This window comes from Vigna umbellata, chromosome 11 (assembly GCF_029865625.1).
Source record: "Vigna umbellata cultivar VRB3 chromosome 11, Vumbellata_1.0, whole genome shotgun sequence".
Lineage (NCBI taxonomy): Eukaryota > Viridiplantae > Streptophyta > Magnoliopsida > Fabales > Fabaceae > Vigna > Vigna umbellata.
In genome coordinates this window covers 22232721-22304809 of record NC_142175.1, presented here as the reverse complement: position 1 = coordinate 22304809, position 72089 = coordinate 22232721, and the positions used below count along the sequence as shown (strand labels likewise).

General features: G+C 32.8%; 1 protein-coding gene, 1 long non-coding RNA gene and 1 pseudogene across 4 annotated transcripts; 2 read left to right on the top strand and 1 right to left on the bottom strand.

Moving 5' to 3' along the window:
* Positions 1-14493: 14493 nt before the first annotated feature.
* On the bottom strand, positions 14494-16358 carry LOC148191190 (uncharacterized; annotated as a pseudogene).
* Positions 16359-28734: 12376 nt separating this feature from the next.
* AGL20 (AGAMOUS-like 20) lies at positions 28735-47221 on the top strand. Its single transcript, XM_088101784.1, has 9 exons — positions 28735-28799; positions 29378-29451; positions 29586-29779; positions 41704-41788; positions 45423-45484; positions 45581-45680; positions 45773-45814; positions 46245-46304; positions 46611-47221. The coding sequence occupies exons 1-9, from the start codon at positions 28772-28774 to the stop codon at positions 46758-46760; spliced, it is 795 nt and encodes a 264-aa protein (XP_087957910.1). The 5' UTR covers positions 28735-28771; the 3' UTR covers positions 46761-47221.
* A 2299-nt stretch (positions 47222-49520) lies between these two features.
* Positions 49521-51431, top strand: LOC148191189 (uncharacterized). 3 transcript variants are annotated; one of them, XR_015783065.1, is made up of 4 exons: positions 49521-49699; positions 49837-49932; positions 50020-50308; positions 50926-51431. It is a non-coding gene; the product is annotated as an uncharacterized LOC148191189 (long non-coding RNA). The 3 variants fall into 3 exon arrangements; XR_015783066.1 differs by having other exon boundaries at positions 49521-49932; positions 50083-50308; XR_015783064.1 differs by having other exon boundaries at positions 49521-49932.
* Positions 51432-72089: the final 20658 nt, after the last annotated feature.

Sequence of the window (72089 nt, the reverse complement as noted above, 5' to 3'; positions counted from 1 at the left end):
ATTTAGGTCTTACCGTTAGTTCCATACTAACACCGTTAAAGGGGATGACACGTGTTAGTTCGTGATTTTTTTGAATTTTTTAATTATATTTTTATTATTTTTATTTTTATTTTTTATTTTTTTAAAAGTAAAATTTAAAAATGCCACATGTCAAACTGATAGTGTGCCACGTGGCAATGGCAGTGTGATATGGCACTGACAGTGCCACATGTCATTGTCAGACCACGTGTCATTGCATTAGTCTCAATTTGATCCCTGTATTTTTATTATGTTGCAATTTGATCCCTATATTTTCATTTTGTCTCAATTTAGTCTTAATTTTAAAAATTAAACAATTTTTCCCTCCTCAAATTCAAACAAAGTTTAAATTGTATATAAATCTTAACAAATTTTGTTTAACTATATACAAAAGATATATATTTAAATATATACAATTTAAATATATACAATTTAAATATATACAAATTAAAAAAAAGAGTTTAATTTAAATATATACAATTTAAAAAAAGAGTTAAAATTGAGGAGGGAAAATTTAAATATATACAATTTAAATATATACAATTTAAAAAAAGAGTTTAAAAATACAAGTGTTATGTTATGTTATGCTATAAGGGTTTAAAAAAAAGAGTGACATAACATGTTGATGTTATGTTATTTAAATATATACAATTTAAATTTTGTTTGAATTTACGGAGGGAAAAAATTGTTTAATTTTTAAAATTAAGACTAAATTGAGACAAAATAAAAATTCAGGGATCAAATTGCACCATAATAAAAAATACAGGGACCAAATTGAGACTAATGCAATGACACGTGACCTGACAATGACATGTGGTACTGTCAGTGCCATGTCACACTGCCATTGCCACGTGGCACACTATCAGTTTGACACGTGGCATTTTTAAATTTTGCTTTTAAAAAAATAAAAAATAAAATAAAAAATAAAAATAAAAATAAAAATAATAAAAATATAATTAAAAAATTCAAAAAAACCACGAACTGACACGTGTCACCCCCTTTAACGGTGTTAGTATGAAACTAACGGTAAGGCCTAAATTGATTCAATTTTTCATAATAAGAGACCTAATCGAGAACATTTACAATACGAGGACCTACTTGAGACTATCCTAGAGAAATAGGGATGTTCGAAAGGATTAAACCTTGTTTTTAGTCACAATGTGTGGTGTGTTTTTCGTAAAATCATGAGTTTTGATTCTTCTCAAAATCTCTCCTCCTCCTCCACCTTTAAATAGGCGTTGAGTGCTTCCTCCAAAATTACGGAATATATATTTCTTTTATTTCTTTCTTCTATTTGATTCTGTTCTTTTTCTTCTTGTTCTTTTATTATCTTGGATATATTTACTCTTTCTAGAGTTGTTTACTAAGTCTTATATCTTCAAAATTTAAAAAAATTTAAAAAGTTTTTGTTGTATTCTATAAAACTTGCATAATATCTCACATATAAGTCCTCAAACACAATAAGTTTAATTTTTTTATTCATGAGATTTTGTCAGTATTTACAACATATTTTAATATTGTAAATTTTTTTATATAAATATGTAAAACAAAATTAAAATACTAAAGTATGTTAAGGAACGTTTGATCTTGTAAGAACATAAATTTTATATGAATATCTTTCATTTATGTTGCATTATAAAATTAAAAAATAATTTATTTAATTATATACATTATGGATATTCTTATAGGCGCTTTAGTAATAAATTTAATTCAGAAACTTTGAAGCAACATTTCCCAAGCAAGCCTATGATATATATATCACCTTATTTGTTTTGTGAAATTATAAAAAAAAATGTCATTTATTATTGAAAGCATATTTACCTATAGATTATCAGCATCCCAAAGACAATACTTTCTTTCCCATATCTAACTCAACTTTTCCTAATGTACGTTTAAGAAAATATGTATTATAACAAAAGATGTTAAATTATTTATAGATGACACGTTTCAACATATGATTTAACATATTCACTGTATACGTTAGATAAAATTTCATTCAGTGATGGATCGATCTTGATGATTTCTTATTTATAATCTCAAGGGCTTTTACAGGTAATTAATCTGTCGTTTAATTTCGGGATATTCTATACTTCTATGGTGTATGTCTTAATGAAAATTATCATTAAGTGATTTTGGTTGATATATGAACTTTTAAATAATTGTTATAAAAGTTAATAAATTTAACATTAATAGTATTTTAGGATTAAATGACTAAGTAAAATTTTCACAATATAAAAAAAATTATCTATTTTCATTTTAAAAAGCATACCTTTAGCCCTGAATTTCCTCCAATGGTGAGCACTAACACGAATTAGTTATTCCAAAAACCCAGAGGAGCGTTTCACACCTCGTTTATTAATAATATTGTTTGACTAAAGTAAATTATATAACTTGATTAAAAATATATTTTAAAGTAAAATTGTGAGAACCTGATTTAATTAGCACACAAAACCACTCTCTGATCACTCTTATGATGCGTTTTGCCACGTCAAAATCCACTCACATTCCCACTGCATGTGTCTGCCATGTGTCACAGTGGAAGCACTCTGCGAATGATAATGGAAGACAAGTGGTGTAAGGAGAATGGGAGTTAGTTTCTGTGAAAGAAGGAAGTAAATTTTCAGGAAAACTCTTCCCATTCTCTGCATGCAATCACCTTCCTTCTCTCGAAAATTCTAACCTCAAATTCTCTCTGAAATTTCTCTGCACTTGTTCATCTCCTCTTCAAGATAACTTACCATCAAACCCTCTGATCTCATTTCAGACATAGGAGAAAGTTTCCCTGCACCGTGAGCACTATTCAGATCCGAACAGAATTGAGAACTGAACTGGTAAGTTCTCGTTTCTGCACAATTGTCCACTTAGTTCATGCGAACCAAAATTCTGGTTGCATGCAGGATTAGAAGTCTGATCTGTTATGATTTTTGGTGTATTAGATTTAGTGGAAGTGGTTCAGTGAATTTCTGGACAGAAAGCCGTGAGTGAAAGAGTGAAATTCTGAGCAATTGGAAGTACACTGCAGTAACAGGTAAGGGAAGCTTAGTAATTTAATTTAATGCTGTTTTAATGTTAATGACAGTAATGAAGTGCACTGGATGTTGAATTGTATGAAATATATGAATTTTAAGTATTGCATGTATGAGTATGTTGCACTGGTTGTGTATGAATGTTAATGTTTGAAACTGTATATTAATGCTGGTATGTCTGCACTGGAAAATGATTAATTCGGGTTGATCAGATGTTGAGAAATGTTGAATTTTATGCAGAAAATGTGCTGTATGATTTGGAATATTATTGAAGCTATGTAGAATTTGGAATGATATGTTTGGAACTGGAAATTTCTGTATTGATGATGGAGTAATATGAATTCTGTAATGTATGAAATGTAGGATGGAAATGAAAACTTTAAAATTTTGAATCACATGAAAATCTGTAAAGTTATCGAGTTGAAAAACCTGGAAATTTTACCTTCTCTGATCTATCATGTACGCTCGTCATCGAACGGTCTTATACCGTTCGGTTTCCCTGGAAAATTTCTTAGAATAAGGATTCTTTCATTTGGAAAGGACCCTGATCTGGAACGAGCGTTATTAGTTGTCAAGAGTTAGGCGTGAGCGTTCGGCTTAGCCTAGTGTGTCCAACTATTGAAAATAAAGTGAAGTATAGTTAGGACGCTCGGTTTTTGGTTTACCAGCGTTCGTCCTAAGTGGCGCTTAGTATTATACTGAGCGTTCGTCCAAATGAACTCTCAATCTTAGATTGAGCGTTCGTCCCAGTTAGCGTTCGGTCTGATACTGAACGTTCGTTCCCATGCGTGTTCGTTTCCATGCACATTCGTTCCTATGAGCGTTCGTTCTATTTGGTGCTCGGTCATTGACCTGGCGTTCGTCCTGAGCAATGTTTGCTTTGATAATTGAACGCTCGTCTTATTATTGCTTCGTGAGCGAACGTATATGGCGTTCGTTCAAATTGTTAATTAACGTTCAGTCTTTGACTGGCAGTGTTGTTTTTCTGAATTCAATTCTATTTGATTGTTTATCTAAATATTTCTTATTGGCTTTATCCTTTGGATTCTACCTGGAGTCTTTATAATTAAGATTCTTCTAAGTATTACCCATCTCTTCTCAGATCAGTTTTCTTCCAATTATTAAGTGTTGTAATGTAGTTAAATTGATAAATGGTACGTTTCTTTTGTTCAGAAACGTGGACGTTTGAGTACTGTATTATGTTCATCCCTATTTATTGAGTGATGAACGTTCTTTAAAATAAAGAGAGTGAACACAGAATGAAAATTTGAATAAGAGAAATTGTGAATATGTGCGAATGGTATTTGGAATGGATTTATTGGATTGGATTATGAAAGAGCGTTCCAAGGAGGAACGTCTCCATGATGTGAATATGAGAAGTAGTGTAGTATGACCATGGATTAAGCTACTGATGGCTGTTCATCCTGATATTCCATGATTGCTCATCCTCATGTAGAGGAGAGTAGTTCATGCGTGGGAATGGCAGGAGGCCCTAGTCCTTATAGTACTTGGGCTGATAAGGGTTAACCTCGGGTGGCAGCTGTTGAGGGTATCCCAGTTACTACATCACCCGGGTGCAAAGGACGCCTGTAGATACATGGATCATACAGTCCGGACAGTCTTTAAGTATGAGAATTGGATGAGTTACTGTTTGAATGGATATGTGTTTAATATTGTATGAATTGTATGACTGATTTTATAAGTTAAATTATGTTGATTTTATTGAATTAAATTACCTAAGCTTACCCTTGCAAATTTCCTTGTGTTGTCTACTGTCCTGTATGTCCGTCTTGTCAATGCAATGATCATCCGTTGTGGATGTGAGCAGATGGTGAGGCACCCCTTGAAACTATACTGGAAGAAGAAAATTTGGAGGATGCCAACCTTGTGGAAGTTGAAGTTAAAGCTGAGCAGTAGAGACCCGTTTCTGTATTAGCTTTAGTCACTTTTCAGTGCTGTATTTTTGATAGTTCTGTGTATAGTTTTGCAGCGCTGTACATACAGTATTAGTAGTATTTAGTCCTTCTGTATAGCATTTTGGGACGTTGACTGTATATTTCTGCAGAACGTTTATCCAGTAACTGGTTTTGTACCTTTTATGAATTTCTAAATACTGTAAAGTGCTGCACATTCAGTTTTAAATGTGTGAGCAGTTGATGTAACTTGCTGTAGGTGCTGTTTTCTTCCAGAGCCGCTACTGTAAATCTTAAGACTGCACTATAATTACTGTAAATGTAATTTACTTCTGATCTATGGTAATTATCATTTATTGGGATGTTACAAAAATTATCATTGATACTAATTTAAAAAAATTAAACAAGTAGTTTACTTTAGTTTAAATAATTTATACAGTTTAAATAATTTATACAGTTTAAACAATTTAGAAAGCTCAATTTAATTTAATTTACTCAAAATATGATACTATATATTCAGTTCAATTAAATTAAATTATTGCAGGGACAAAAAAACATTAACTGTAGTCTTCTTTTTTTTTTTTCAAATTTCAAGATAAATTTTACATCCTTAAAAATATAAGAAATCAATATATAGTACAATAACACATCACAATTTTTTTTAAATAGTATAAGTATCTTATATAAAGTTATGGAATATATAAAAATAGATGAAAAATACTAAGAAAATATACCATAAATGATGAAATCTTTGAAATTTCATAGGAGATTTAGCCAATGCATTTGTTGCTCCACTTTTAACAACTTTTATTTTTGGAGTATCTTTATCCGAGGTTTGTAATAAAAGTTATAAAAATTAAAAATTTTAAAACCAAATCTTGACAATTATGAATTTGTGAATAATTATTTAGATGCGAGCATTTTACATTTCAATAAAACTACCACAAGTTACTACAAAAAAATGAGTCAAAAACTATTTTTTTAGTTAATTTTAGTGAATTTTATAAAATTGGGATTTAGGGTTTATGGTGAATGAATGTAATGAAAAAATTGAGTGAAATGAATGGAAGAACTTGCTTTTATGAGTTTGGCATCGATGTTGTATTTTGGTAGAAGGTTTCGCACAAACGTGAATGAGAAAGGTGAGCACTAATGTTGTTTACTAAAATTTAAAAGTTTAATTGACCTCATGCCACCTCTTAGCAAATGTTAATTCTTCATTTAACGTTGATTCTAGTATAGTCTGACATTATTTAATGTCTATTGGACTTAGGATCAATGTTAAACCAAAAATTAACGTTTATTAAAAGGTGAACTGACATCAATTTGATCGGAATATTTATAAAAAATATCATCGCATATTTCTAACTCAAAACTTTGCTACACATACATAGAATTTGTGATTTAAAAACCCTTCTTGTGTTAATGTCTTTCACATTTACACAAAGTAAATTTAAAATTTTAACAAATTATATGTTAAATCGTCCTATAACTATCATAAAAAAGTATTCCTTGATAACTAACTGTTAAATGTTGCGTGTCTTCATGAGTTAAGATCCATTATATATGTCTTTATAAAAGCGGTTTCTTTGTTCTTCTTCCTAATTTGCTTCAATTCTTTGCTTTAATTATCTTTTTTCCACTAAGTTTAGTTATATTATTTCCTATCTCCATTGACAACAAAGGAAAATGACAACAGTTGTTTATGACAATATACGCTTCGGTTTTCGAACTGAGACCTATATTGACGAGGTAAAAAGGTGGGGGACTTCTGGTCTCGGTTCTAACTGAGGTAATATCCCAAAGGATACTGCTTCGGTTATTCTGCACCCGAAGTAGTAAGGAAGAAAACAAAAGTGGGGATTGGGGGGGAGGGGTTATTACCTCGGTTCAACCGAGGTAATACGTGGGCCTATGTCAACAGTTCATGCTAGAACTGATGCCAAAGCCCTTTATTTTTTTGTTTTTAAAAATTCACATGCACCCTATGGCACCGGTTGTGGTTGAATCGAGGCCATAGAAAGGCTTTCTACCTCGATTTTGGCCACAATCGAGGCCTATTCTCCTGAATTTTTTTTTAAAAGAAAGTATGTTTTTGTGATATCCACTATTACAAAAATAGACTTGCATATAAAATGTTGGAACAACCGGTACCGATATTGCGCAGCAGAAATATTAAAACAGAGTACGATATGGATTGTTAAAAGCAAAGAGCTTGATTGATCAATTTAAAAAATGGTTCCTTTAATTTTCTTATAACCTTTTTATCAAACAGTTAATGAACAGAAAATATAAAAGTGTAAGAGTAGAAAAAAAAAATCACACAACTCATTTTTATCCTGGTTCGAATCAAAAGATTCTACGTCCAGTCGTTAATCACTATAATTAGTGATTAACTTTTCCACTAAAATATTGTTTGTACATATTACAAGATTTCAAATAAAGATTAAGAAACGAGAACACCTTTCGTTCGACAAACAAACGAAAGAATGCAGCAAGAAACTTCCTTGACAAACGAATCGGAAGAGCTTCCTTCGACAAACGAACCAGAAACAACAGCTCTACCAACTAGAAGAGAACCGCTCCGACCTTTGAAACACAAAGCGCGAGCTTCTCCTATTCATAAGATTTGACAAGAGCAAGAACTAGCACTTGAGAACTTCCTCAGATTTCCTCCCAAATTCGCAAAGTTAACTTTGAAAGGTTCTGGCAAAGAGATTTATAGTCTACTGGTCTGAAAACGAAAAGACGCATTCCAACTGCCAGTGATAACCGATTATTATAAGTAATAATCGATTATATGCGAGACTTGGACCGGTTAGGATATTTAAGTCATCAACCAGTCGGCTTGAGTTCTTAACTTCTGCCGCTCGGTTTGAGCTCTGATTACCTTCTGTTGTTCGACTTGTCTCCTTACAGCTTTTCAATGTTCGGTGCTAACTGCTCGGTCTCGGTGCTAACTGCTCGGTCTCGGTTATGCTTTCCACCGCTCGGCTCAATACTTGTAAACTTTCCAACTCTTAACATTTTCTCCTACAGTGTTAGTTGGACACAATTTCGTTCAGCTTGTGTTAGATACCGTTCGGTCCACAACTTGTGTTCGGCCAGTGTTAGTGACCATTCGATACTCAACTTAGTTTAGCCAATGTCAACTTCGTTCGGTCATGAACTGTGTTCGGCCAATGTTCATCCTGTGTACGGCCTTGAACTGCTATACACCATCCAACCTTCAACTATTATATGTTGTTCGGTCTGTTAGCTGTGTTCAACCATGAACAGTCTGCCTTTACTTGTGTTTGGCCTTCATCTGATTGTCCGTTCGGTCTACATTTGCATTCAGCCGTTGATTGATAATGATCTTTTGGTTTCAGACATGCCTCTACTCGGTTGCTAGGTTCAATTCTTTCTACCACCACTTCACCTTCCAACCGCTCGGTCTCGTTCATGCCTTCTATCGTTCGGTCTTGGTCATGCCGTCTATCGTTCAGCCTTGATGTTTTCTCTTATACAAAAATGCCTTTAAACTCATACAACAGAAGTCTTCTTATTCTTCACTTTGTAACATCATCAAAATCATTATCTTCAGGATACCAATGTTCCTCATTGGGAACAATCTCCCCCTTTTTGATGATGATAAAAAATTCCTTGTTTAAAAGCATCTTTGTGTATCTACATAGAATACAAACTTACAAACAGGTTAGTGGTAACTGTTCTCCCCCTTTTTGATCATAAGCAAAAAACAAGTAGAAGTACTCCCCCTCAACAAATCAAATTATGCAAGAAATGATGATAAGAGAAACTTAATGTACAAAATGAACCATCCAGTTTAATTAAAAGAAGCAAAACCCAATTATTGTGTACTTCTTAAACCCATTCGGTAATTGATGTACTTCTCCCTGTGTACCATATGAACCATCTGGTCCGTATCACAACTATAACCGAACAGCGGAGCATGCGCTGTTCGGTAAATACACCAGACAACTGGCTTAACTAAAAGAACAAGCTAGGATAATCGATTATGTCTCTTAATAAACGATTAAATACGCTAGACTTACGAAAAACTCAAAATTGTTATGAATTTTACTTCTAAGACAGATCTATAACTCCTAACTCTATTCTAAGATCATAAAACCTATCTTTAGGTAATGCTTTTGTGAAAATATTTGCCAATTGATGCAAAGTATCATTATATTACTGTGCAATTTCCTTCTTCTGGTCAAAGTCCAGACTTTACAAAAGAATACTCAACCTTCCTTTACACAATACCACACTCTGTTTTATACACTTCATAACTTCTCGCCTCACCTAACTTCCGAACAGTCTTACCATTCAAAGGGCTGAACGGTCTTACCATTCAAACAGAAACAACTTCCCAAACAAGATTGGCTAGAATAAGCAATCAGACACTATAGATAAAACAAGACAATTTCAAATTTACAAACAAGCTTAGTTAGAATAGAAGGCACACAAACTGAACCTACCAAACGATCTAAATCAGATATTAAAAGCAATGAAAGATAAATAAGAAGCTCCTGAGATGTTTAATGAAAAGTCAGATTAGGGTGCATCAGTTTTCAGATTTGATCTTTCACTAGTCTTTGAACTTTTTAGAATGATTTAAAAGTTGCTTTTGAATTGTTTACTTTAGATATCACACATGTACCAAGCTTTTGCTGCAAATTTACACAAATGTACATGCACCATACAGACCTCAAAAATAAGCTATTAAACCAACAACTTGTTATGATCTAAAAATGGTGGTTTGGAGGGTGAGAACACACAGGGCTATTAAAATTCAAGATTCTTTGCCATGAAGATGTTTAAATCAGTGAAAAGAACTTGTGATCACAACTAATTGATGCTAAATAGCAATGTTTCTAAGATTCACTTATCCATATCCAATTATGTGTTAAATTAAACAACTCCACCAACCAATTTTAGATATAATGAGTCAAATAACTTCTGGACACTTAATTGGTCTAAAAAATAGTTTAGAAAACTTGAATAAGACACTAAGAAATGATTGCAAAATGTTCAGCAATGAACTTGTGGTAAACCAGAATTTAAAATCGAAAAATTGACTCAAACAAGGAAATGCAGTTTCGGCTAACTACTTTTAAAAACTATTCTACTGTGATTTTCACAATGGCAACCAAATAATGAAATATTAAAAAGACAAGCAGAACACAATGCAACAACACAATTTAAACAACACTTAGCTCAATCACGTGGTGCTCAAACCAAGGCTTTGGATACCACTTACTGGAGTTACTCCCTTATCTAGAGCATCAATTTCAAAAGCAGAATACCATAGAACTCTCTTATCCTTTTGTAAATTTATCCTGCAAAACAAAACAATAGAGTTGTGGCCCCATAATCTCATTTGGGTCCTTTGAGGTTACAGATAAATTACTTTATAACAGGAATCCAAGCATACTTTCCATTTGGAACATCTTAATTCTACATTTGTTAGAAGTGTGCCCCTTTTTCATACAGTAAAAACATGTGACATCATTTGGGTTTCTATAACACACAGTTCCTTTTTCAACCCATACTCTACGGACTCTTCTACATTGATTCTTCTTTTTATGCACACTTTTGTTTTCATAAACCTTTTTAACAAGTATAGGCATTTCAACATTATTCTTTGTAGTTGCCACTTCAAGAAGATTTTCAAGGATATCAATATCAAGCATGTGACTCTTACATGAAAGACATTCAACAAGATGTTCAATATTTGAAGACTCTTTCATTTCTAAATTGCAGATTTTATTCCTTAAAATAACTTCTTCATCTAATGCCTTCTCATATTTAATTTTCAAATCTTTAAACTCATTTTTCAAATTTTTATGAGCAACATCTAATTTTTCAGATTCATTTAGCAATTCAAGAAAGGCTTTTTGCAAGTCAAACTCAGAAGTTTCAGAACTAGAACAACTTACTTGGCTTGCAGAGTCATCAATACTTACCGTCAAACACAAGTTGGCTTCTTCATCTAAAACACTTGAGCTACATGAGTCATTATAATTCCAAGCAATGTAGGCCTTCTTCTCTTTGTGAGTTTTCTTTTTCTTTCTTTCTTCTCTTTTCTTGTTGTTTGGACAATCAACTTTCACATGGCCTCTTTCACCACATCCATAACATTTAAAGCTTGATGGGGAGCCTTGATTGTCCTTCTTTTTCTTCAAGAATTTGCTTCCAGATGATTCATCGTTGGCCATCAAACATACATTTTCTTGCTCATTAGAATTGCATGAGCTTGAGGAGTTTGATGTAGAGCTTGAATTCGAACAGGTAAACATAGCCCCATTCGAGACTTCATCATGAGTGACTTTTAAAAATTTCTACATTTCCTGAGCACTTTTATAAAAAGAAACCTTAAAGAATTCATCAAGGGTTAGTGCAGATAAGATTATATTTTTGGCCTTAACATCATATTGTGCCATTTTGTTTTCATCCACAGTCCACAGAAAATATGGTTTTTCTAATTCCACACTATCAATTGTATTTTTAGGAATATAAGGACCATTTAGTACAGCTTCCCAAATACCTTTGCCAATAGACCCCATGAAAATTTCCATTCTGACTTTCCAGAATGCATAGTTATCACTAGTAACAAGTGGTGGTCTGTTGATGGAAGCACCCTCGGCATATACATGATTTTGATGACCGACCATTTTTGAAAAATTTGAAAGAATATCAAAGCAAGCTCTGATACCAATTGTTGGAACAACCGGTACCGATTTTGCGCAGTGGAAATATTAAAACAGAGTACGATACAAATTGTTAAAAGCAAAGAGCTTGTTCGGTCAATTTAAAAAATGGTTCCTTTAATTTTCTTATAAACTTTTTATCAAACAGTTAACGAGCAAAAAATATAAGAATGTAAGGAGTAGAAAAAAAATCATAATTGATTTTTATCCTGGTTCAAATCAAAAGATTATACGTCCAGTCGTTAATCACTATAATTAGTGATTAACTTTTCCACTAAAATATTGTTTGTACAGATTACAAGATTTCAAATAAAGATTAAGAAACGAGAACACCTTTCGTTCGACAAACGAACGGAAGAATGCAGCAAGAACCTTCCTTCGACAAACGAATTGGAAGAGCTTCCTTCGACAAAAGAACCAGAAGCAACAACTCTGCCAACTTGAAGAGAACCACTCCGACCTATGACACACAAAGCGCGAGCTTCTCCTATTCACAAGACTTGACAAGAGCAAGAACTAGCACTTTAGAACTTCCTCAGATTTGCAAAGTTAACTTTGAAAGGTTCTGGAAAAGAGAAAAGACGCATTCCAACTGCCAGTGATAATCGATTATTGTAAGTAATAATCGATTATATGCGAGAGTTGGACCGGTTAGGATATTTAGTTCGTCAACCGGTCGGCTTGAGTTCTTCACCTTCTGCCGCTCGGTTTGAGCCCTGAATTCCTTCTACCATTCGACTTGTCTCCTTACAGCTTTTCAGCGTTCGATGCTAACTGCTCGGTCTCGGTTATGCTTTCCACCGCTCGGCTCAATACTTGTAAACTTTCCAACTCTTAACATTTTCTTCTACAGTGTTAGTTGGACACAATTTCGTTCAGCTTGTGTTAGACATCGTTCGGTCCACAACTTGTGTTCGGCCAGTGTTAGTGACCATTCGATATTGAACTTAGTTTCGCCAATGTCAACTCTGTTTGATCTTGAACTGTGTTCGACCAGTGTTCATCCTGTGTACGGCCTTGAACTGCTATACACCATCCAGCCTTCAACTATTATATGTTGGTTGGGGTTCTAGCTGTGTTCGACCATGAACAGTGTGTCTTCAGCTGTGTTTGGCCTTCATCTGATTGTAGCCGTTCAGTCTGCATCTGCGTTCGGCCGTTGACTGATAGTGATCGTTTTGTTTCAGACATGTCTCTACTCGGTTGCCAGGCTCAATCATTTCTACCACCACTTCACCTTCGAACCGCTCGGTCTCGTTCATGCCTTCTATCGTTCGGTCTTTGTCATGCCATCTACCATTCGGTCTTGATGTCTTCTCTTATACAGAAATGGTTTTAAACTTATACAATAGAAGTCTTCTTATTCTTTACTTTGTAACATCATCAAAATCATTATCTTCAGGATACCAATGTTCCTCATTGGTAACATAAAACACAATATAAACAGCACAAAATCAACAAAAAATCAATATTAACAACACATAATGTTTAAAGGATAATATACAAAGTCTAATAACTATAAATCAAAATGTGATAATTTATTTTAAATCCTAATAACTATGAACTATTGTATAATCTAATTAAATGTTTTGCAAGTGCCTTCTTTAGGAATGTAAGTGGCTTCTCAGGAAGTGGAGTATGAGTCTTGAATCTCTATACAAGACACATGATATTAATTAGTGTATATGAATTCCAAATGATGGATAAAATCAAAATTCATTAAATTTAAATATTACCGTTTTCCAGCCACTTCTAATATGGGCACGAATAGTGTGTACCATCTAATACATTACGTAGTATCCGCACTCATATAACCTACTTTGTCTGTGACACTACAATATATCATCACAGTTGTAAAAATTTAGTGAATATCATTAAAAAAAACAACTATAAGAAAGTATGACTTTAACATATTTGAGAGTCAACCATGCAAGGTTTTTTATCGTTAACACTTGATCTCCCAAACAACATCATACGTGCTGTAATGGAACTATTAAACTTAAAAGGCATTAACATTCACTTATATAACAAAGAAAGTCCAAACATTGAGGTTCTTACCAATCAACTACTTGTTTGAGATGATTGGGAGGAGACTTATGCAATAAGCAGAACTACAAAGCATAGCTCTCCGATATGTGAACAATAAGTAGCTGCCAATGGCGCCTGAAATTGATAATAACTTAATTGTTATATATTAAAATCACAGATGATACTTTGAAGTTAACAAACTTCACTTACCTAGATATATAAGGGATAAAGAATATTTCCTTCCCACTTCTAAATCTGCTAGTGAGGTATGTCTGGATGTCATCAAATTTATTTGCTTCATGAGTGAGTTGGGAATCAATGAACCCATAGACATCATTGTATCCCAAGTTGTTATTGACACTAAACATATCCCTGAAATAAAAAATTATATTTAATATAAGTATACTTGATGTATAAATCAATTTTATATAAATAATTGCTCATAGACGTACATCTTGCATAGCTGAATTAATGTAATATTCAACTCTTCTCTTCTCGACGCAAGCTCCTTGACATCATGACTATATAGGTATATTGAGACCTTAAAGCCTCTCCCAAATATATTAGGATCATATTCAACCTTCATAGGCTCATTTCCAATGATGTCACAAAGTTGCTGCAATGCACCAAGAGGATCGTCCTTAGATAAAGGAATCTTCTCATGCCCATGGTCTATTGTTACATGGAAAAATAGGATAAGTTTCGACATCAATAACATGTAAACTTTAAAATTAAGAAGTGTAAAGTAGGAGTCCATACCGGGGGGTCAGAACCAGAATCAACCAAGTGTTTAGACTAAGCTATAAAAGACTGGAATGCCCGTGCCACAATGAAAATCTCATTTGTGGGCAGAGGAACTGAGACATCTGGTATGATAATGTCGTCTACTGAGACCTTGACCTCATCCTCTTATAGCTCCATACCATGAAAAATAGTCGCTACCTCAAACACTGTTCCACGAGCTACCAGCATCGTCCCGGTACCATCTAAAACATATAACAAACATGGACTAGCGTTGTCCATGTTGTCCCCTAGGACGGCTGGTGCTGAACAACTTCCTTTCCCGCTTCTCCCTATAAGAGTAAATTTATATTATATAAATAATTTATTATTCAACAAAAATGTTTAATAATTTTACCTGTGGGAGGCACAACATGTTTGTGTACAGGAGATGGCTGTAGGTGCATCCCATAACTCTCAAACTACTGTTCGAACTGACGCATAACTCTGTCAATCACTTCTGTAGTGACTTCATCATACAATTTTGCCTTAAGCTCCTTCATAAGTTGCACCCTAAGATATTTTGAGATCTCTTGCTTCAACCTTTGTTCATGTTCTTTGTTGTATGCCTATGAAGTCTAACGCGAATAACTCCCAAAATAATCTCTAATGCCTACTCCAATACCAGCAACACGCACTCGTCCAGGGTGCTCAGGTAGTCCAATTGTAGTGGTAAGGATATCCTAGCGACCTAGATCATAACAAAACACCATTATTCTTTAAAAATTTCAATGTAGTATGTATAATGAAACTATTATTATTTTAGGAATAGTGATAACTTACAATTCTTTTAGATATTTCTCGTGCATTCTCAGAAAATTAGGCGCCCAATGACCTTAAACGAGTCAACTTCAACTTCTCATGCCGAGAAGATGGAGAAGGAGGTTGGGGGCTACCACCCTCAAATGAGGGTCTACCTTCTGCCTTTTGCTTGAGGATTTTCTCCTTAAGCTTCCTATACCCACCACGAGATAATAGGTGAGGGGTTTTATTTTTAACACTTATTCCTTATGCTTTGGTTCTTGTTTCTTGTCACATATAATGAATTACTTCATATGATATAAATTTGTTAATGAGGAATTGAATAATATCAACTATACTAACCTGTCATGCCTCTGATGTCCGACTCTCAACAAAGAGGCACCAAGTCTCCTCATCAATGGTCTTATATTTTGCACATGGAGACTCATCTTTTTTGGCTCCAAATACATGTCTCAAGGTCAACTTAGTCTTAAAACCCTGCAATTTTTCAGCAATAAATGATAAACACTTATTTCTAAGTGTTGCGACATTTGGAATGTCAAATGTTGCCTGCAATAAACATTAAAATTGTATCAGTACAAAATTATTAATATAAACAAATTGTAAATCAAATGATATTAATTAACTTACCAATAGATCATTCCATATAATGTTCTGATCAACCTCGGACACATTGTCAAAAGATGGAGTAAGAATATTAATTCTATCACACGTCAGTACTCCAAGGTATAATCTGAAGACATCTGCATTTGGGCCAGATGCCACACTAGTGATCACATTAACATCCACAGGTGTCCTTTCACACACATTCTTCTCTACATGCATCACATCTATGCAATGTCTAACATCTAACTTTCACTAGTATGGAAGATCAAAGAATATTGATTTCTTCTTCCATGGGGTCGTTACAGATAACTTCTTGGAAGTTTCCCAAATACATGATGTATTTTATTATTAGAACGTTGACGTGGCCAATTTTTGCCACATCACTCATACCACGTCACATTCATCTTTTCCAATAGCACAAACCTAATTTCCCTAGCGTCGCCCCCATAAAGCCGCTGTGAAGCCTTCAGTCTCGCCATCACCACCTTGCTAAGCTGCAACCGTGAAGCCATCGTGAGAACGCCAGTAGCGCCTTCGCTGCACCGCCACCTTCTTCACGCATCCACCATCTCTTCGCGCCTCAATGTTGAAGGAGTTTAGTGGTTAATGGCAAGAGTTAGATCCAAAGACAAAGGCAAAGTTAGATCTAAAGACAAAATAATAATCTTCATTTTCTACCCTCACACCTCTTTACTTTCTTCCTCTTCTCATCTTTGTTCGTGTTTGTACTTTTCAGTTCAGAGCAAGACTCAAGGAGTTCAAAGACCTCAACTTTGGATTTGATCTGCAAAATCTGATGTATGCCCTTTATTGCTTTTCAAGATTTTCTGGTCTTTCTAGTCCCAAAAACTACCACAAGGACCACCACCACAACAACAGAATGAATATTCTTATGGTGGTTCTCATCATCAACAATCCAACAACAAAATCAACATCCATTCTTATCATTTCTCAGTCACTACAACACTGAAACTGACATCTTTACCTTCTACCTTAATGCCCTTCAATTCCAAGGTATCATTTTTCGTTCACCTTTGGTTCCAATTTTTCAATCGATTCACGTTAAAGAGGGTATCTTTTTGCTTAGCATTAGTTAAAGAAAATTAAAACAAAGAACGATAATAGGTATGGTAGGAGATTTGGAACCAATGTGAGTGGATTAAAATACAGATTAGAAGAAAAAAGTTAACTGTTTTTGTTGAGAATGTCTTGGAGAAGAACAATTTTGTGGGCTTTGATTTGAATGTTAAATGGGGTTGTTGGGTTTGTTTAGGATAGAGAATTTATGGGCGGATCAGTTTGATCTGAATGTTAAATGGTTTTTCCAGTGCTTCTGACAATGCTTTTGGTGACTCTTTTGATGTGGTCAACTCCATGGCCTCTGAGAATCCTCTTCAATCTAAAATGGGTGCCAGGAATTGCTCCAATCTCTTCAGGAAAAAGAGCTCCCCTTCTAGATTTTTCTCCATTGAAAATGGTTTCTGCTGTTGGGGAAGATAATTTTTCTTCATTTACCCACATAAATATTAAATTATTCCATTTTATCAAATTTCAGGTCTCACCATGTCACGTTTCAACTCTCACCATGCCACGTCTTAAAAAATAGACACATCAACCTTCTACTTGTGCACAAACTTAACCCCGTTAAGTAAATTTAACAGCAGGGACTCAATTGATTCAAAATAACACTTTTAAGGACTCAATTGGGGATTCTAATAAGAAGGAGATCAAAATGGGAAAACCCCACATAAATAGGAACAATTAAAGGGTTTAAACCTAACTTTTTCAAGAATTTGAAGGCTAGTAAGTGGATTTGGTGCTTCGTCCCTCTCTTGATATCCATTAAATGCTTTTTTTAACCTTCAATATGGATGATTACATTTTAAAAATCTCTAATGACGAAGATATATCGTCTTCCTTCCGTGTTTCAATTGCTGAGTTGAAGTGTTTTCTTCATATATATGACATGCTTTATGACCCTTGACATTGTATCCTAACAAATTACCATAAGCTGGAAAGTCATTAATGGTGCAAATAACATCGCATGCATCACAAAAGTTTCATAAGCGAATACATCAAATATTTCAACCCCATCAACCCACAACAACTTCAAGTCTTCAACTAGTGAGCTTAGATAAACATTTATGTCATTTTCAGGTTGCTTTGGACCAAATATCATCATAGACAATATCATGTACTTCGTCTTCAGGCACGATGCAGGAGATAAGTTGTAAATTATCAATATGACTGGCCAACAACTCTGATTGGTACTTAAATTACCAAATGTGTTCATTCCATCAATTGCTAAACTGTTACCAATGAGGAGCATTGGTGTTTTTGAAGTTAATAATTTTGATGATGCTAAAAATTTAAGAATATAAAGACTCTTGCTGCATGAAGTTTAAAAGCATATCTGCATAATGATCAGCGAAGAAAAAGAACAAGAGTGCAAGTGGAGACCGAATGACAGATAAGAAGATGAAGACCAAACGATCCCTATCAGTCAACCCCGAACACAAATAACAAACCGAACGACATATAATAGTTGAAGGCTGGACGGTGTATAGCAGTTCAAGGCCGAACACAGGATGAACACTAGCAAAACACAGTTCAGGACCGAACAGAGTTGAACATTAGCAAAACTTAGTTGAATACCAAACGGTGACTAACACTGACCGAACACAAGTTGAGGACCGAACGGTGTTGAACATAGTTGAAGGCTGAACACTACTAAAAGGCTGAATGACACATAGCAGTTGAAGACCGAACGATGTCTAACACAAGCTGAACGAAATTATTTTCAATTAACACTGTAGAAGAAAATATTAAGAGTTGGAAAGTTTACAAGTATTAAGCCGAGCGGTGGAAAGCATAACTGAGACCGAGCAGTTAGCACCGAAGTCTGGAAAGTTGTAAGGAACCTAGTCGAATGGCATAAGGTGAAGAGGGGTTGAACCGAACGACATGAGGATGTGTCAAATTAAATCGAGCGACAGAAGGTGAAGAACTACAGTCGAACGGTCGAAGAGTTAAATATCCTAACTGTTCCAAGTCTTGCATATAATCGGTTATCACTTACAATAATCGATTATCACTAGCAGTTGTAATGCGTGTTTTCAGTTTCAGACCAATAGGCTATATATACCTTTGCCAAACAGTTTAGAAAGAACGAAGTCATTTGAGAATACAGTGTGATCTGAGGAAGTTCTCAAGTGTTAGTTCATTGTTCTTGTCAGTCTTATGAATAGGAGAAGCTCGCGCTTTATGTGTCAAAGGTCAGAGCGGTTCTCTTCAAGTTGGCAGAGCTATTTTCTTCCAGTTTGTTGGTCGAAGGAAGATATTTGTTGCACTATTCCGGTTCGTCTGTCGAAGGAAAGTGTTTGCTACTTGCTTCCGATTCGTTTGTCGAAGGAAGTTTCCTTCCAATTCGTTCATCGAAGGAAGGTTTTATCATTCTTATTTCATTCACTATATTGTAATCTGTAAAACTGTTTTTAGTGAAAATGTTAATCACTATTCATAATTATTAACGATCGGACGTAGAATCTTTTGATTCCAAATAGGATAAAAATCATTTGTGTGATTTTTCTACTCCTTACACTCTTTATATTTTCTGCTCATCAACTGTTCGATAAAAAGCTTATAAGAAAATTAAAGGAACCATTTTTAAATTTGACCGAACACGCTTTCCGTAAGTTTTTATTCTGTTGCGTGACTCAAAGATACCGGTTGTTCTAACCAACCATTGGTATCAGATCTTGCTTTGATATTCTTTAAAAGTTTTCGAAAATGGCCGGTCATCAAAATCAAGTATATGCCGAGGGTGCTTCCATCAATAGACCACCACTTTTTACTGATGATAGCTATGCCTTCTGGAAAGTCATAATAGAAATTTTTATGGGGTCTGTTGACAGAGGCATCTGGAAAGTTGTACTAAATGGACCTTATATTCCAAAAAGTACTGTTGATGGTGTAGAAGTAGAAAAACCATATTTTAACTGGACTGCTAAGGAAAATAGAAGAGCCCAATTTGATATTAAGGCTCGCAATATTATTTCATCTGTTGTTGTACTTGATGAGTTCTATAGAATTTTAGTTTGTAAGACAGTACAAGAGATGTGGGAAGTTCTTAGAGTCACACATGAGGGTACTGATGATGTGAAACGCGCAAGGAAGAACACACTCATCCAGGAGTACGAGATGTTCAGAATTCAGCCTAGAGAAACAATCTTTGATGTTCAAAAGCGCTTCACACACATTGTAAACCATTTGACAGGGTTCAGTAAGACTTTTGATACTGATGAATTAAATGTAAAAATTCTGAAATCATTGGACAAGTCTTGGCAACCAAAGGTGACTGCCATCTCGTGAGCACGAGCTTGAGCTATACAGATTGACTGTATAAGAGAATCAAGGCAAAAGGAAGACCTTAGCCTTCAAATCTGAAATTTCAAAAGGAAAGTGTTCAAGAAGAACCGAGGATGATGACTCTTATGATGAGGAAAACATGAGCCTCATGATAAAGAAATTTGCCAAATTCATGAGAGCAAAAGGAAAGGATAAACATCATGGAGAAAGAGAGGAAACTCAAGAATCTCCATCAAGCATCAAGTGTTATGGATGTGGAGAAAGAGGACATGTAAAAGCTGACTGTCCTAAAACCAAAAGAAGTAAAGAAAAGAAGGAAAATAAATTTCCCAAGAAGAAAAAGGCTTACATAGCTCGGGAAGAAAATGCTTCTAGTTCTTCAAGCTCAAGTGAATCAGATGAGGAAGCAAACTTAGGTTTAATGGCTGACTCTGATGATACAGGAAGTCAAGTAAGTGATTCTAGTTTTGAGTCAAGTGATGAATTTGATTTACAAAAAGCTTTTCTTGAATTGTTAAATGAATCTGAAAAATTGGATGCTGATCATAAAAATTTGAAAAATGAGTTTAGGGAATTGAAAATTAAATATGAAAATGCATTAGATGAAGAAGTCATACTAAGAAATAAAGTTAGTAATCTTGAAACTAAATTGTCTGAATCTAATGTAAATGAACAACCTGTTGAATGTTTATCTTGCAAAAGTTATATGTTTGACATTGATATACTTGAAAACTGGCTTGTTAAAGCAACCAAATCTACCTCACATGCTCAAACAAAGTTTAAAAGAAGTAATTTTAAAAACGAAAGCATGCATCAACATAAGAAACCACAAAGTAAGAGAACTCGTAGAGTTTGGATTGAAAAAGGCACCTTTGTGAAAACTAAGATGTTGATGTTTGTTGTTTTTATTGCATGAAAAAGGGACATACTTCTAACAAATGTAGAATTAAACATTTTGATGTTCCAAATGGGAAATATGTTTGGATTCCTATTATAAAGTAATTAATCACTAACCTCAAAGGACCTAAATGAGATTATGGGGACCAAAACTCTCTTGGTTTGTTTTTGCAGGTTAAGTTTTAAAACAGGAGAAGAAAGTTCTATGGTATCCAAAGCCTTGGTCTGAGCACCACGTGATTGAGCTAAGTGATGTTTAAACTGTGTTGTTGTATTTTGTTACTTGTGTTTTGATAATCCATTATTTGTTATTGTTATATTCATTTATGGTTGGTCAAATGATATGTCCATCACTGTTTCATTCATCTTGTGATGTGACTTTGTCTTTTTACATATTTTAAATAGTGAAATTCATCTGTTTGAGACATTCATGTGCTGAATTTCATCTTTGTTATGTTTAGTCATGTGCATTGTTATTTCAATGTTTTGTTTTTAATTATAAATTGAATTTGTGTTTAACTGGTTTAGTATTCAATTTCATGAGTACTTGAAGTTAGCCTTGGTGTAATCTCTGTTAAGCATTAAAAGCTATGAAAGATTCATTTGAATGAGGTGGCTGACAGATTTCCATTGGCATTTTTGGATGATTAAGACATTTGATGATTAAATTATCATTTCTGATTCAAAGTTATTTTTATGGAGATCTGTTTATATGTTCAAAATGCATATTATATGAGCTATGATAATTCACATTGAGAACTTGGATGCAGTGAATGAACAGATCCATTTTGCATAATTCTGCTATAAATTATTTGTTTTTTTTAAACTACTGGAAGATTAAATCTGAATCAGTTTTGCGTTAAATTTTTGGTGTGAAATGCATAAGTGATTAGTAACAAAGTGCAAACCATACAAGCAATGATATGCTCCGCATAAGCTTGGCTGCCATTGTGAAAATCACAACAAAATAGTTTTTAAAAGTAGTTAGCCGAAACTACATTTCCTTGTTTGAGTCAATTTTCCAGTTTTTAAATTCTGGTTTACCACTAGTTCATTGATGGACATCATAGCAATCATTTCATAGTGTCTTATTCAAGTTTTCTAAACTATTTTTTAGACCAATTAAGTGTCCATAAATTATTTGACTCATTATATCTAAGATTAGTTGATTGAGTTGTTTAAAATTATCACATATGGATAAGTGAATCATTGAAACACTGTTGTTTTGCATCAAATTAGTTGTCATTACAAGTTCATTTCACTTATTTAAACATGTTCATAGGAAAGAATCTTGAGTTTTAACAGCCTTGGGTGTTTTTACTCTCCAAACCACCACTTTTAGATTTTTTGCTGATAACAAGTTGCTGATTTAAATTACTTACCTCTGAGGTCTGTATGGTGCATCTACATTTCTTCAATCTTGCAACAAAAGCTAGGTACATGTGTGATATCTAAAATAAACAATTCAAAAGCAACTTTTAAATCATTCTAAAAAGTTGAAAGACCAAAGCTCAAATCTGAAAACTGATGCACCCCAATCTGACTTTTTCTTAAACATCTCAGCAGCTTCTTGTTTATCTTTTATTGCTTTTAATATCTGATCTAGATCATTTGGTAGGTTCAGCTTATGTGCCTTCTATTCTAAATAAGCTTGTTTGTAAATTTGAAACTGTCATGTTTTATCTCTAGTGTTTGATTGCTTATCCTAGCCAATCTTGTTTGAGAAGTTGTTTTTGTTTAAAATTGCCTAACTGGTAAGACCGTTCGGCCCTTTGAATGGTAAGATCGTTCTGCAGTTAGGTGAGGCGGGCAGTTGTGGGGTGAATAAAATAGAGTCTGGTACTGTGTAGAGGAGCGTTGAGTTTTCTTTTGTAAAGTCTGGACTTTAACCAGAACAAGGAAATTGCACAATAGAATATAATGATATTTTGCATCAATTGGCAAATATTTTCACAAAAGCATTACCCAAAGATAGGTTCTATGATCTTAGAATAGAGTAAGGAGTTATAAATTTGTCTTGGAATTAAGATTTCTGACTTTTTCAAGTTTTTCGTACTTCCAACGTATTTAATTGATTATCATCACGATATAATCAATTATCCTGGCTTGTAATCAAAACTAATTTCTTAAGATATAGGATAGGATAGATGGGGTCTGGAATAGTAATCGAATGACAACATAGGCAATCGAACGATATCAACAAGAGACATCGAGCGGTAACAGAGGCATGCCGAACGGTTTGAACAGGGGAATATGACATTTATGGGGAGAATTTTTATTTTCTTTTAACATCTTATGTTATGATCTTGTGATACCTGGTATCCATTTGAGATGGTGTCTTTATTTTATGACTTTAGAAGAGCATTGGGAATAATAGTTATGTCTTAGAAGCAAAATTCATAACAGTTGAGTTTTTCGTAAGTCTAGCGTATTTAATCGATCATTAAGGGGTTATAATCGATTATTCTAGCTCGTTCTTTTAATTAAGCCTGTTGCCTGATGTATTTACCGAACGACAAATGCTCCACTGTTCGGTTATAGTTGTGATACGGACCGGACGGTTCATATGGTACACAGGGAGAAGTACATCAGTTACCGAACGGGTTTAAGAACTATACAGTAATTGGGTTTTCCTTCTTTTAATTAAACCGGACAATTCATTTTGGTACATTAAGTTTCTCTTGTTATCATTTCTTGAATAATTTGATTTGTTGAGGGGGAGTACTTCTAATTGCTTTTTGCTTATGATCAAAAAGGGGGAGAAGAACAAAACTGAACAAACTTCTAGGGCAGTTACTACTAACCTGTTTGTAAGTTTGTATTCTATGCAGATACACAAAGATGCTTTTAAACAAGGAATTTTTTATCATCATCAAAAAGGAGGAGATTGTTACCAATGAGGAGCATTGGTATTTTTGAAGTTAATAATTTTGATGATGCTACAAAGTGAAGAATATGAAGACTCTTGTTGCATCAAGTTTAAAAGCATATCTGCATAATGATCAGCGAAGAAAAAGAACAAGAGTGTAGTTGTAGACCGAACGACAGATAAGCAGATGAAGACCGAACGGTCACTATCAGTCAACCGCCAAACACAACTAACAAACCGAACGACATATAATAGTTGAAGGCTGGACAGTGTATAGCAGTTCAAGGCCGAACACAGGATGAACACTGGCAGAACACAATTCAGGACCGAACGAAGTTGAACATTGGTGAAACTCAATTGAATACCGAACAGTCACTAACACTGGCCGAACACAAGTTGAGGACTGAAGGTGTTGAACACAGTTGAAGGCTGAACACTGCTAAAAGGCTGAATGACGCATAGTAGTTGAAGACTAAATGATGTCTAACACAAGTAGAACGAAATTATGTCCAACTAACATTGTAGAAGAAAATGTTAAGAGTTGGAAAACCGAGGGGTGGAAAGCATAACCGAGACCGAGCAGTTAGCACCGAACGCTAGAAAACTGTAAGGAACCTAGCCGAACGGCATAAGGTGATAAGGGTTGAACCCAACGACATGAGGATGTGTCGAATTAAACCGAGGGGTAAAAGGTGAGGAACTGGAGTCGAACGGTCGAAGAGTTAAATATCCTAACTATTCCAAGTCTCGCATATAATCGATTATCACTTACAATAATCGATTATCACTGACAGTTGTAACGCGTCTTTTCAGTTTCAGACCAGTAGGCTATATATACCTTTGCCAAACACTTTAGAAAGAACGAAGTCATTTGAGAATACAGTGTGATCTGAGGAAGTTCTCAAGTGTTAGTTAATCGCTCTTGTCAAGTCTAGTGAATAGGAGAAGCCCGCGCTTTGTGTGTCAAAGGTTGAAGCGGTTCTCTTCAAGTTGGCAGAGCTGTTTTCTTCTGGTTCGTTGGTCGAAGGAAGATATTTGTTACACTAATCTGGTTCGTCTGTCGAAGGAAAGTGTTTGCTACTTGCTTCTGATTCGTTTGTCGAAGGAAGTTTCCTTCCGGTTCGTTCATCGAAGGAAGGTTTTATCATTCTTATTTCATTCACTATATTGTAATCTGTAAAACTGCTTTTAGTGAAAAGGTTAATCACTATTCATAGTGATTAACGACTAGACGTAGAATCTTTTGATTCAAACCAGGATAAAAATCATTTGTGTGATTTTTCTACTCCCTACACTCTTTATATTTTATGCTCATCAACTGTTCAATAAAAAGCTTATAAGAAAATTAAAGGAACCATTTTTAAACTTGACTGAACACGTTTTCCGTAAGTTTTTATTTCGCTGTGCGACTCGAAGATACTGATTGTTCTAACCAACAAACCAAGCCTAAGATTTCTACATTCTTGACCAAATTGGGGGAATTGTTGATCAATATTTTTGCATTGCTTTGAATCAGCTGGATGACGAAGCAGCCCGTCAATTTTTCTCTCATTTGCATGTCATTTAAGGTTTTTAGCATCTTTTGGATTCGCAAACAAACGCTTAAGTCTGGGCACAATTAGAAGGTACCAAACTACTTTCAAAGCAGATCCATTTTTTTCTATCTGACAATTATCTTCACTATTGTTTTTTTACTTGTATCGTGATAACCCACATTTTGGACACTTTTTAAAAAATTTAAACTCTTTCCTATATAAAATGTAGTCATGGAACAAGCATGTATCCTTTTATACTCTATACCCATCGGACAAAGAATTTTCTTCGCATCATAATTACGAGTGGGTAGTGTATTTCCATCTGGCAGCATTTCATTCAACAACGTCAGCAATACTGTGAAACTCTTATCAGTCCATCCATTGGTCGCCCTCAAATTCATGAGCCTTAACACCGTTGACAACCACGTGAACTTAGTTGAACCAACACATAAAGGTGTTTCCGCATCAGTCGACATCGTCTCATACATATGAGCTTTGGAAAAAAAATTTGCACCAACATCGTAGATCATGTGCTCAAATTTGTCTTCATCTGGTCGATTTTCTTCCATGGTGGAATCAATAACATTTTCAGTTTGGAAGATAGTCGGAAAGTGTATTTCTTCGCCATGCCATATCCATGTTATATAGCATTGTAGGAAACCATCATAGAGAAATTGTTCCCTATTTGGGTTGCGTTCAACTTTCTCCCATTCAAACAGTTCACACAAGGACATCTAAACTTCACTTCATCATCACTTCCACCCTCGTTACGTTGTGCAAATTGTATAAATTCCTCTACCCCTCTCTCGTACTCAACACTAATGCGTGGTAAATTAATCCAATTTCGATCCATACGATCCATATGTAAATAATCTGAAATATTCTACAAAATTACAGTACAAAAAATAATTTTTATATTGATCATTTAATAACAAATTCAGGTTAATTCAATTCAATCATACAATTAATAAGCATTGAAATAATCACATATTCAACATAAAAAGTTATAAAAATAACATTGCAAATTTAAAAAAGTAAACTTTAAAATCATACAATCATACAAAATTGTACACATATTATATGATCATCCAAACAGATATTCAATCATACAAAATTATATGATCCTATTAAAAAGTAAACTTTAAACATATATAAGAACCTGATAGTATGAAAAGCCAATAACAATGGAATATTCAAATATTCAATCATACACTCAAATGATCAATTCAAACATTCAATCATACATAATTACATATATTCAACATACAAAAAAATTAAAAATTAATAAAAGAAATTTAATAAACACAATAATAGAAACTTGAGAGCATGAAAAAGCAGACAATATTATACCTCGGTTGCCAAGAGAGTCGATGCCAAAACACATAAAAAAATATATTTTAATTATTTTAAAAGTCAGAAAAGGGCCTATAGCCTCGGTTCCCCCTAGAACCAAGGCCAAAACCCCTATGCAGAATTAATTACCTTCTTGAAAATATGAACGTTACAACTGACTGACTTTATGAGAAGAGGGTATGGCCTCGGTTCCATGCAGAACCAATGGCATATCCCCTTTGAAAAAGTCTGTCAGTTCAAACGTTAGAGTACAAAGCAGAAATGTCAGTTGGAGTAGAGGGGTTTGGCATCGGTTCTAAGAATAATCGATGCCAAAAGATCTGCATAGAGATTTTGTCAGACTACAGATAGGATTGTTAGTTGGAGCAGGGGGTTTTGGCTTCGGTTGCTCTCAGAACCGAGGCCAAAAACCATGCACAGATATCTTTGTCAGCTAAAAAGTCTTTTCTTGGCATGTGTAGCAAACTCTATGTCCTCGGTTGCCCTTGTAATCGAGGCCATATGAACTCTACGACTTCGGTTGGGAGAGAACCGAAGCATATACTTTTCCAATAATTTTAAAAATGTCACTACGTCACGTTATGTTTCGGTTTCTAGCCAATCAAAGGACGCTTTAGTAGTTTTTTTACTAGTCATCATTTAACAAAAGATAAATAATTAACTTTTATCTCTTTAGATCATTTAAGAAAGTGTAAAATAGCTTACTTCTAACTAGTTACGTTCCCGTGCCCGTTTTATGACATCTCAACTATCGGTGTTTTGACTAACATCTCTATGTCCTTATATATTAAATCTTTAAAATTAACCAGTCATTTTATAAATTTTTATTTTATTGTAGATATTAAAAAAATACTTTTCTTGACAAATTAAATACTACTTAAAAATGAATTTTAAAGACAAAAAAACATATAAAATAAGGAATGAGAAAACCGTTCAGAATTTTAAGAAGAATCGAATTATGTACTGGTATAACAAATTTTATTTAAACACGATGAATTCTGCTCGAGTTTTGAACCCGAACTTATATCAGTTACAGTAAACGAGTCATTTATGCATTACAAATAAAGAAAAAAAAAACAGAGTGGTGTGTCAATGCAACATAATGGTCATAATTACTTTTGATGGCAAGTTTCTTTGTTTTCGAGGTATTATTGGTCAGTTTTTGTACGATGTTGTACGGACGAAGTTGACGTGTTTCTAACACTGTACCGTTTTCTCTATTTTTAACTGTGATGCTGTGCCACCACAGTTCCTGAACCACCACCACCCTCCCACCTTCCTTTTCTCCTTTCCCATGTCTCACTTTTCACACTTCCTAAATATCAAACTACCATAACTACAATTTATAAACATTACTATCATGCCATTAAACCAAAACCATTCTTTCACCATTCATCCTCACTGTTTTTCGCTATTTTTATCACCACCTTTACGTAAATACCACTTCATTTTATGTTTCATGTGTTGGGGGTAGCAATGTAAATGCATAATTGTTTACTCTTCTTTCCCAAACGAAAATATCTTCAGAAGCCACTTTTTGAAGGTATCGAATAATTTTTTTCTCTGTTTTTTTATATTATTCGTAGTACAAAGAAGACGAGCAACGAAGCAAATTGAAGCTTGCAGTAATGATATAAATAAAGGTTTCCATATATATGGACTTCCCTGTCGTCCTTTATATGCATATTTTTTTACATGTCCCTTTATAGAAAAATCAAAGCATCATTTTCATGTATATTTTTTTATTGATGTGGAAATTTTTTTTTGGGTGGTTGGTGTGTTGTTTTTACTAAATGAAGCAAGGGATGAGGTTTCAATTTTCCATAACCATGTATAAAATAATTTGTTTCTTAATATAGTGTTGGGAACACAAGGTGGATGAATAAGGAAAGATGTTCTGTCTATGTGCTTTCTCTCTTGGCTAAAGATAGGTCAAATCCAACTCATTTTTCTTCAACGTATCTCAATTATGTAATGCCATTCACTTTTCCTTCTCTTTCTATTATTTATCTGCAGTTTCTGTGCTTTCTCTTTTGGGTTTCTTGCTTTCTTTCTATTCTCCCCTTATTTTCTCTCTTTCCCATTCCTTTTCTAGCCTCTAACCCTTTACTATTCCTAGCTTCTTCTCTTGGTTACCAAGATTTCCTTTGATTTTGCCAATTTGGTGCAAATCTTCTTCCTTTTCCTAGCTCAACTTTTTCCTTTACTTACCCAGAGAGGCCTGCTTGCGTTTTCTTCCTGGTGAGTATCTAAGCAGCAGAAAAAAAAAAAGAAAAAAAAAAAAAACCTTTTCCTCTTTGGTGTTTAGATACTTAAGAAGCTTGAATTTGCTCATTTTTTCCTTTCATAATGTTTGTAGGAATTTTGTTTATGTCGTAGTTTTGTTTTCTTCTACTTTTTCTTTGACTTAACTTCCATCCTTCATAAATATTTCACTTGTTTTTTGGAATATAATGAACCCTTTGACTAGTACCACTTCTAATCTCTTGCATTTTTCTATCTGCTGCAGCTTTCTGTGTCTTCAAGTCTAACTCGGAGGGTTGGTATCTGCTGCAAATCTTTCCATTTTTCCATCATCACAAGGTTCAATTTCTTGGCCTGCTCTCTCTTCTTCACCCAATATAATATGTGTGCGCATAAACTATTTGTCTGGGTGTCTATGAAAGGAATTTTCTAGTTTCATATCTATTTTGGGGTACTGATGATTCTATGAGCAGAAAGTAGAAGAGATGGTGAGAGGAAAGACTCAAATGAAGCGTATAGAGAACGCCACAAGCCGGCAAGTAACTTTCTCGAAGCGGCGAAATGGGTTGCTGAAGAAGGCTTTTGAGCTATCAGTTCTTTGTGATGCTGAGGTTTCTCTTATCATCTTCTCTCCAAGAGGGAAGCTCTATGAATTTTCTAGCACCAGGTACCACTATTCTCCTCTTTCAACTTTCCCTTTTCTTGTATGAATGAATCCTTCCGCTTCTGGTAATTTTAGCACCCTTCTTGAAACCAAGATCAGTTACTTTAATCTGTGAGCTAGTAAATTTCATGCATACCTATAAGATACATATGCGTGTATATACTGTTATGTAGCTGTCCTAAACACGAATAAACAGTGGTGGACACTGCATATAGGTCTTGTTTTATTTGTTATCTGTACTTTTTGTATTAGTCTTTTGGGGTGGATTATGGGAGCTAAGCAAAGAGATTTTTATAAAAAACTTGAAATAATGCATGAACCTACACCCTAGAGAGAAGAGAGGGACTATAGTTGTAATATGATTGAAAGAAGAAGAAAAGAGAAATGGTGTGTCCGTGATTGTCTATACTAATTGGTGATTGTCCAGATATAATTACTTGACATTAAGAGACAAAATTGACTGTAGTTGGCAATGTTTGACATCTTCGATGAACTTGTTTAGAGCTTAACATAATGAAGCAATACTTCAAACCTCCTCAACCAAAGGTTGGTGGAATGAATAGAGGAACCTTGTTCCCTCAGTAACGGGCAAAGAATGAGCTTGTACATGTAGGTTAGTGATTTCTGATGTATCATATGTACTGAAAACTGACATTTACAATATTCATGGGATGGAGAGAGAGATAAAGATATTCTTGTGCAGTACCACAAAACGATGATTTGATTCCTCCTGTAATATCAACTGATCAATAAGTATTTTATTTAGAATTCACAGTAGGGTCGACCCTACTTTTTATCATCGAACAAAGTGAGGAAAAACCTTAATGTGGTGTTCCAAAAGTAAAGAAAAAGAAAATATAATTCTATCTGCAAGAAGCTAGTGTTGTTCCATGAAATAATGTGCAGTGTGGTTTAGTATCACGAGTTCACACATTCTAAGGTGTATATTATTATTCTTGGATGAAGAATCTATGCATATATAGAAAGTTTTTCTTTTCTGTATGAATCATCGTGCAGGTGCATTCATAACATTAAATACTAACATTATATGAATTATTATAGCCCTCTTATATATATATGTGTTTGTTTATTTCAAACTGCAAATGTTGAACTTAGGATCTACTCTATTTAGTAATCAAGTCCCAGTCAACAATGTAACTAAGACTCATATGTGAGCTTGGTGTAGCTTTTATTACGTATATAACAACTTTGAAGTGACTGTTTTATGCATATATAGCCTTAAGTGATGTAGACAAGAAGATTTTCTAGTTGGAATTCAAACTTGGAGCTTCTCTTTGTTGGAACACTTGAAAATTGCACAGTTTTAACATTTCCTATAATAAACTAAGTTAAGGGTGTATGCTTACAAAGCATAATGAAATGCTGCATAAAATAATTGAGTTTCTGCAAACTGATTTAGGAGAAAGAGTTAACAAACGACAGGAAGAGACTTATATATGAATATAACACTTTGCTATGCTTGTTCCTACAACTTTATTCATGTGGTTTTCTGAAATTTAATTTTTTAGTACTGTTCAGTTGTGTCTGTTTTTCCTTTTTTGAGGGGGGCAGAGGGGTATGGTGGTGGTGGTTGTCTCCCTTAATTAACCCTTTCTGAAATGCTAAGGAAATTAAACAAAATGAAAAATTGACTGAAACACAGAATGATGTGACAAGATATATGCATTCAGATGAACTTATCAGTATTTCTTCTGTTCCTTCTTACAGGAACAATGAGAAATATCAATTGAAAACGGAACTTCTTATACGTAAATAACAAAATTTTACATCTTTTTGCACCAGGAAAAACGATGCATATTCATATATCTTTTGGATCACTATTTTTTTTCCTTAAGTTACTAGTTATCATCACGAACTTTTAAATTATCATTCCAAACAAAAGCTTACAGAACCTTGCAAATTATGCTATTAATGAGTATATGACTTAAACTCTCTAGATGTTGTATAGCTCAAACTTTTTTGTTGTAGGAGAAAAGTAGTTGATTATACTCTTTGCCAAGGTAAAATATTTTCCTACATTCATTTGGGACCAAGAAAGAAGATCTTAGTGAGGGTTGATGTCATAACAATGCTCAAATACTAAAATGGTTTCTTTAGTTAAAGCTTACATTCACTTCTATGTTTCTATGTTTTTTACAAATTGTTTACAAACACTTTTTTTGCATTTTCTTTATTGTTAGACTTACAACCATTTTTCTTTCCTTAAGTTAGTCTTTGAATTTTATTTTCTCCTTCTGTCTTCTTTTTGCAGCATTTACAAAACATGTTGAAAGGTTTCAAAATTTGGCAACTAAAATATGGCAAAAAGTTATACATAGGCTTATGTGTTATGTTTTTTCTATGCAGTTTGTTCTTATTATTTACTCAGTACAGATAAAACAACTTCCTTCTTTACTCAAAAAATTGAAATGAGTAAACTATATTAGTAAAAGTAAAATGAACTACAACTTAATTTCTTCAACCTCCAAAGACTAGGGTTTCTTTTAACCCTATAAGAAAATATTTGTCCTACAGATTTCTTTCAGTCTTTTATTTTGATGCATTAATTTAATAACATTTATTAACTAAAAGAATATCAACATTTTTCTCTCATGAAAATTATTAAAGGGTTTTTAAAGTACTAAGACTCTAGCACTATATATTCAAGTTAAGGAAAATGTTTTATATTTGTATCTTATAAAAAGTTTACTTTATTTTTACTTTTTGATTCTGATTATAAAAGAGAACTACTAAAGTAAAACACAAAATAAATTATGTTCAAAATTTCTTGTATAAATGTTTGACATTCTCTTAAGAAAATTGACAATACTATCTTATAGTTTGGTAGAAAGGAGAGGAAAGAAAGAGATAATTAATTTCAGTGGTTTGGTTTAGAGAGGAGATAGAAAAAAAAACATATTTCAATTTTTTTTACTTTCTTTAAAATTGCTGAAATTTTAAAACATTTTCTCTTTATTCTTTTTACTTATTTCTATTAAACTAAAAACTTAACAATTAAGTTTATTTTTTTAGTTTATTGATACTCTACTTTTACTCTTTTTTTTCTTGTAAACTAAATTACCTGAGAGAGAGAGAAAAAAAACAGTACTCTGAAATCAAACACCGTTATTTTCTTTCCTTGTCATGATGTCACTCTGATTCAAAGAAGTATTTAATTAAATGCAATAGTTCAGCTTTAACACTTAAACCCTCCAATTTCTATTATAGTTCTCACAAAGGTGAACATCTTAGCATCTTTAATAGAGTACCTAGTTTCACACAGTAACAAATAAGTGAATAAGTTTAGATATACTTTTCCATAAAAACTTGTATTATTTAGAAAAGTTATATTTATTGACTAATTAAGATTAAAGAATACATTAAGAAATGAAAAATATTAATTTTTAATTATAAAAATTTTAAAATTGTAGAAAATAATTAAATTGATTTAATGAAATAATTGATAAGAATTTCATACATTAAATCAATATTGTCTTATCAATTTTTATTGTAAGTTTCCATTAAGTTCAATATTCCGATGTTATGAATGGTTATGTTAGATATCCAATGAATTAGTTATTTTATTCTATTATATGAATTAGTTATTTTATTCTAGTCTAGGTTCTGACCTCGTGTTATACCGATGTTACGAAGGAAATTACACTTATAGTTCCCAAACCCAAGATAGGATGACATGATTTTCATTTTTTCACTTCATTATCCAAAATATAAGAAATAATAACCAGACTATTATTAAATTTAAAATATCAATAATCACTGACATAAAAACCTTAATTTTCTAAAAAATAATAATAAAAATAAAAATAAAGAAAATAAAAACAATAATAATGCTAATTATCACAAATCAAAATCTTGGTATATAGGGTTGGAAAAAAGGTTTCCTTTTAATGGTTGTAGTTGAAAAAAAGCTATTGATTCAGATACCCTTTCTGGAATAGTTTTATAGTCTTATAGCATGTTTGAATCTAATTAGGTTGTTTTCATGTAGTTTATTAGCTGGGTTTTTCATCTCTGTATATCTTTCTATTGGAGTTCCCTTAGTGTACTAGTGACTAGGTTTCTTCTTTTGCAGATAAAAAGTAGAAAATGCTTTTGTAAAAGAGAGGTAGCGTGTGAGGGGGTAGGATGTACTTAAAGGTTTACCCTTGGTTTTGAAAGAAAGATAAATGATCAAAATAAAAAAGAAATAAGATAAGGGAATATAAATAAATAAGAAATAAATCGTTGTTTGGTAGAGTAGAAATATATGAAAAATAGAAAGATTAAAAATAATAAAGTGGGTTCTACCATTTTCTTCTACTCTCTCTCCTTTAAACCAGATAATTTAATTGTGAAAATGAAAGATAAAGCATGAATATAAAGTTTCTAAAAATTGTAATATTAGTAGTTAATATATATTGTGTATGTTTTTGTCTCATCTTATTTGGTGTAATGATAACTATTTATTGTACTAGTTATATGTTTTTGTGATATGTTTTAAATATCCTATTTAAAAGGTTTTATGTGACAAACAATTCCTCTAGATTGCCACTTGATGTACATCATTTAGTCTAATATAAACCTAAAAGCATAAACTACTTAATTTATATATACTTCATTAATATATATGTCTATCTATGCTAGTGAATTACATTGGAACAAGCAAAACTAAGTTGAGTTTTAATACTAAAATAACTTATAACAGCATAGTTCTTGGTTATCTGTGTTAGAATTTGTTGCACATTTCAAGAAACTATAAGAGTAATGAAGGAAAGGAGAGAAAAGCTTTAACTAAAATAAGTGCAATAAAACAATGATACACTTAATGAAATACACTTTTAAAAGCTGTGTAACTTGCCCAGAAAACTTATAAATATTTTACTTTATTGAAGATTTGAATAAACATTTGACAAAACTAATGTTAGATGGCATTATTGTAAACTTATAAGTAGATATATATTCTGTAAATCATTTTTATTAAAAGAATTTAATTTATTTTAAGTAGACATGATACATGTCCTTAAACTTATAAATAGATGCCTTATGACAATTTTTTATCATTAAAATTAATTTATTTTACAAAGCATGTCTATTTATAGCCATTGACTGAAAATACATATAGGCATATATAAGATACAGAAGATATACCTCTACTCTGCCAACCAATGTAAATATAAAGAAAATTTTAATATTCTTTTAATAATGTCATTTTTTTTAATTTGAAACTCCTCCCAAAATCCTTCAGCAAGCTTAAAAATTCTGAAACTTGAAATTATGTATGGTTGGAATTAAGTTCATTTTATCAAAGTCTTGATATGAAGACATATTATGAAGTATGATTTAAAGGGACTTGGCTAAGTTTTGGTTTGTGATAACACTTTCTATGAAGTAATTTTCAACTTGATCAGTCTAGGGTTTTGCCTATCATGAAGAACCGTAATAAAACTGATACAAGACACTCCAGAAATAAACCTTGTATGTGTTTGGTTGGATGAAATGAGGATGGAGAAAAATAAATAAATTGAAAATTAGTAAAAAAAGAAGAAGAAAACTTTTGAATTATTTTATAGAAATCAATCTTTCTTTTCATTTAGCAATCATAGTTTCCCTTTAACAAAGGGAGGATTTTGGTTTCTTTCCATTCACCCTATCATTACATTAATTTATTTGAATCCATAAAGACTAATAAAAATGTAATTGTTTGTGTTGTTGTTCTTATTTACTTGTATATTCCTTTTAATTGCCTTTGTTTATGTAAAAGTAGGTATGTAAAAAGGTTGGAGATTCTAAATACTCCATATCTATTAATTATTATTGATAAAAAAAAAAAGAAAACATTTTAATTTCAAATTTAACTTTGGTTAAACATCAGTTACTTTTGAAGAAACAAACTTGATTTTATTTGAGCTAAACCTTGAAAGGTTAAATTTAACCATTATTATGAACAAGAAAGTAAATAATACTCATCCACACAAAGCAATACTAGAATCATAAAAGAATATTAAGCAAAACTCAAGAATGAGAATGAATTCTTATAGGGGTCTCTTTTATCTTAGCTGTCAGATTTCTTTTTGGGAATTAGCACTCGAACTTTTATAAAAAGAAAGAAAAATAAATGAGACATTTGAATACGATTTTCCCTAACCTTCACCTAAGGGCCCTTAAACGTTCATTCGTATTCAAATTAAAAGAATTAAATTGAAGATTAGATTAAATGTGATTGAAGTTTAAAATATATAAACTTTCTCTCGAGTAGAAACCTTAATTCCTTAAAAATCCGAAATTAGAAAAAGTATTAAGTTTGAGAATGTGGTTTTATCTTGAATCCTTGCTCCAATTTATCAATTTCCTTTAGAGATTTATCATGTCTCCATGAATAGTCAAATCATAGGAACATTGGCATTAATCAACATTGACATTCTTTAACTACAAAAATTAGTTACACATAGAATGAGAATCAAAGGTTCCATTACAAGTGATGAACTTTGCAACATAATTTCTATAAAACTGAAGTTTAACTCTAGACAGAAATTTGAGTTCTAATCTCACTTGCAGAACATGAGTTATGAGCTTTAGTTACTAAATATTTATGTGTTTCATAACAAAAATTTGAGTTCTTATCTTCTTGTGTTTCGTAGCTTACTTATTTGTAGTGTTGATGTGTATCTCTTTTGTTTGAGTACATGACTTTCCGTAATGATCTCTATTTATAGTGGTGCTGAATAACTCAATGAAACAATTATCACATATGTAATCATGTTTTAATACGTGTAAGTGTACAAAATTTAATTTTAGTTTTTATACTAATGTAATTTGTGTTTTATCCCCAAACATAGAATAATGTAGCCTTTTCAATATAGTAAAAATTATGTATGAAATTTTATTTTTTTTTGTTAAATATATATATAATAATGTATTTATAACAAAAAAATATATAAATTAAATTCAAAATACACATAAAGAATAATAACATACTAATTAAAGATAAAAAATAAAAATTAAATATCTGTCTAATATATCCAAAATAGCTAAATTGTTTGACTAAGGGTTACCAAAACAGAAATTTTTTGTAATTTTAGAGATTGAAAAAAGTGTGATAGGTTTAATCATAAAGTATGTTCCCTTTTTCATTTTTGTGATTAGGGTTTCTAGCTTTCAATAGGAAGGTATTTTCAGAAGCTTTCGTTCTTTGGATGAATTATGCAATTAATCCTTGGTTTAACTTTAAAACTCTTCATCACTGATGGATTTGTACTTCCTTTTTCTGCTTTTATATATATATATATATATATATATATATATATATATATATATATATATATATATATCCTTATATGTAGCACATGATTGTTAAATTATGGACAAATGATTCTTCATATCTTATAACTTAAAAAAAAGTTACGTTTGAGGTGATTTTCTCAAAGTCATTATAACTAGCATTAAAAGTTTATTTAGGCAGAGGAACACATGTAGTTCCTTTCTCGTTTATATATAAGTATACAGTTTGGAGTACTCAAGCATTTCATATATAATATTTTATTTACTTGTGACAATATTTTACAAAGAAGTTATATAATAAATTATTATGATTAAATAACTAAAGAATTATACATATGTAAGCATTCAGTCACAATATCTACATCTGGTTTTTCTTTCAAAATTTATCAGTCTTCATTTTTTTTTCCATGTAAAGGGAGAGAATCCCCACATGGTTGAAAAACTCAGTATATTAAGGGGCTAAAGAGAAAAATTTATAATGATATAGCATGATAGAAGGGTTAAAAAATCATTTTTGTTTTCTTTGAATGTAGACATGTACAAGTGATTCTGTCAGAAATAGTTTGACTCATTTTAATTTTCAATTTTTCTTCAAGTCATTTTTTTGTCATGGTGTGTTTGTTTTTTTTTTTCATTTGTTTCCTTTCAAACATTGTTTGATCCGTAGTTTATGCTTTCAGTAGCTTTCAAACCAAACACTTATAGTTTAATCAAAGAAGAGATGAGAACACGAGAAATTGAGCCCATTAATATAGGCTGATAAAGTATATTTCCTTTGTTTGAGAATCTGAAATTATTATTCAAAAGTAAATATATTCTAATAAGTTGTTATTAATCTTACATTTTATTTGAAATTTAACAATAAATTTTAATCTCACATTAAATATAAATAAAAAAAGTTGATCACATCTTCTAATAAAGATACAAATTTATTTTCTTAAAGTTTTTGGTTAAAGTGATATCAGCTTTGATGTGAGTAGATTTAGATTTCATTGTTGTGAATAGAAATGCAAAAGTGAGCTAACTTAACTAATAGAGGTTGGTTCACCACTGGTTGAGTATAATTAAAGTACTCACATATTTAATCAAACATTATTATAAAGATAAATAGTAGTTAGAAATTAAACATGATTTCACAAATAAATAAATTAAACATTCAAACTATTAAAATATTATTGAACTACATTTTAATCTTTAAGAAAATCAAATTGTTAATCTACGTAATTATAAATAGTAAACAATTATTATAAAAAAAAACTTATAAAATATAATAAAAAATAATAAAACATTATTAGTAGTAGGTTATCAGTCAATCCATCTTTAAACTAATTCGAACTAGTTTAACCCATCAAAAGTGAGTTTGATTTAGTTTGATTCACATCTAAAAAAATTGTTTTTTATAACCCAACCTTGCTCGAAGTTGTGATGAGTCGGGTTGATTCAGGTTTAAACCAATTTTAACATCTCTATTGTTGAAACTCTATGATGAATCCTGAAGAAAAAAAAACTCATAATGGTATTAGAGTCTAGTTTATCTTGCTGGCTAGTTCAAACCAATACAATATGAGTTAAAAATTCTAATTGTGAGGATTCTTTCTGTTGAAAGTTTTTCCAACAAGAGTTTCAAGCAAGTGTATCCTGTTGTGATATAATAGCGATATAAGAAACTCATTATTATATTTGTGGTTGAAAATACTACCAATATGGGAGGAATTCACTTTGGAAAATTATTAAAAATCTAAGTTTAATTAGTTTCAGATTTGATAGAGATGAAAAACTTGAATACTTTATAAGAAATAAATCAAATAAATATATTATTTTAAAGTTTTTTTTGTTGTTGAAGGTATTGTCAAATATCTTATATGGAGTAGACTAAGATCTTATTATTTTTTAATCTCTTTACTTAATCTTCTCCCATCACCTATAGGAAGATGATTACATTGCAAAAAAAAGTATTAAACAAATGTTTTATAGCAAAGTCAAGTTATATCACTTTTAACCAATAATAAGATACACTTATTTCTTATAATAAATCAAATTTTCTAACATAAGTTCATGAATGTATGAAGTAAAAAACATAATATATTTTTTAATCAGGAATAACTAATAATAAAATTAAAGAATGAGACATCAGATATACTTTAGCTCGTGTACAAAAGTATAAAAAAAAATACAAATATACATAGAAGACAATTTGGATCCTGGATCGTCATTTCCTAAAACTAACATTACAAAAGCAACACTATCTCCGCAAAACAAATCATGTATTGTATTAAAATTTATAATTCAAACCTAAATCATTACAAAATACTATTCAAATTATTTATTGTTCCCCTGAAATCTATATACACAAATAAAGATAAAAATATAGAGAACACCAAACATAAAAATATTATAGTAACCATTTTGAGTTACAGTTGTAAAAAGAAAACCCACTTTCTTTTTTTCCCTAATTTAAACACACACAAAAATCACCATATGCTTGTATAAAAGTTTATAGACAAATTTAGAATCTTCAAATTTAGAAGTTTCAAATCTTTAGAAGTTGCTAACATGTGTCTTAGAGTACGATATAGGAGAAGTTGAATTAAGAATACAGAACTTCAAATTTAGGTTGTAATTTAACTGAGATTACAAAAGAGTTTTTCCTTTTTTTAAAGGTCAATTGAATTTTAAATTTATAAGAATATAGAAATTTTAAAAAATTATTAAAAGGATTTTATAATATAAAATTATAGGATTTGAAAGGATTTATGAATTTACTAACAATTAAAGAGTTTTAAGTATTTAAAAAATATATATTTTTGCCTTTTTCCAGTAAATTTATTTTTATCTATTATTCTATTATGTAAAATTCCATAAAAGGATGAAGTCGCAATTAGTGTGAATATAATGTTAAATGATCCGAGGTACGAACAAAGTTTGATTGTAGATTTATAGGTCATTAATAAAAGCAAAAAATTGTAGATTTATAGGTCATTAATATAAAAAATTAAACATTCATTGTCTCTAAAAAGTAAACTGGGTTTGTTAAGTAAGAAACTACAAAATGACTATCACCATCAATAAGAATTAATGCAAATAAATGATAAGATTTGAATTTAGTAAAAGTAAACTGAATTTATTCAATAAGAAATTACGAAATAACAAACACAGTTAGTAAACATTAATGCAAATAAATGATAAGGTTTAAATTTAAAAGTGTAAAACCAATACAAAATATTAGAACTAATTGATTTTAGTTTATTATATTCTTATATTGTATTTAAAGTTATAATCTCAATTAATCGATAACTTCGAATAGAAATGATTAAAGTAATTATTTTTAACAACTTTTTAATGTATACAAATCCATAATGATATTTACAACTCTTGATTGTTCAAAGAATAAAAAATTATTTGGTTTGTTTTTTTATAACTTTTTTAAAAACATTTATGGATACTCGTTGAAAATTTTGATTATAGAAAAAGAGATTTGCAGAAGTTTTTAAGTACATATCCATAATACCATTCACAAGAATAATTAAGTTTTTTTGGAAGATTCAACAAACTTCTTTTAAAACTAAACCCTAACCTTTTTAGTTAACCTTTTTTAAAAGGCCTTTTCAATGGAAAGAGCTAGGATTTATGTTGTCAAAAAATGTTTGAAAATAATACAAAAGAATTCTATTATTATTATCTAAGGTTGAGAAAAGGTCTCAATAAATTTAGAAAAATCTCATATTTAGGTGAGATAGTCTCACAAATAATCTACAATAAAACTTGTATGATTTTAAATATCAAATAATCTATTTAATCTTTTAAAATCTTATTTGAATTGCAATATATTTTGTTAATTTTAAAAAATAAATCCGCATAGTCGTGATGAAATATTATATTTTTTTATTGTTTAAAAATCTTGATTGAATGTGAATACAATTTTTTTTTTCTATAAAAATATCTTTTTAAAGTTTCAGGAGAATACCCTGAATATAAAATTATAGATAACATAGAGAAATATTATAAATGGTGGATTGAACTTTGAAGAATCACCTACTTTCTTCCTGCAACTCATACTCTTGATATGCTAAGGAATATCATATTTCACGTTTTAATCTATTACAGAATTAATTATGTCTAAGCAATTTACAACTTGAATTTTTTTCCTCCTTTACTATGGAATATTTATTAATTAGTTTGTAAAATTATCAGAAGTTAAATTTATGCAAAATACAGCAAAATTGTGTATAGAAAAAGTGGGTTATTAATGGAAACAGCATATATTAATTGGTTTTTTCCAGTTCAACAAAGTAGAAAGCTGCTTAGTATAATTATAAGTAAATAAGAATTAAATAAAGTACTGTCTCATCATTAAAAAGAAATTTTTTGCTGCTAAGTTATAGAAGAAAAATAAAAATTGCTGAGGGAGACATGAAGATAATTTATTTGTAAATAATAGAAAAGCTCACTCCCTGAAGTATGATATCAAAAGTTAATGATTTTGTGACTTTTCTGTCTGATCTTTATTTGTTTCAACTATTTATATTGCATTGAAATTATAAGTAGTAGAAAATTTTAATTTTTTAATTTTTTAATTTTCTTAGCTTGTTTTGAAATTGAAACAGAACATAGCCTTGGAAGATATTGATAATGTGTTTGTGATGATACAGCATACATCAGTCAATAGAACGTTACCGCAGACATACCAAAAGTGAAACCTCAACTACGTTCAGATCAGTTGAACAAAACATGCAGGTTAATTAACCACTTCCTTGTCTTCTCATGCTCATCAAATGTGTATCCTTTTACTTTTATCTGTTTTTGGTTTATTCATTTCTTCTTTCTATGTAAGAATCTATTTAGATATGTTCAATACAGTGAAAAAATTATCTACTTTTTGTGTTTTAATTTACGTATTTATAATAAAAGAAATATGAAATAAATTCAAAATACAATTAAAGAATATTAATCAGTTAACTAAAATTATAATATCTAATAATATAATATATCTAATAGATTAAAAAAAAGTGTTTTTTAAGTAAAAAAGCTCTATATTTATGATAAGAAAGGTTTTGAAAGCACTTAGCTTTTATCCAAATAGGTTTGAAGGATAAAACATAGAAGCCTTTGGTGTATCAATGATGAACACCAAAAGAAAATGGCTGGAAAAAGAGGAAGAGAAAAAAATAATATATTAACGTTTAAAGATTGAACACATGTCAACAAATTAAAGCAAAACATGGTTTATGTTGGCATAACATAAAGATAAGTTAATTGAAAACACAAACTCAAAACCATTATCATAAAATGAAAAGCTTCCATTCATTTACTTAGGGTTCAACTAGTTCACTAGAAAGACAGGTGTTTCCGTTCAAAAGTGCAAAACGAATAAACTCTGCACAAAATGAACTTTTTTATTAGCAATAACTAAGGTATAAATAAACCGATTTAATATTAGGAGTATCTCAATGTAAAATTAATGTATTAGACATCAGAATTTGAAACTTGAACTTTTCTTAGCGAGATCTATGTGGGCATTCTGTTTCATCTGTTATCGGACCATTATCGAATCACCTCCTAATATATTGTTAGAAAGTGGGTTTAAGTCTAACTCAACCCCACAAAACTGGCTAGTAGGGTGAGGTTTACACCCACTTATAAACTATGAATTGGCCTTATCTCTAGTCGACGTGGGACTTCCAACACACCCCCATTCACGTCGAGGTATAGACATCTCGTGCGTGATAGTAGAAATTGGGTGGTCCGATAACGGCCTGATAGCGGGTGGAATAGAAGAAGAGAATGCCCACTTAGAACTCGCTAGGATAGGCTCTAACCATGGCTCTGATACCATGTTAGTAGAGGGCTTTAAGCCTATCCTAGCGAGTTCTAAGTGGACATTCTCTTCTTCTATTCCACCCGCTATCGGACCACCCAATTTCTACTATCATGCACAAGATGTCTATACCTTGGCGTGATGCAAACCTCTTCTCTTCTTCTATTCCACCAGCTATCGGGCCGTTATCGGAAGTTAGGCTTAAACCCACTTTCTAACATGGTATCAAAGCCATGGTTAGAGCCTATCCTAGCGAGTTCTAAGTGGGCATTCTCTTCCTCTATTCCACTCGCTATTGGGCCGCTATTGGACCACCCAATTTCTACTATCACGCACGAGATGTCTATACCTCGGCGTGAAGGGGGTGTGTTGGAAGTCCCACATCGGCTAGAGATAAGGCCAAATTATAATATATAAGTGAGATGCAAACCTAACCCTATAAGCCGATTTTGTGGGGTTGAGTTAGGTTTTAAACCCACTATCTAACATGGTATCAGAGCCATGGTTAGAGCCTATCCTTTCTATTCTTCTATTCAGCCCGCAATCGGGCCGTTATCAGACCACCCAATTTCTACTATCATGCAGGAGATGTCTATACTTCGGCGTGAAGGGGCTGTGTTGGAAGTCCCACACCGACTAGAGACAAGGCCAATTCTTAGTTTATAAGTGGGTGCAAACCTCTTCTCTTCTTCTATTTCACCCGCTATCGGGCCGTTATTGGACCACCCAATTTCTACTATCACACACGAGATGTCTATACCTCGGTGTGAAGGGAGTATATTGGAAGTCCCACATCGACTAGAGATAAGGCCAATTCATAGTTTATAAGTGGGTGCAAACCTCACCCTACAAGCCGGTTGAGTTAGGCAAATAATCCACTTTCTAACATGGTATCAGAGCCATGGTTAGAGTTTATCTTAGCTAGTTCTAAGTGGACATTTTATTCTTCTATTCCACCCGCTATCGCTATTGGACCACCCAATTTCTACTATCATGCACGAGATGTGTATACCTCAGCGTGAAGGGGGTGTGTTGGAAGTCGCACATCGACTAGAGATAAGACCAAATTATAATATATAGGTGAGGTTTACCTTACAAGCCAGTTTTTGTGGGGTTGAGTTAGGCTTTAAAGCCCACTTCTAATAAATAAATATATATATATATATATATATATATATATATATATATATATATATATCTTTTCCAATATACAGATCTCACATATAACATTCAAACTCCCATAAAACAAAATCAAAATTATGATGCATCTTATAATCTATACTGATCCAAAACATTACAAACAAAATTCTATTTATTTAATATTGCACTAAGATAGATATAACATTCTACATGAAACATACAAATTTGCATAAAAAGAAAAATCTGAGGTCGAAAAAACCTGCCTAAAAGCATCGTTTTTCACTAAAGTCTATAAGATATAGTTTCGTTTTCAATATAATTCTTTCTGATTATTCTAATATATAACCACCTCCATTACAATAAGATTGTCTAAAAAAAATCTTAACCATAACATAGAACCATCATGGATTTCCTTAAAATAACCATCAATTTAAAATCCATCAATCTCAAAACATTCATGAGGTCTTAACCGTGTTGTTCAAAAGACTGTCCAACCATCACAGTTTCCTTCAAAGACCAGCCAATAAAACCTATGACTCAAAACAATAGTATAGGTAATCCTTCATGGTAAAATTATTCAACACATTAAAAAATATATATAAAAGCTATAGAACTCCAAGTTCAATGAAAAAGTGAAATTAGTTAAGATAATTACCGATAGCCGACATAATAATATTTCATATCTTAAGAAGTTTTTTTCCTCCAATAAAAGAAATAATAATGAAAATGGTCATTAGAAAGTGTAAGTTATGCACTTTCAACTTTGGAGAACCCTATTCCACTAAACATTAGAAAGAAGAAATGGTAAGGTTAATTAAATGAAATCCTCTAAAAGTTATAAGAACCCATCAGAAAAATCTACCAAACATTCTTCTCATTATCATTTTCTTAGACAGCCACTACTAAAAATCTCCACTTTTGTACTCCAAACAAATTTCCAAAATACACTAACCAACCAATCATTTTGGAAGTGGAAAATGGATTTAGGATAAAATCGAAGAACAACACCTCACCTTAAACTTGATTACCAGTAGGTGCAACAGATGATTTGGAAGTTGAAGACACATAACGAAGGAGAAAATGCAAAAAAGTGAGGAGATTTTGCAACAGAGGGAAGAGAAAATGAGGGTTGTGGTTATAATAGTAACACAAACCATTCAGCAAATTAGTTAGTTATATCTTGATGCAACTATTTCTAAATTCATTTCACATATAGATTCATGAGATATAATAAAAAACATTTAAAGTGGTCTTTAGATGTCTCAATGCATAAGTAACTTTTAAGTATTAACAATTTCATCTTCGTATAAATATATATATACTTTGCAGAAGTTAATTCTACTTGCTTACTGTGTTTGCTTATCATAACATTAAAGTGCTGAGATTTGAATAACTTGCCTGATATGTTGGCAGCATCTGAAGCAAGAAGCAGCAAACATGATGAAGAAGATTGAACTTCTTGAAGCTGCAAAACGGTGAAGATTTAAAAATTCTATTCACGTTGACAAATGGTTTACTTTCACTCACTCACAATGGAAGAACATGGTGCATTTGTGATTTCATTCCTCCAGGAAATTCTTGGGAGAAGGTGTGGGGTCTTGCTCCGTTGAGGAATTGCTACGGATAGAACAACAGTTGGAGAGGAGTTTAAGTAATGTTCGAGCAAGAAAGGTTAGCATGATTAACAAGCATGTATCATTTTTACTATTAAAATTTCTTTAAGTTATGATAGATATTTAAAAATCTCAACTTTCGATCTTCAGCTCCAGCTTTTCAGGGACCAAATTGAGCAACTGAAAGAAAAGGTAACATGTCTGCATTTCTTCTAAATGTTTGCAAGTTATTGCCTGTTTTGTATCACTGACAAGGGTAGAGTTCACTGCATTTGTAATTACAGCTTTAGTGCAGTGAAAAAATGGATTTTGCTGTGGTTGAGAAAGATTAAAAGTACTTTTATTTCAATTTATGGCTTCAATCGTGTGATTTTGTGTTGAAATTCGTAAAGTACTTTTGTATAGTTAAACCAAGCATGCACTTAGAAGCATATTTGTGACCAATTATGACCTGAAGGTTTGTCTTAAAAGCATCACTATTCTGTATTATTCTGTTTATGATGCCTGCAAAAAATTGTTTCAAGGTTCAATTCCTTTTCCATAAGTTCTGAAAGCTTGAAAAAATACCCTGTAAGAATTATATCAAAGAGATTCTGACTAAAGTGTTTGTAATTTTATACAGGAAAAAGCCCTAGTAGATGAAAATGCCAAGCTCACTGAAAATGTAAGGCTAGCTGAGAAGGTAAAGTCACTGCAAAATTTGGAGTCAGTTCATTTGGAAGAATATTTTAAAACTGGTTTAATTTAAGAATTTCTTTCATTTTTTTCTATTCTTAAAATGGTAACAAAAATAGAATAACATGAAATTTTTTGTGATTATCAATGAAAATATAAAATATTTTCCCAAATGAGATATGCTCTTAGTCATCCCTATGGATTGTTGAACTTCAAGTTTTTGAGGTGAAATTAATACATGAAACAATACCCCATAAGTTTGCATATGTTTGTTGGATATGCCAAAGTATCATAAAACAGAAATTTTCTGCAGAATGGCATGCATCTACAGCTAGCAACAAAGGATCAGAATGAAAATCAACCCCAAAACTGTGCAGAAAGTAGCCCAAGTTCAGATGTGGTGACTGAATTGTTCATTGGACTTCCAGATACAAGAACAAAAGGCCTCTCTCATCAGGTCTAGTAGAAAATTGTTTAATCTCTGGCTATGCAAAATTGAAACAAGGGTAAGGTCTAATTTTATCATCAATGTATATGTAACCTAGATGCTCTTGAAAAGAGAGTAATAGAATAATTCTAAATCTTCTTACAGTATCTTTCTGATAATCCTTCTAATTATCAATCACATGAAGAAAGTATTAATATTTTTGGTGTTTCAAAAGTGTTAAATGTTTTTGCATTTCTATTTGATACTTTCTTTATGAAGAATGAAGAAAATTATTTGGAAGGATGTTGTAGGATGATATATTATTTTAAGTGATAGTGGTAACTGTGTGGTGGGAGTGATTTGCTTAACTCAACAGTATCCTCAAACCTATGGGCTAAATGACCCTTTGTATTCATACTTATATTTTGGACTCCCCAGTTGTAAGGTTGTTGAATGCATGACTTTCCTTCATCAATTAGTCTTCTTATATGGTACAAGTTCTGTCTGATATGGTATAATGATGAAGAACAAAATAAAATTTTCTGCACATATTTTTTTCTCTTTTTCATTGCTTGTCTTGTCTTTCAAAGTTCGATGAAATTTAAATATTTACAATCATTTATATGTTTCTCTCATGATATAGAATCTATGCAATACACCAAGTTCTGTTGGTTAGTGACAGATCAAATGAAAATAATAATTTAGTTCATAGTTATCACTTTGTGCATGCTCTTAAGATTCCTCAGAAATGAATCCTCTACTAAAGTTTGTACCATTTGGTTCCACCTCCATCTGAAAACCCTAGTTTTAGTTTGCATTTCTGCTGCAACTCTACATTTTTAAGTTTTTTATTCATGGAGGAAACCTTTCACCGGTATTTAGAGCTCCTCATCCACCAAAAAGAAAAAGTAGTTTGCTTCAACTTCTTTTGATTTGGTATTATAGTTGTGAACTTACTTCATCATCAGATTTTTCTTCCTCAATTATTTAATAAATAATGAACATGTATATCAAAAGATGTAGCTTAGCTTGCAGTAAATTAACATGATACTTGAGATCTGGTTTTGGATCAAGTGCTGGAAAGTATTCCACATGCTTACTGCTAACATGGGACATAATGTTTGGCTGAAGTTATGAATGAAAGACTTAGTTCATTCAATAGACAGATCCTCACAAAATTGTCTTTAATTAGAATTGTAGTTTGAGGGTGTTGGTTAACTAATGCCATTTGAAATGATTCTACTGATAAAATTATGAGGTTTTTGAGTTACACTTCAAATTTATTTTTATATCATTCATTACCTTTGTTCTACATCCACCGAAAAAGAATTTCACTTGAATATTACATGTTTTTGGACAAAATTTCATATTTACAAGTTTGCTCACTTGGAGTAGGACCCCCTTCTCTCTTGATTAGATTAGATGTATATTTTCTCTTTATTCTCTTCATATTATAAAAATGCGTCCAAAATTTACTTTGGAAATAAAATTTAGTGGATTTTAATTATCCTACCTCTTCGACTAAATCTCATTTCGACAAAACAAAATTCTCCAAAAGTGAAGTTGTATTTACTGTATTTTAAAATAACAATATTTTGTGATGACAATTGATGATGAACGTCATATCAATCAGAAATTATATTGAATTTTATAATAAAATTGTGAAGTTTGTGACAAACATTGAATAGTGATTAAGTGTAACGAATTTCGTAGAGAAACTGTATCATCGCTAACTATTTTATCTCAAAAAGTTTCTAAAATTAACATAGGGCATGCATTTAAAATATAATGCATAGACATCCATTACTTCCTTAAGCAATTCCACTTAAAGTAAAAATAAAAAAAGGCCTAACCTACGGTGTTTTAAAAGTTCAATTCTTTATAATTTATCTTCATAGGCTGATTATATTTTATAATAGAAATTATGAAATTCAGAATTTAGTTTTATTATTGTTTTTTTATTTTTTGAATAAGATTTTCTTTATTTAAATTTTATAAAATAATAATTATGTTATCCATTTTTGTGTTTTCTTTAATTTAATATATATATATATATATATATAAAGTTTATTAGAAATGTTACTTGAAGTGCTATTAAAAATAGGAATGGCAAAACGGACTAATTCAATATAATTTTGATCCGCCAAAAAAGGATTGAGCTAGGTTGGCCCACACACTTAAGAACGGGTTGAATTTTATAACCCGACTTGTCGAGCTGCCAAGCTATTGAGTTGTTGGGCTAAAACAAGCTTATACCAGGTTGTTATGCTTATGTCGGGCAGCAAAACTATATTTGAATAATTTATCACTTATTCAAATTTACTATTACTGATTCTAGGTTGGGCAGAATGGCTTGAGTGTTCTCGTGGGCGAGACCAGATTCCTTACATTTAGGTTTTTTAATAATGCTAGGTTGTCGAATTGTCCTACGAGGCTGACCAAACTATCTTCAATGTTGTTGCAGATGAGACTAAGTTTTTTATATTTGGATTTTTTAAAATGTCGGACTGGTTTGTCAATGACCTACTAGACTGTTAGGCAAAAATGATTATATTGTGTTATATCAAAGATTGTTCCAATCCACTTTTTTTTATGAGGCTACTAGACTAGCTCGTCCTATTTGATATTTTTTGCCACCCTAATTAAAAATGTGTAATATTTAATTTTAAAATGTTTGCTAGCATACTTTTAGTTGGAATATGTTACATATTTATTTAAAATTACAACCCTCGTATGTCCGAATTGGATAAAGGGTTGCAAAGTGCATATTGAAATTTAGGACACATTTATCATAAACATCGACAACAACAACATCTCTTATCGTCCATCGATCAAGTGGTTCTTTTATAAAACTAAATTATGAGAGTTGTTAAAGTTCTAGACATGTTCATTAATGTTCTCAAGTCATTCCAATGTCATACAAAGGGAAAACATTAAGTTGCAGCTAAATCTTCAAGTTATAGCTAAATCTTCAAGTTATATCACTAACTCTACCTCCAAAAACAACGCAAGTGTGGCAATAACTTATTTATCATGCTAATTGACTCTCTTGATTTGTTTTTATCTCATGAGCTTTGTTTATTTGATGCTTAAAAAAACTTGATTTTAGCAGGAGTTTATTAATGAAGGTTATAATAACCTCTTACAAGAAATACTGGAGTTTTCCAAACCCCGTTGAAACTCCGTTTCTCTGGTCCCTGTTATTGAGGTGGGTCTTCCAATTGGTACTCTTTTTCCTCTTTCGTTCTTGATTTTGCAACACTGTTTCTCACTTTCTCAATTTTTAAAACCCTAGGTCAATGGTTTCCAAACCCTGTTTGTCTCTTTCAACAGATTTGTTCTTATGTTTTCGTTCCAGAATTGTGTTTCCTCTGCTCTCTGCTTCAGAAACTTGCAACTACTTCGCCAGGAGAAATAATTTTCTCGCAAATAATTTTTAGTACATTCCATTTGGGGGAGAAAGGAGAATGAATACATTCCTCTGGCTGCATAGTCTCGAAAATAATTTTGCCTTGTTCTAATATTTCAGATATCAAGAGCTAATAAAAGAAAGTTCGAGGATGATGTTCTTTGATTTAAGAAAGGTGAATGCATCTCTTCCTGTTCCTGTTCCTCTGGTAGCTTTAAATTATTCTCTGGATTTTGGATGTGTTTGGTGTCAGAAATTAGAGAACTGAGTTTGTATTATTGTTATCATGATTTCTTCCTCTCCCTAGATTTTTTTCAGATTCAAAATCTATGATTCAAACCATTCTAGTTAAGCATTTTAAGTTTAATTGTTATCGTGATTCATCATCCTTGCATGGTGCTCCCTCCTTGGATAGTTTTTATTCATTCTTTTCCTGTAACATTTGAAGTTAATTAAGGTCGTGTGTTTTACCATTTTAATGGATAACTTTTAGTTGTACCTATCTTTCTTATCATGTTGTAAGGTTGGAATATGTTGGTTATATTACTGTGATGATTAATGTTATCTGATAGTAAAACAAGGTTATTCTTTGATTGGGTTGAAGAAACTTTCTTGGTTGTCCTCTCTACACATTGAATTTTTAATAAAATGTAGTTAGCAAAGTTACATGGTTGGTTACCAAGTGTGATCAGGTTCAATAAATGTTGAACACATGCATACATCACACACCTCTTCTTTTTCTTCGAAAGAGCTTATGAAATTGATCTGTGACAGTACTCTCTCACTCTGCAGAAACAGCAGAGTTGTATGGTGTGTCACCATTATGCATTGAAGCAATTACTGATGACATGATGTTGGATGTTAGTTATTCTTTGGTGGCTAAATGGTTTGGAGAAGTAAGAGATCGTAAAGGAAATCATCTGGAAGTTGTTTAAAAGTTGCAATTTGAAGGTGTTGAAGTAGCTTGTTGGAGGGAAAACAAATCACACTACTTGAGAGAGCTCTTGTGAGCATGGTTATCTTTCCAGACATGGCTTCCGAGTTAACTCTAAACTCTTTTCTGCGTAAACCAGGTAAAATCAACTATAAAATCAGTAGGATCATGTAGAATCGCGAGTTTAGAACGATTCTGCGAGCTTGAAAGGAGAAAAAAAAACGTCGTCTGGGATTTAGGATTTCATGACCTGATTGTCACTATCTCTAGCATCCCCTATCTTTCTCCATGGTTATGTCATCGCCTCACCTCCTTAATGAAATGCATCAAAATTAATAATAATAGTCAAAGTATTTATGTTTTACGATATTTATTTTTATGAACAATATATCTATGAATTTTATTTATTTAAAGTTATATAATTTTGTAAACTTATTTAAATTAAGATATTATTTATATAATATTTTTTCATATGAAGTAACGAGTTTACGAATTGAGTTTATTCAACTCTCTCGAATTTAGGTAAACTTTCAAATTTGATAACCTTGCATGTGAGAGGAAAAACTTCGTAATAACTTTTCATTGATTTTTTTGAACACCAAATGCTTAAAAGTAGTTAATTCTCCTTTTCATCTACTCTCAATGTTCTTTTGTTATGATTTATGTTTTATGATTTGATTATTTATATTTTAAGTTGTTTCTAAACATTGAAAAATGTTTTTATAACTTGATCTTCGGAATTGAACAACTTATATGATTGTGGACATAATTTTATATTTAACGGTCATTCTAATACTCATCCTTCATGTGAATCATTTGTAAAAGAATTAAGATATTAATATTTCTTGCATTTTAGAACTGTTTTTAAAGAATTAGAACTAGTAAGTTTTTGTGTAAATGTTGAAGTTATAATAAAATTATTGGTTGAAAAATGTTCATTAAGTTCATAAAATTCAACCTCAAAGTGTTAAAGTCATGCAATAAAAATATTAGTTAGAAAATGTTCTTTGAGTTGAGTTTATAAATTCTAACCTTAGTAATTATCCTCATTAAGTTATATAATTTGTGGTTCATAACCTTAAATACGCCTTAAATATTTTAAATTTAGAATTATTTTTACTCTTCAAATTTGTTTTTGTTTTTATAAGATTTAGTATATTTGTCAAAAGTTAACATGTGGTTCAACCATTCCAATGTCACACAATATGATTATATTAAGAAACGACACCGACATGGCTTTAGAAACCAAACTGCAGAAGAAAAAAAAAAAAAAAAAAAAAAAAAAAAAAATATATATATATATATATATATATATATATATATATATATATATATATATATATATATATATATATATATATATATATATATATATATATATATATTTGCAATTAAATCCTCAAATTCTAACTAACTCTATGACAATGCAATCAATGATCTTAAATAGAATTACCACTACTTTTTTTTTATTTATTCTTTTAGTTTTAGTTGTCTAAGGTTTTTTAAAATTCTTATACACATTTTAAATAAAATATTTAAAAATAATAACTTTATGTGCATATCTTTCCACACACCTTTAAATTAAATATTTTAATATTATATATATATATATATATATATATATAACATATTCAAATGAATAATAAATTTACGTCACATTTTAAAATTATTATTACACACTTTTCTAAATTTAATGAAATCTAAAAAAAATCAATATAATTATTTGTTATTATTGAAATATAAAGCATGAACTTTCACTCATATAAAAGATCTACATGTAAAAGAAAGTAGATATAAAGGAGTTTAAACCCTTTAGTTGTCCTCATTTATGTGTGGTTTTCCCATTTTGATCCCCTTTCAATTGAGCTCATGCCGTTAAATTTAGTTAACGGAGTTAAGTTTTTGTACAGGTAGGAGGTTGATGTGTTAATTTTTTGAAACGTGGCATGCTGACGTGAGAGTAATATGCTTGTGAACCTCTCTGATTATTTTTTCTAATTTTTCATATAGTCACTACAGTTCATTGTCTCCTCCACCACCAACGCAAACCCTCACGCCACTGCAAGAAGAAGCCATCGCGAGACGCAGCTCCTCGCTTCATCTCCTTTATCGCGAAATTCCTCGCAACCTACAAAACCTGAAACACAGAAAGCCCCAAATCTCTTCGCACTAGAAACCCTAAATTGCGACTTTGCTCATCTTCCAACCACCATGATGGAGCAACTCCTCCTTTATCGTTTTCCCTTCGCCCAAATCGTGAAATCATGAAACAACTCCTCTTTGTAAAACCCAGAGTCGTGCCTCTTTTGCTTTCTACCTTGACCATTATCAGATCTGGAATCTGAAATAGCATCTCCACAATTCACAAAACTATTTTCCTTTATAAGCATCCTAAAAAAGCCGAAACTCTTCCCTCCAAGTTCAACATTTCTCTCCACCATGCCAGTCGAACAAATCGCTCCCATTATTGTTGTCCTCGACAATAACCAAGAAGAAAAATGAAACAGAACAGAGGAAATGAAAACCTAACGCCTGTGCGAAAAATAGAGAGCATAACTGAAGTTAAAGAAAGGAGGATTATTGGATTGGTAGCTTTAGAAGGGGAGCGTACCTATTTACAAAAAGTGTTGAGAATGGAGAAGAAGATTGGGATTGGGAATGACGAGAAGATGTAAAAAGGAGAAGAAGATGGTCAAATGTCATGTTTCAACTCTAAACATGTCATGTTTAAAGAAATTAACACGTCATCCTCCCACCTGTGTAAAAACTTAACTCTGTTAACTAAACTTAATGATAGAGGCTCAATTGATTCAAATTAGCACTTATAAGAACTCAATTTGGAATTCTTGTAAGAAGGGGGTCAAAATGGAAAAACTCCACATAAATAATAAAAACAACTAAAGAATTTAAACCAGAATATGTATTTCTTGATAAAAATAAATAATATCGAAATTGATATCAAATAGCATCAATAAAAAAACAAATATATATGATAATTAATATAGTAATCACGTACATTACCAAATATTATATAAATATATTATATTAAAGAATACTATTATTAATCAAATTATAGAAATTTGATCTAATATAATAATATTTATACCAATAAATATATATTTAAATATTTTTTAACAACTTTATAGATAAAAATATTAATAGATTTTATTGAATTATACTTAGCATAATTTGAATCGGGTATATATATTTCTCTTTCACACACAACCTTACATATGACACATTTTATACAAAAATTAAAATTTAATTTAGCTTAAAAAAATACTCCAAAACAAAATTTTAAATTTCAAAATATTTTCTTTAAGAAATTGAACTTTTAAAAAGTTTACTGTTTAAGCAACTCATAATATCTTTTTCAATTGAGTGACGACACGTATGATAAACATCTAAGCATTTTCAGTTAAGTTTATGTTTAAGTTGTTTTGAGCTACTTAAGATCAAAATTATAAATGCATAATCTCATTCAAACACTACAATATTCACTTTAGTGTTTTCGCATGAAACACAAGTAAAGCAACCATCCTTTTTGTATAGTGTCATGAAGTGATTTTAAGTTTACTTAAGTAATTTTGTCTCAACCAAGAAATATATATAATATTATATATATATATATATATATATATATATATTTGTTATCTTGTAACTCTGGTTACACAATTAATTTTAAAATTTTAAAATTTCAAAATATATTAAAAATTATTTTATTAAAGCATTTTAAAAATTCAGTAAAAGAATGAAAAATAATATGCAGAGAGAACCAAGAAAAACATCCTCTTCAGTGCAGATTTATTGGCACTAAAATGGAGAAACTGAAAGAAAAACTATTAAGCTGTGACAATAAAAGCTCGAAAACTCGACCATCAAACACGGCCATGTCAAGAAACTCAAGAAAACATGTTTGTTTTTTCCAAACAGAACAAAAGTTGAAATATACTTTCTGTGAGTGCTGAATAGGATTAAGTTCTCTTAAAATGAAAAAAAGACTCAAAAAGACATCATAGAATTTTCCTTAAAAAGTCTTTTTTTTTTATAAATATTAATGACCAAAAAAGAATACATAAAACTCACCACAGTTTAATTTTTTTCCCATATATCTTAGCATATAGCAATCAAACCTAGCACTGAAACAAAATCCAGAATAAGAAAAAAAGAGTTCAAAAAAAGACAAAACTCAAGATATTCATGATTTACACTGAGACACAACCAATGAAGAAAATAACCAAAATGGTATGAAAAGAATGAAAGAAGAGAGGAACAAGGCATACCAAAAGAGTAACTTGCAACCAGCAACATCAAAAACATCAGCCTGCGACTTTTTCCTTCCACCATATATATAGATTTTGCTGAGGACCACAACGTGAGAAACTCAAAATTCTTGAAACTTTAGCTTAATTTCTTTATCACTGGTAACTTCTTCACATATTATGCAATAAAGAAACACGCCAAGTTGATGAAGAAACTGTGGCACATTTTCATTGAATAAGAGGGAGAAAATGTTAGGTGGAACATCAGAAAATAAGAAGCAAAAAGGAAGAAAATAAGAAGCAGAAAGAGAAGAGTATTGAATAATGGAAGCAGAGGATAGCAGAGTGACAGGGAAGTTTGAGAAGCCAAGAGGAAAAGCAAGTACGATGTGTCAGAACTGCATCAATATTTGAACTTATTTTCCTTTTTTAAGATACTTTAGCAGTGGCCAAAGTTCTATCTTTTCTCCATATTTCATCATTTTTCTTAATTAAAAAATTATGTACATTTAGTATCTTTATTATGTAAAATTACATTTATCTTTTTTCTTTTAATACAAAAGAAGCTTACATAATGATTTGTTCTTAATTTTTGTTAAATTTTTTTAATTTGGTTTTAATATTTTATTTTAATTTAGTCATAATATTTGTTAATTTTGTTTAATTAAATCTTTACAAGGTAACGTCATTTTAATGGTTAACCACACGATGTATAGGTTGAGAAAATTGTGTTACATGAAACTCTTTTATCTTACGTATTTTATTGGTAAGCAATGATGTGTGTCTTTCTTCTTTGTCTTTAAGGGTATGTTCACTTCTGCTGATGTACTGTTGAAGAAGATGAAATTATGAGAAATTGGAGGAGATGTAGATGTTCACTTCACGATATTTGTGAAGAATTAAGAGAATGATTTGAGAGAATTAAGAGAATGTTCACTTCAGGCGATTTGTGAATAATAATAATGGGATTTTAAAAATTAATTTTTTATTTTTTCTCTCTTTATAATAATTTTTACAATTATATATAATAATATTTATAATTATCATTTTATATTACTAAGGGTAGTTTGATAATCTTCAATTTCTATCAATTAAACCATTTTTTTATCTGTCACATCAGTCAAATTCTACAGTAATTCTCACAAACTTTACTTCCAAATTCACTCTCACTCACCTCCAAATCCACTCAAATAAACAACAAAAAATTTACTCTCAAATTCATCCACTCACTCTCCCTCAAATCATCTCCCTAAAGTAAACACACCCTAAATGAGAAGGAGAGAAATTAGTTTTAGGGTTTTATGAAGTAAATATTATCTTCTTCACCTGAAAAAAGATATTTGGTTTCATTGGCCAACTAAAGACGTGTAGGTGGGTATGTCTTATGACCAATCTTCTTCCTCCTCTTATGGTGGTGGGTGAAGGGTTTGGGCTTAGCACATATTTGTGATTGTGGAGAACTTGTAGTTTTAAAAATTACAAGAACTGTAGAGAATGTTGGTAAGCAATTTTAGGGTTTTGCTAATAACAAAGTCAGATTCATTGATATTTTTTTGGGTAATGTTTTATATAATAAAAATGTGGCATTGAAAATTAATGTTAGGTTTTTTTATTTTGGTGTTTGATAACATAATGTGATGTTGGGTAGTATAATATTTTCAAATGTGCTATGAAAATGTAGATGAAAGAGATTATATTATTCTCAGAAAAAGGAAGAAGATGTAAAATCTGGAGAATTCAATGAAGGTTTTCAATAAAAAGGTCCAATTATTAGTAGGAGTGGTTTATGTTGTTGGTTTAATTAACATAGTGTTGTTGTCTCTCATGTTAAAAAATTGATGGTTTATATTAAGGGTTAAATATGTTTTTGGTCCCTTAACTTTCAGCGAAAATTGGAATTAGTCCCTCTTCAAAACTTTGGACTAATTTAGTCCCCAAACTCTAAAAATGTGTGAATTTAGTCCTTTTAACCAAATTTTGTTAACTTTATTTGATGTTTCAAGTGCGTTTCATGATAGCATTTGAGTTGTTTACACTGTTTGACACATTTTTGCTTCAACGTTCACTGATAAATGCGTTTGAAACATCAAATAAAGTTAACAAAATTTGGTTAAAAGGACTAAATTCACACATTTTTAAAGTTTGGGGACTAAATTAGTCCAAAGTTTTGAAGAGGGACTAATTCCAATTTTCGCTGAAAGTTAAGGGACCAAAAACATATTTAACCCTTATATTAATATGTTGTGTAGTAAGTGTGTTGATAGGTGTAGTATTTTGGGGCTATGAATTAAGCAAATGTATTTTTTATATTATCTTAAGGTTGTATTATATTGTTGTATAATGAATGAATGCAATGGTTGTAACGTTAAGACATGAATGAATATCATGTTCCTTATGTGTATTATTTTGTTCGATGTTGTCCTAGTTATAAAAAAAAAGTATGTTCAATTTAGTCTTTTTTATGATGATAAAAAAGAATAGTAATAACACATTTTCTTAATTTGTCAAAATAACAGTAGTACCTATCAACTTTGACATAATAACCATACAATACAATAGTAGAACCTATGTATAATAACATTTGTATTATTGAATGTATTTGAGGACAACATACATTATTAGCTCATGTTTTTAGCTTCAGAATAAAGTTCTCCAAAATACATATGATCTAATTCTTCCAAAACAATACAAAATCTAGCTAGTGGACCCAAATACATTAGAAAGTTTATCCAACATCACAAAATAAACTTCAAAAGTCATACATGTCCTCTCTACAGTTACAATTTCTCACTCTTGTGTGTGAAGCCATATGTTGGTGTGGATGAGTGAGATTAGTGAGTTGGATATGGTGGTAGGTTTCTTAGGTATGATGAATTCACGCTTTTGAGAGGTGTTGAGGTGAGTCTGTCAGTTGTGAGAAGTGGGTGTCTGTAGGAGGGTTGTGGTTCAAGTGGTTGTTAAGGGATTTATGGACAATGATTTTTGTTGTGCCCAACTTCATGATAGTTACTGCATTTTTTTCATCGTCCACCCTTTCTTAATTGGGTGTCATCTTTCTTCAACTCCCAAAATTCCATCCTTCTTTTCTTTTTTAGTCTCCTAGATAGCCCCCTTTTATCCAAGGGGAATAAGTCAGTTAAGGATGTAAGCTCCCACAAAAGTTGCTCATTAACAGGAAAGTTAAGTGTGTGAACTAATGAGGTATATAATCTTCTCCATTCAGGTTCAAGAACTTCATGGTAGCAATTGCATGGCAATAAGGGATGTCAGTGATCAACCATTTCTTGTAAATATATTGTTGGGTGTCTAAGTTCACCCATGTACTTGTCTACAAGGATGGAAACGTGTTGTACTTCAAATAATTTTTCTCCTGATCAACTGTCACATAAATATAGACATAAAAAATTATTACCTTTACATAAATACAAACACATCATCAAATAAGTTTAGATAACTAAATATTTCCTTGGGATCCAATATTTCAATTTTTTAGCTTCTAGTTGAAATCTCTTGTGGATTTTAGGGCACATAGAACTTTATAATCATTTTACCTTCTCTACATGTTGTCCATATATTCATCATGTATAGTATGATATCCTTCAACAAGTTTATAATTAGCTTACCTCTTACATCAATAATAACACTATTGAATGTCTCACTTATGTTTTCACAAGTGTGTTCGATATTGCTTGATTTGTGAACCTAGACCTGCACCAATACTTGTTTGAATGAAAAAAAAAATCATGTTGACCAAATTCTGACACTAAATACAATACTATTTTTAGTGCAATAGACAAACCTTGGTGGAAAAGCTATTTGAAAGCACCTTACTTTGACTTGTTTAATATTTCTCATCTCTATGCGACAAGATGTGTGCTAGCGACAACTTTCCACATTAAATTCTTCAACTTTTTGCTAGAAAGCTTCTTCCAAAAATTTTAATAGAAATGTCATATGAAAAATCTTTATTCTATCCTAAGTAAAAGTTCCTATATTGTTGATAGTAGTCCTTGTCCAACACAAATTAAAATGAAATCATATTATAGTATAATATGGGTTAAAAAAAATAATGAAATAAGAAACAATATATCTTTTATGGGTCTGACATAAATGTGCATGATCCATAAACTTCAACACTACCAAGGTATTCAATCAACAAGGATAAGAACCAAGTTCAGATATCTTTATTCTCAACTACTATAATGACATAGGCTAATGGTAACATTTGGTCGTTAACATCCTGACCCAATGCAGTCAACAACTCACCCCATACTACCCTTATGATAATGGGATGACATAAGACAAATGTATCTTTTCAAACCTTGAAACAAGTGTATAATCTCATAAATATTGTTCAAAATCACCTTTTTTGATTTCAAATTTTATGATAGATCCAGGATTAGATCTCAACAGTTCATGTGCATAGTCATAAATCTTTTTGAATTGCTCTTTGAATGACCCTTTAACTTGATCTGATATCAATACCACTACCCTACAAGTTATAAAGAACGACACATTTGTATTCCATTTCCTGAAAGCTTTGTTACATATATCCTTTACCTTCGATTTCGAATTTTCCATTGATGAGAACTGTAGGATGTTACTCAACCATTTTGCATTGATCTTATGAATGTTAAACTCTTGACTAGAATTATGACTATCCAAAACTTTCCTTAATTGCCAAGAATTACATGAAGGCAAGTAGGAACAATAAGTTGACCATTCACATTTCCTCGGGCCCCATGCATATAACTCTTACTTTTTCTTTATCTTTTATATGAAATTTCAAATTTCTCCTAGAATGCACAACATAAGTTCTAACAGCTTACGTTGATGCTTATCAATGAAAGTTGTTCTTACTTCTCATTTATAATCAGTCATAGATTTTGGCATAAAAAATGTGCCAAATGGACCAGAATTGTCTATCTCATCCCCTATCGTGTCATTATGATTGTCTTCACAAGTAACCAAGTTTTCTGACTATTAATCATTATCAGACAATCCTATATCATTTTTCTTCACCATGTTGTTTTCAATGTCTTCTTCAATTGAGTGCCCACTTAATAACTTCCACAAATCCTTCTACAATATTTTGTACACCCTTGTCAACATTGATATGAACATCAACATGTCCTTCAATATGTCCAACTGTATCATCAGCTACCATATCCTTTTTATTAGTTATACTATCACTTCCACTAAGAGACTCAAGCTTACTATCAATCAAGCTCTACACCACAAACTCACTCTCAATTTCACCATCAGTCTCACATTCATGTAAAGCATCCTCCCCTACCTCATTCCTAAGCTTTCTCTCCTCACCTTCACCCTCAATTTCATATACATGAGCTCACACCTCACCCTCAGACTTCCTCACCTTACCTTTACCCTCACTTTCACCTACATCAACCCTCAATTGACCTTTGGGCTTCCTCACCTCACTCTCACCCTCACTTTCACTTATGTCAGGTCCCACCTAACCTCTGGACTTCCTTTGATAACAATTGATTTTACATGTTTTTATATGTATGTTTTTATGAATGAATCAACTCATTCGTAGCTTTGATCTTATTTTATCCTTAAGTTCAATGTGTTTTCATGTTTTCTTGTGTTTTATTTAGTGTATGCCCTTTTTTTACCTCTAATCTCTCTTTGAGTGTGTGAAATAAAGTTATAAGAAGCAATTCTAGTGGAGGAAAACAAGTTGGAACTGAAGGAAGCATGACTAGAAAGAATGATTTTTTACACATACCCACTTTAGATAGAATCACACCTAATGCTACAAACATGAAGAAAAGACTCACTTATAGGGTTATATGGCCATGGACCGCTCCCAAAACACAAAAAAATTACTATTGGGCGTCAGGCTGACTTGTTGGGCAAGTTGCCTTCTCGCTGAGCGAGAATGACAACCCAAACTTGTAGTTTTTGAGTCGTTGGGTGAAAAAACGGCTTGCCCTACGAGTTACAAGTCAGAGAGCATTGATTTTAAGGCCTCGTTGGGTGATAATGAAGCCGATGAGGGAGTCTATCAGCCCTGGTACGTGAAAGTGAGTATTTAATCATGTTTTTTCAAGGGTTTTGGGAATTCCTCATTTTTACACGAATAAAATTACCTAGGGTGCTTGGGAGATACTCTTGGAGGATGTTTGGAGTGTTAGGAAGCTCTCCCTCTCCTTCTTGGGTTTCCTCCTTCATCCATGGTGGTTTTTCTGCTTTAGAGGTTGAGGAGGAAGATGGGTCACGAATTAGAGATGGAATGCAAAGAGGAAGCGCGACTAGAGCATGGAGTAGAGGCAAACAACCTAGGGAAGGATGTGTATCTCTCTTTGGTTTTAATTTCTTGCTTATCTCTTCAATTTATAGAACCATAAGTTTTCCACTATTGAGGGATTTTCCTATTTTTTTATATTAGTTGTAAAACATATAACTCTTGTGTAGTTTTTGTGTGCTATTAATGATATATGCATTTTCAATTCATGTTAGTATTCAATTTGCATGCTTAATGCTTGATGTGGATTGTTCCCATGCTTGATTTGTGATTTTTGAGGTGTTGGTAAAAATCTTTAGAATCTAGACTTGAAATTGAATGCCTAATGGAGGCTTGTATTTAGGAATACAACTTGCTTCATTAGTAATTTTAAACTCTCACTAGTGAAGTTAAAGGCAATGACATCAATTATTTTAGCCTATAGGCACCGGTTCTTGACCCGAAGCATATATAAACGAGACAAAAAGTCTGCACTTTTATGCCTTGACTGTGAACCGAGGCAAAACGATATAGGATTAGAACTCGGTTCAAAGGGAACCGAAGCAGTATGGTCTTCCTGGTTTCCCCATCAAGACGCCGCCGACCACCACGAGATCGTCATATTTTTCACCGTTCAGTTTGAATTATCTTCCGTCTTTCTCACGCTGCCAAACACCACACGCCGCCAAACACCACCATCTTTCTCACATCGGACCACCCAAAACACCATCGTAGACCACCTTCGTCCTTCACGAGAATCTCCCTGCCACCCAATTTGCGAACCACCATCTTCTTTGTCCATCATCAGAAATTTCCAGATCTGCAAAAATACCTAGCCAAGAACCCAGTTCATTCTCCTCCTCACGCAATGCCTCCATTAATCATCCAACCACCTGCAGTAAAAGCCAAAACCCACTCACACAATCAATCTCATCCTAGAAACCACCATGAACCACCAAAACCCACCATCACCACCGTGCGCCAAATTGTGAGTTCCTTCATCTTCAACAACCTCCTCATACTTCGTCCATGAAACCTGCAGAAAAATCCCCAAATTAGACCATGGAAACCCTAATCGCGAATTTCCACCTACACAGAAAACTCCATTTCTTGTCGGCGCAAGAAAGGACTTCTCCTGAGATAATGGAGGCGCCAGTGGTGGACGAACTGTGGCAGCGCGACCTTTGACACAGCGAGAGAAACGCGACAGAAGGAGGGGCGAGCACGTGACGGAGGAGCGAGCACGCGATAGAGGGGCGAGCACGCGACGGAGGAGCAACGAGAAGCGACAGGGGAGGCGGCACCGTGGACTCCTTGGACGAAGCACTAGAGGCAGCAGCGACGATAGTAGGGAGGCACCAGCATTGAAGAAGAAAGCGTGAGAGAGAAAGGAAGAAACCAGCGCGAGGAAATTTTAACCTAACAAAGGGATACTACCACGGTTAAACGAAAAACTGGTGCCTAAACACTTAAAAAAATTTTAAATTAAACTTATGTGTCTCGGGCTACAACTTAAACAAAGAGGAAAGTCCCTACTGCCTCGGGTCTGAGTAAAACCGAGGCAAAAGGCTTGAAAAAGTCTGCTTTTGCAGATGGGGTAGACGGGGCTGGTGAGGTGGCACGTAGTTTTATGATTCAGTTCACGTAGTGACCGAGGCAGTAGAGGGAATATGCATCAGGTTATGAATAACCGAGGCATATAATGTTTCAATATTTACAGAAATGCCACCGCGTTTTTATACGCTTCGGTTTTGTAATAACCGAAGCGTATATAGCGCGTTAAAAGCCTCCTTTTTTACTAGTATCTTGAACTTAATGCATGGTTGCTTGTTGAGGATTCAAGGGATTGAAACTTGATAAGTTATCATAAACTCAAAATCACTAGGGATAGGATTTATGTAGTCTTGTAAGTTGATTTTGATATGAATATGGAATTGAGATGTTTATCAAAGCATGAGAATGAAGTGGTTGTACTCTAGTCTCAACAATTTATAAATAATCTATGTTACATTTCCTTCCTTGTACACCAACTGTTTGATAAAAATACAAAAAGAGTTTACTTTGTGTTTTTGTGAACTTTGTGGTCTAATTGAGTTATTTAGTGCAAGAGATATCGAGTGTTGCACAAGTTCCTTGAGAGAGAAAGATATTTATCACTTGTTACGTGTGACCGGTGCACTTTTCGTGTAGTTGGTTTTCCACTAACACTCACCTCACCCTCATTTTCATCTACATTAGCCCTTACCTCATCCTCTAACTTGTCCTGTTTGTCAACATGTGGTGCACCATTAATACGACTAATGTATTCACTCTTTAAAGGTACCTTACACAAATATTCTGCTTGAACTTTTAAGTCATTTTCTACCACTTCTGGTTTTGAGACACCGTGTACACAAACAAGTGAACTTCACCATAACACCTGACAACTTTCACCATATTTATTGACCCATTGTCATCATTTTACAGATGCAACATTTTCTCTACAAAATACCACAACTCCATAACAACAACACACCCACTAGTAAAAAATCGGGTTTTTACAGCGCACATTATGCCACGGTTCAACGAAAACCGCAGCATAATGGTGCGCAGTGGCAGTTTTGTAAATAAAACGAACATATATGCCGCGGTTCTACTGGGAACCGCGGCATATACCCCAGTCAACCATTGCCTTTGACGCCACGTATGAATAAAAAATTAAATAACAGAGTATATGCCGCGGTTCTCTGCACAACCGCGGCATATACCCAGCCAATTTATTGCAGGTGCTGACTGGGTCAGAGAATTTCAGAAGTTACAGGGGGTATATGCCGCGGTTCTCTGGGGAACCGCGGCATATACCCCCTGTAACTTCTGAAATTCCCCAGAAGGCAGTTGGGAAGCAGTTGTGTTGAGTACGTTACAGGGGTATATGCCGCGGTTCTACGAGCAACCGCGGCATATTCTGCTATCTGAAATTAATTTAATATTGATTTGAAATATTTCGAGGTATATACCGCGGTTCAGAGGGCAACCGCGGCATATAGTTTGAAAATAATTTCAAAAATGCCATTTAGTATTATTTTTTTAATCAGTATATGCCGCGGTTGCTCGTAGAACCGCGGCATATACCCCTATTATACCGCGGTTAAGTAGTGAACCGCGGTAGATTCCCCCGTTCAGAGTTAAAAATTAAAACTTTGAACAGTGATCGTCTTCTTCCCGCAAGCCTCTGTTTCGCGTTTTCTCTTTTCCCTCCGACTCCCATCATCTCCGATACGCTATTTTTCTCCGTTTAAACTTCAAATTGTTCGGTTCTTTCTCATTTGTGACGATAAACAACAGTTTTTGGCCGATCAAAAGCATTTGAAACGCGTCATTCCCACTCCTTTGCGATTTCGTTTTTTTTGCACCAAGCGTTTTCGTCGTTCTTCTTCCAGGTATTTATGCCCTTTTGCATTGTTAAGATGATTTCTTCATTAGTTTTTGCATAATGCTATAGTTTTGGTAATGTATGAAGGTTCTATAGTTTTGGTAATGTATGAAGGTTCTATAGTTTTGGTAATGTATGGTATAATTTTTGCTTTAATTTTGATAATGCATGAAATTGTTATAGTTTTGGTAATGTATGGTATGATTTTTGCTATAGTTTTGGTAATGTGTGTTGTAGTTCTTGTATTATTTATAAACCTTAAAATATTATTTATGTAATATTTAGGAATATGGATCGAAATTGGATTAATTTACCACGTATTAGTGCTGAGTACGAGAGAGGTGTAGAGGAATTTATACAATTTGCGCAACGTAATGAGGGGAGAACTGATGATGAAGTGAAGTTTAGATGTCCTTGTGTGAACTGTTTGAATGGGAGAAAGTTGAACGCAACTCAAATTAGAGAACATCTTATATGTGATGGTTTTCTAAGATGCTATACAACATGGATCTGGCACGGCGAAGAAATGGATTTTCCCACTGACTCTCAAAGTGTAAATGTTACTGATTCCACCATGGAAGAAGATCGACCGGATGAAGACAAATTGGAGGACATGATCCGCGATGTTGGAGCAGAAAATTTTGCCAAAGCTCATGTGTATGAGACGATGTCGACTGATGCGGAAACACCTTTGTATGTCGGTTCAACTAAGTTCACACGTTTATCAGCGGTGTTAAGGCTCATGAATTTGAAGGCGAGCAATGGATGGACTGATAAGAGTTTTACAGAACTGTTGACGTTGTTGAATGAAATGTTGCCAGATGGAAATACACTGCCCACTCGTAATTATGATGCGAAAAAATTCTTTGTCCAATGGGTATGGAGTATAAAAGGATACATGCTTGTCCCAATGACTGCATTTTGTATAGGAAAGAGTTTGAATTTTTGACAAAGTGTCCAAAATGTGGCTTATCACGATACAAGTCAAAAAACAATAGTGAAGATAATGGTCAGATAGAAAAAAATGGATCTGCTTTGAAAGTAGTTTGGTACCTTCCAATAGTGCCCAGACTTAAGCGTTTGTTTGCGAATCCCAAAGATGCTAAAAATCTTAGATGGCATGCAGATGAGAGAAAAATTGACGGGCTGCTTCGTCATCCAGCTGATTCAAAGCAATGGAAAAATATTGATCGACAATTCCCCGAATTTGGTAAAGAGTGTAGAAATCTTAGGCTTGCTTTAGCCACTGATGGAATGAACCCATTTGGTAATCTGAGTACCAATCACAGTTGTTGGCCAGTTATATTGATAATTTACAACTTATCTCCTGCATTGTGCATGAAGAGGAAGTACATGATGTTATCTATGATGATATCTGGTCCAAAGCAGCCTGGAAATGACATAGATGTTTATCTAAGCCCACTAGTTGAAGACTTGAAGGTTTTGTGGGTTGACGGGGTTGAAATATTTGATGCATTCGCTTCAGAGACTTTTATGATGCGTGCAATGTTATTTTGCACCATTAATGACTTTCCTGCTTATGGTAATTTGTCAGGATACAGTGTCAAGGGTCATAAAGCGTGTCCTATATGTGAAGAAAACACTGCAGCTCATCAATTGAAACATGGAAGAAAGACGGTGTATCTGCGTCATCGGAGATTTCTAAAACGTAATCATCCATATCGAAGGTTAAAAAAAGCATTCAATGGAGATCAAGAGAGGGACGAAGCACCAAATCCACTTACTGGCCTTGAAGTTCTTCAAAAAGTTAATAAAATACATCATGTATTTGGGAAAACATCGAAGAAGTCATCTGTAACGACCCCTTGGAAGAAGAAATCAATATTCTTTGATCTTCCATATTGGTCAAAGTTAGATGTTCGACATTGCATAGATGTGATGCATGTAGAAAAGAATGTGTGTGATAGCTTGATTGGTACATTACTCAACATTCAGGGAAAGACAAAAGATGGAGTGAATGCTCGTTTGGATTTGGTTGACATGAATATCCGAGAAGAGTTGGCACCGAAGGAGATTGGTAAACGTACTTATTTGCCCCCTGCATGTTACACAATGTCTAGACAAGAGAAGATAAGTTTTTGTGTATGTTTAAAGAGTATCAAAGTACCACAAGGATACTCTTCAAATATGAAGAGTTTAGTGTCAATGCAGGACTTAAAGCTTGTTGGCATGAAGTCTCACGATTGTCACGTCTTAATGCAACAGTTGTTACCGGTGGCTATTCGTGGAATTTTGCCCAAAAATGTTAGGCACACCATAAACAGGTTGTGTTCATTTTTCTCGTCAATATGTAGTAAAGCCATCCATCCTACAAAGTTAGATGAACTTCAAGGCGAGATTGTTATCATCTTGTGTCAACTAGAGATGTTTTTCCCTCCATCTTTTTTTGACATCATGGTACATTTACTTGTTCATTTGGTTAGAGAAATCAAGTTGTGCGGACCGGTATACTTAAGATGGATGTATCCTATTGAGCGTTATATGAAGATTTTGAAAGGGTACGTTAAAAATCCATATCATCCTGAAGGTTCGATGATTGAAAGGTATATTGCTGAAGAAAGTATCGAGTTTTGTTCAGATTACATGACATCAACGAATCCAATAGGAGTTCCTCGCACAGCATGGTTGAATAAATTTTCTACAAGTAAAAGCATCCGAGGTGTCAATGTGGTGACAAAAGATCGCGAAGAATTGTTGCAAGCGCATCTTTATATATTGAACAACACAGATGAGGTGATCCCTTTTTTGGAAGCACACAAAGCCATTGTTAAGAATCAAAATCCAAGACAATCAGAGAAATGGCAATTGATGGAGCATAACAAAACATTTATGTCTTGGTTCAAATCTGAAATTGACAAAGAGCCACATTCTTCTGAAACTTTATTGTGGCTTGCAAATGGTTTGAAGTTTGATGTCGTGTGTTGTACAGGTTATGAAGTCAATAATTGCACATTCTATACGAAGACTTTGGATGATAAAAGCACAGTACAAAATAGTGGAGTCAGTTTAGAAGCTGAGTCACTTCAATTTTCCACATCAAAAGATCAATCTCCTGTACTTGGATCAATGAGATATTATGGTATAATAGAAGAGATATGGGAGGTTGATTACACCAAGTTTTCCGTTCCATTGTTCAAGTGTAAGTGGTTTGACAATAAGAGTGGTGTGAAAATAGATGACTCGGGTATGACACTGGTTGATTTTCGCAAGGTGGGTTATCGAGACGAACCGTTTATCATGGTACATCAACCATCTCAAGTTTTTTATGTCAAAGATCCTTCGTCTGACCATTGGTATGTTGCTCTTCAAGGCAAAAAACAAATTGAAGTTAACGAAGACAATCTAATTAATATTGATATTGCTGACAACCATTCATTTCAAACTACAACAAAGTTGGATGACCAATCTGTAGTTGACGATGATGTACATGCAATTCGGTCAGATCATGATGAGGGAATATACATATGATGAATCCATATCTTTATGTATGAATTTTCAATTTGGATACTATTACATGTTTTGTTAATTTATATGATATTACATAAGTCTTGAAAGAAAATTTAATGTTGTTATTTATTTTGACAGATATATGGCTGATCATCCACATTCTTCAGGGGATGAGGCTCCCCCACCCAGATCCACTAGAGGACCCACTAGGATGAAACAACTATTAATCAGGAAAAATAGTGGTGAAAGAACTCCGGTGAATGTGAATGTCACCACGGGTGTGGCAACTGGCCCCTATGCAGATGACTTCCGATCATACCTTGGAGTAGTGGCACGTGATAAGATTAGCATTCTCATTCCATCTTTTGATCATGTGTCCGAGGGTGATCGGAACATTATTTGGCAAGATATATTGGTAAGTTAGTTAATAGCATTTGAATTATAATTTGTTTATATTGATAATTTTGTACTAATACAACTTTATTATGTTTTTTTCAGATGACATTTGACATTCCAAATGTCCCAACACTTAGAAATAAGTGTTTGTCAACTGTTGCAGAAAATTTCAGAAACTTTAAAAGCAAGTTGACATCAAGGTACATCTTTGGACACCTTAAACATAAAACTCCATGTAATGCATATAAGTCCATTGATGAGGAGACTTGGCGGGTTTTTAAAGAGAGTCGGATGTCAGAGGAATGGCAGGTTAGTGTAGTTCATATTATTCAATTCCTCATTAACAAATATATATCATATGAACTCATTAATTAATGTGTATGTGACAGGCAATTAGAAGCAAAGCACAAGGAACAAGTGCTAAGAACAAAAACCCCCACCTATTATCTCGTGGTGGGTATAGGAAGCTTGAGGAGAAAATCCTCAAGCAAAAGGCAGATGCTATACCACCATCTCAGAGTGGTAGCCCTCCTCAGCCTCCTTCTCCACCGTCTAGACATGAGAAATGGAAGTTGGCCCGTATGCGACCATCGGGCACCTACTCTTCCGACACTGCACGAGAGATTTCTGAAAAAATTGTAAGTTATCACTGTTCCTAAAATAATAAATATTGTCATTATACATACTACATTAAACTATTTAAAGAATAATGGTGTTTTGTAATGTTACAGGACGCCTTGGTTGAGCAGAGCTCCCAAGGCCAATTCACTCCAGAGGGTCGCCAGGATATTCTTGCTGCTGCAATTGGACGACCTGAGCACCCTGGACGTGTACGTGCTGCAGGTCCTGGAGTAGGCATTACGGATTATTTTGGGAGCTCTTCTCGTCAGCCTTCATATTCGTACAGCGATACACAAAGGATGACAGAAGAGATCACAAAAAAGGTCCGACAAGACCTTATGCAGGAGATCAGGGCCGAGGTGAGGGCTGAATTCCAGATGCTCTACCAGGAGCAGTTTCAGAGCATGCGCCCGATGCAGTCTCCTATAGAGGAACATGTGGTCCCTCCCCCTCCCACAGGTAAACTTAATAAACATTTATGTGCAATTATTTCTATCTCTTGTATAATCTAACATTTACTCTGACAGGGAGAAGCGGCAAAGGAAGTTGTTCCGCATCAGCCATCCAGAGGATGACATGGACGATGGTAGTCCATGTCTGCTATACATTTTAGAAGAAGATGAGATGGTGCTGGTAGCTCGTGGAACAGAGTTTAGGTCAGCGACTGTATGTCATGGTATGCAACTATTAGAGGATGAGGTGAAGGTCTCAGTGGATGAAATGATCATGCCAGATGCCTCGGTTCCACTGTCCACGGAAGAGATTTTCACTGTGGAACAAGCATATAAGTCGTTTATCACTTGGCCTAAATTTTTGGTTAAACCAGTTTCTGACCCCTCGGTATGAAATTCTTCTTTACACTTCTCAATTTTAAAGGTTTTTGATGTCAAAACTTATCTTATCTTTTCATGTAACAACAGACGCAGGAACAACAGAAGATTCCTCTATCTGAGGATGACCCTCTTTCTTCATTGCATCTACTTGCTGACATCCTTGATGATAAGCCTTTGGAGGTTCAGTATGATGCTAATGTATTTGGGCATGGCTCTGAGGTCCCAATATACCTTAATAGCCAAGATGTCCGTGAGCTTGCGTCGGGAACACAAGAGTTGAATATTTCAATTATTCAACTATGGACGATGTAAGTCTATGACCAATTATTTATATATAAAATTGATTTATATATCAAGTATCCTTATATCAAAGTTAATTTTTGATTTCAGGTATATGTTTGGGGTCGCTAATAAGTTGGGGCGTTCTGATGATTATGGATTCATTGATCCCCAAGAAATTCATGAATCAAATGATTTTGACCATATCAACATGAGTCTGATAAGAAGTTTTGGAAGGGGCAAGAAAATATACTTTTTGCCTTATATATCCGGGTAAGTGAACTTTGTTAACATAATAATGTTCCATATGTGATTTTAATATTTAATAGTTACGTTATTATGAATTTCAGGCGCCATTGGCAACTTCTTGTTATGTCTGTGCAAGACAACTATGCTTTGTGGTTCTGCTCATTGCACAGGCCTCCTCCCACACAACTCAGACAAGCAATTGATTGGTAAGAACCTCAATGTTTGGACTTTCTTTGTTATATAACTGAATGCTAAAACATTTTTTTATATACAGTTCTATTCCAGCAAGTATGATGATGGACGGGAGATCAATTGCTAAGAGTAGAAAGATTGCTTGGATTTCTCTCAAGGTTTGACATATGCTAAAGTCTGACTTTGTTATAATTGTTTTATAACAAATGTTATTCACTAACTATTATCAACTGTGATGATATATTGTAGTGTAACAGACAAAATGGGTCATATGAGTGTGGATACTATGTAATGTATTGGATGACCCATATTGTTCGTTCTCACATCACAAGAAGCTGGGAAACGGTAATATTTAACTTTAACAAATTTTGATTTTTTAACAAATGTTGAATTCATATACACTAATTAAAATGAATTGTCTTTTGCAGAGATTCAAGACTACTACACCAGTTCCTGAGAAGTCACTACTATTCATTAGGAACGCTGCTGCGAAGTATATAGTTAGATTATACAATAGCTCTTAGATTTAGATTTAAACAATGCATTTGATTAGATAGAATTTTCTTAGACTCTCTACTTTATTTGATGTTGAAATACATTTGAACATGTGTTTGTTATGTTGAAATTGAATTTCTGTAAATGTTTTTATATGCAGGTCTGTTTTTGTGGTAATGGATATCACAAAAACAGACCTGCAATTTTAAAAAACTGCAGGGGAATATGCCGCGGTTCTAACCACAACCGCGGCATATAGTGCTTCGTTTTTTTTTTACAAACGAGACATATGGCCGCGGTTTTGACACTAACCGCGGCATATTCGTCGGCCTATATGCCGCGGTTCAACCGCGGCATATAGTGCATTTTTTAATTTTTTTTTTTAAATTTTTTTAGGGTTTAGGCAGCGGTTCCCTAGAGAACCGCGGCATATTCCGCAGCCTATATACCGCGGTTCGAACCGCGGTATAAAGTGTCTGACTTACTACCGCGGCTGAATATGCCGCGGTTCAAGAACCGCGGTAAAAGCCCTTCGCTGCACTAGTGACCTTATATCCCTATGTTC

What these genes read in the sequence shown, in the direction of transcription:
- AGL20 (XM_088101784.1), top strand. Translation starts at nt 28,772, where the DNA reads ATGTGCTTTCTCTCTTGGCTAAAGATAG. An exon ending in CAGTTGAACAAAACATGCAG is followed by an intron (nt 41,789 to 45,422) that starts GTTAATTAACCA and finishes ATATGTTGGCAG; the next exon opens with CATCTGAAGCAAGAAGCAGC. An exon ending in TTGAGCAACTGAAAGAAAAG is followed by an intron (nt 45,815 to 46,244) that starts GTAACATGTCTG and finishes AATTTTATACAG; the next exon opens with GAAAAAGCCCTAGTAGATGA.